Source organism: Miscanthus floridulus, chromosome 8 (assembly GCF_019320115.1).
Source record: "Miscanthus floridulus cultivar M001 chromosome 8, ASM1932011v1, whole genome shotgun sequence".
Lineage (NCBI taxonomy): Eukaryota > Viridiplantae > Streptophyta > Magnoliopsida > Poales > Poaceae > Miscanthus > Miscanthus floridulus.
In genome coordinates, this window is record NC_089587.1 from 218,012,065 (window position 1) to 218,084,153 (window position 72,089).

Below are 72,089 nucleotides of genomic sequence, written 5' to 3' on the forward strand. Positions count from 1 at the left end.
CCAGCTCTAGATCCGACGACCTCCACCACCAGCACTCCAGATCCATCGACCTCCACCACCTCGAGCTCTAGATCCGGCGACCTGCACCACCTCCCGGCGGTGAATCTGCGCCCTCTTCGGTGGCGGGCCATCTCCCAGCGGTGGATCTGGTGGAGGGCAGTCCCGATGAGCGGCTGCACGCACGCGCGGATCCTACGGCCGTGGATAGGCTCGGCAGGCCCGTGGATGGGCTCGACAGGCTTGTCCATGGATTTCTCTATTTTTTATTTGATTTACTGAGGCGGGCATTTGAACTGCCTTGGGAAAGATGGATTTGCCGAGGTCTTTGGTCCGAGGCGGTTGTGATGCCCGCCTCGGTTAATCCATTTCGCCCGCTTCCAAAAAAGATTCTGTAGTAGTGGACATGATTGCATGCATCTTGATTTTCTTGGGATGAAGGGTTTTTTGGGGCAAAACTTGTTTCAAATAGGAGTACTTAATAGACTTTCTCCATCCTAGAAAGGATATAATTCTAGAATAATGCTAATCAAACGATGGTGGAATGCGCCCGGTTGTAGATTGATATTATCCGCCCTCTGGACTAGGTGATTTCATTCAAGTAGCTTGTTTCCCACTGATGCCCTTCTACTCTACGTATGTTAAAGTTCTTCCATAAGAAAAATATCTGTCATCATGGATGCATGACCTACAGGAATATATTTCTCCACTAATTTTGAAATGGCACTATTGCGATTTTAAATTAGGTTGTTTCAAATACTTAATGCATACAAGTCCTAAATAAACGAGCTGAGAAAAAAAAAGTTAAACTAGCCCATTTAACCATTATTATGCCATCACAAAGTGACGCCAGGATCAATTAGCCCGGCCCAACCTAGCGGGGCGCATTCCATTGTGTAGTACCAAATTATTAATATTGTTGAATTTCTCGTGAAATATGTTTTTATAGTACATTTATTTGAGTTTTATAGGTTTAATTTGTATTTTTTGAATAAAAATTTGATCAAAGTTAAAGAAATTTGACTTGCTAGTCGAAAACTACAATGAACTAGTACTATCATTTGGAAGGGATGGAGTAATATGTACTGTTCTGTATATATGTACTCCCTCCTTCTCACAAAAAATGTTATTATCACTTTTCGAGAAGTTAAATATTTTCAGCTTTGATCGAATATATAAGAAAATATTAATATCTATGGTGCATTTGGCATTGAATATATTTTTATAAAAAAACTTATTTAAAGATACAAATGCTGCTAACATTTTTTTACAAAACTAGTCAAACTTAAAGACATGTTTGTGCTCCAATTTTGTAATTGCACTAGTGCAATTTTGAGGTAGGTTGTAGGTGAGCCCAAGCTCACCCAGTCTTTTCCATTTCTTCTCAAGCTAGCCAGATATACACGTCATCATTCTGGAGCTGTACGTTAGCTAGCCGTGTGATGCGCGTGCTATGTTTAGGCATGGCGATTCCCCTCCGCCAATCCATTCTTTGCACCCCAATAACAACCAGGATGCGCGTGCTATAGCTTCTCCCTCCTATGGATAGCACAATGATGTCCGAAACGGGAAAACGAGGAGACGAGCTTCCCCTCCCTCCTCCCCCACCACCTCCATTCCGGCCGCTGCCGCTCTGCAGGGCCGGCCCATGCGCGGGTGAGGTGAGGTGACGACGACGCGGCGGCGCGCGTTCGCCGGACCGGCGGCGGCCCACCGGCGGAGACGATGAAGGGGAGGCCGCTGTTCAAGAGCCCTCTCCCCCGCAGCTACCTCTCCGATACCTCCAGCGTCTCGTCGGCCGCCGTCGCCACCCACCGCGTCTACCAAGTCTGGAGAGGAAAGAATGTACGTCCCTGCGTTCGTTAATTGATGTCTAATTGATTAATTCATTACAAGCCGCCTGCCGCGATCGATCGTTGCTAGTAATTAACAATGGCGATCGTGGATTCTCGCGTGGTCGATCCTGATGTCGTTGGCAGAGATTCCTGTGCGGCGGTCGGCTCATCTTCGGCCCGGACGCGAGCTCCATCGTGCTCACGGTGGCGCTCATCACGCCGCTCGCGCTCTTCGTCGCCTTCGTCTCGTTCCGCCTCGCCGAGCTCATCGGGAAGCCGCTCGGCACCGCCGTCCCGGCGACGGCCATGGCGGTCGGCGTATTCGTGAGTTCGTGGCACACATACATACAATCAATCACGGACCAACTCTATCTAGTTGTAGCACGCGGCCGGCGGCATCGATCATGATATCGTTGCGATGGTGCGTGCGGGAGGTTGTGGTCAGGGGCGGATCCAGCAGTGGGGCGGGAGGAAGGCCCCCTACCTAAACCGAAGCAGTGTAAATTACTGTAGGACTCCTATAAATTTTTAGACAAAGTTCTATAGTGTAGAGGGATTGAGACTTAAGATCGAGTAGCAGTTTTGTTCAGTCTCCTCTAAAATATTTCCTGGATCCGCCGCTGGTTGTGGTGCTGGTGCTCACGTCGGGTCGGGACCCAACATCATCCCTCGAAACGCGCGTCCGCCGGAGCCCGACGACGGACAGCTCCTCCTTGGCGTCCCCCGCGACGGGCGCGTCGTGGTCGCTGCCGCCGACGCGCGACGTGTACGTGAACGGCGTGGTGGTGAAGGTGAAGTTCTGCCACACGTGCATGCTGTGCCGGCCCCCGCGCTTTTCGCACTGCTCCGTCTGCAACAACTGCGTGGAGCGCTTCGACCACCACTGCCCCTGGGTGGGCCAGTGCATCGGCCGCCGGAACTACCGCTTCTTCTTCATGTTCATCTCCTCCACCAACCTTCCTGTGCCTCTACGTGTTCGCCTTCTGCTGGGTGCTGGGTCAACCTGCTGCTCATCTCCCGGCAGTACGGCGTCAGCTTCGGCCACGCCGTCGCCGAGTCCCCGGTGTCCGGCTGCCTCATCGTCTACACCTTCGTCACGGCGTGGTTCGTCGGTGGGCTCACGGCGTTCCACTCCTACCTCGTGTGCACCAACCAGACCACGTAAGAGAACTTCCGGTACCAGTACGAGCGCAAGGCCAACCCCTTCAACCGCGGCACCGGCAGCAACATCGCCGAGATCTTCTTCTCGCCGATCCCGCAGTCCAGGAACGACTTCTGAGCCAAGGTGTCCCCCGCCGACCCGGACGCCGCCGCGCTCTACCTGGGTCCGCTGTCGTCCGAGTCGCGGATCATCTTCTACACCAGGGCCAGCCTCATCAGCTTCGACATGGCCAAGGCCAGCTTCGACCTCAACTACTCCACCAAGCGCACCAGCGTCGCGTCCTCCGACTTCGGCGACGTCTACTATAATAACAAAAAAATCCACACACCAAAAATTCCAACTACAAAATGGACGCCGCCGCCGCTGGTGGCACAGCATCACACAGCGTCAAGCCGAGAGAGAGGGAGGAGGGAGAAGCAAGGAGGAGAAGGAGAGGCGCGGAGAAGGACGCCGCTGCCAGAGCAAGAACGGAGGAGCCGCCGACGCGGAAGACGGCGAGTACCTCTGTCCCGGCTCGGCTCTGCTACACCGTCGACACCGCACCCCCGCGGTGAGCCATCTTGCTGAGACCACCTCCCTAGCCAAATGGAACGTGCACCGCCATGATCGAAACCTTGCTGAAGCTTCGAGCTCCGGCCTAGCCCAACTGGTTAGCTAGGGAGACCGCCATGGCCACGCTTGCCGAGACCCAGGACGCGCCGTGCGTGCTGCCATCAGCCAAAAGGAGGACCCCAGCCATGACGTTGTACATCGGAGCAGGAGCGCACATGCACAGACACGCTCACCATGGCTGATGAGGACATCGCCACGCTGGACACACCGACGCCATGGTCTTCCCCAAGTTGCAATTCGTTTCCAACTCAGCTGCCACGTCGTCCTCGGATTCAGCAGACACGTCGTTACTGTTTCGGTCATAACTTCCTCATACGACATCGAAACGGGCCGTTCTTGGATGCGTTGGAAAGGGGACGACGATGCCGTCGTTTTGGATCTGGTCCCAGCTCCAGAAGGATCCGTGGATCATTCTGTGTGACCACGGCAAGGTGCTGCGTCACCTATTTGGGCCAACTTGGCCATGTATCGTGTCGGGCCTTAAGCCCAAGTTGTGGGCGCCCAACCCCTGGCCGTCCCCAACCCTAGGTCGAGTCTTAGACTATAAACACAGCCGCCGCCGCTGCTACACAATTGGGTTTTGTTTAGAGTTTAGTTTTCCCTCGAGAAACTGAATCGTTCATTGTAACTGTGGTGACAAATCCTTTTACAGTGATCCAGGGCCCCCGTTCTTGATCTCCTCCACTGTGTCGATTAGTCCTTTGGAACCGAGTTCTTGAACCCTCTATTGATATTCGCGTCATTCATATTTGCAATTTCAGATTGCGTGTTTTACCTTCTTGCTTGTGCTCTTCGATTCGCTTGCAGGAAAAGCCTTCTTGGCGAGGTCAATCAAGTTGTGCTTGGTTGATAACCAACGGAGCGGTGGTGTAACGGTTGCAGGGTTCGAATCGTGTCTGATTTGAAGCCGGATCGCCAACGTCGAGATCTCCACAAATCGAACTTACCGGCTACCTCTCGGAAGATCGGGCCTGTACTCATCAATTGGTATCAGATATTTCAGGTTTACCGTGAGGTATAATCTCGTTTGCCTTAGATTCATATTTGTTCATTACCTAGAGTCCACAAAAAGCCCAAAAATATTTCAATTTCCGCTGTCCTATCGCCCTTTGTGCCTTTGCAATTTCGTTTCAGATTCGTGTTGTTGAGTTTGTGTCCGTGGTCGAGTCTTGTTGCTGGTTTAGGATTGTGTTCGTGGTCGTAGTTCAATCGCCCGTTGCTGTGATTTTGTTTTCCGCCGCTATCCCATCCACCGTTCCCAAACAACAAGTCGAAGCCACCACATTACTCGACTTGCCCCGCTAGCCGCCTTGTGTAACTTCTCGCCGCCGCGCAAACCCTAGATAGGTTGCCAGCCGCTCTTATTTTGCCTGCATCGCAGCCCTCCTTACATCATCAGGCGAATACCTACTGCTGTGATCGGTGTTAGAGTTTAGGGACGCTTTGCCCTAACTGCCGCCGCCGTGTTGTGCCTCCCGGAAAACATACCTTGAGATACCTTCGGTAAAACAGGCATAACTTTTCGCTCGTTTATCAGAAAAATCTGAAATTTTTTGTGCAGCTTCTTGACACCATTTGGACCCGACCCAAACTCGGCTTTGCCCTGTTTGGTTTCATCAGAATTGCCAAAAAAATTCGGGAAAATATAGAAAAAAAATTGTCAAAGTTTTTGCACGCTTTTCAGAGAACGTGCTGAATTTCTGTAGACCACATCCCACCTCAGTTGTAGGTGCCAATTTTTGTGGTTGCATCTTTTGTGATCCTTGTTCAGAGAAAAGTATAAAAAAAATAGTAAAAAAAAAGTTTGTTTCCTACTAGTGCCTTTTGGGAAAATCCGGGAAAAATTCAGGAAAAAGGAGAAATCCTGGGCTATTTGCTTGTTCTGTGAGTTCTTTCGATCGTCCTTTGTTTTCACCTTGTTGCGCTACGTCTCGACACGTCTTAGCCAGCAACTGTGATTTGTACTTTGGATCCAGATTGAACAATCGCTACTCTGCACTCGTTAATTGCTAATCCTTGCTGTCATATTGTGTGCCTACCCATAGCTCCACATATTCTTCTGTCAGCACAGGTTCATCTTGCAACTGTTACCCACGCTCAACAACAGATTGCTTCGCCACTTTGGTTTTGCTCCTGTTTGGCGTTGGTAAGAATACAGGCAAGACGGTGGTAAGCCGCTTGTGATTTTGCATTCCACTTTCACCACCACCACTTGTTTCCTTTTAGTTGATAGGGATAATACTTTGGTGTTGTCTTTTTCTATCTTCTAACCATGGCAGGAACTCCGACGGACTTCAATGAGTGCGTGTCCAAGGGCGAGCTTGCAACGTTCATGACTGAACAACGCAATCTTATGACCGAGCTGACGCGCAACGTGAACAATCTGGTCACCCGCATTGAACAGCTTGAGCAACGCCCTCCACCTTATCGTGCTGATGATGAAGATGCTGGTGATGAAGATGCGTATGCTGACGGTGGTGCCCGTCGCCGCCTCAACTTCAATCGTCGCGGTATGGCAGGTAATAATCATGGTAATAATGATCCTTTTGCTAAGATTAAATTTAGTCTACCACCTTTTGCTGGTAATGTTGATCCAGAGGCATATTTAGATTGGGAGCTTGCTGTTCAACAAAAATTTGATTCTCATAATGTTCCTGCTGAGCATAGAGTTAGACTTGCTACTAGTGAGTTTACTAATTTTGCTTTGTTCTGGTGGAGTGATCTTTGCAATGCCAATAATGCTGCTGCTGTGCCTCAAACTTGGAATGTTTTAAAGCAACGTATGAAATCTCGTTTTGTTCCTCCTTATTACCAACGTGATTTACGTTTGAAACTACAAACTTTAAAACAAGGTGATAAAGGAGTAGAAGCATACTATCAAGAATTGCTTATTGGTTTAGCACGTTGTGGTATAAATGAAGATGATGATGATGCTAGTGCTAGATTTTTTGGTGGTTTAAACCATGATATACAGAACATACTTGATTACAAAGAATGGCGCAATTTTTCCCAATTGTATCATCTTGCTATTAAGGCCGAACGAGAAGTACAGGGACGCAAACAACACCAGCCTTTCAGGTCTAACAATGGGAGGAATTTTCAGCAGCGTTCCGAGCCGGAGACGCCCAAGCTTCCTGTTGCACCACAGCCATCTACACCTCCATTTTCTTCCGGGGTAAGTAAATTGTCTAATGTGCAGTTTCCACAGCTGAAGAAAGGTGGCACTCCGGGTGCTTCTACTAGCTCCTCCTCGTCCTAGCTCTAAAATCATTTGCCACCGATGCAAAGGCATGGGACATGTCATGAAGGAATGCCCCAGTCGTCGCGCTTTCATTGCTACCGAGGATGGATATGTAAGTGCTAGTGATGTTGAAGATGATTTAGCCCTTGCTGCTAACATTGATGCAGATCCCATCGAGGGCGATCATGACAAGGAGGCCATCACCATTGACTCTGTGGCTGCTGCCGCGGACTACCCTAGCCTTCTTGTGCAGCGTGTGTTGAGTACACGTGTGGGTCATGAAGAAGAGATGAAGATCCAACGCCACAATTTGTTCCACATGTATCTCATTGTGCAGGGTTGTCGTGTTCTCACTATCATTGATAGCGGGAGTTGCAACAACTTGGTGAGTTCAGATTTGGTTGACAAGCTTGGCTTGACCACACGACAACATTCGTATCCATATAAACTTCAATGGTTCAATAATAGTGGTAAGACTAAGGTAACTAAATCAGCACGCATTAGCTTTTTCACAGGCTCTTATCATGATACTGCTGATTTTGATGTTGTCCCTATGCAAGCTTGTTCCATTTTGTTAGGTCGCCCATGGGAATTTGATAATGATGCCTTACACCATGGTAGAACTAATACATACACTATCATACATAAGGACAAGAAAATTACATTGCTGCCTTTGTCTCCTACGGATATTATTAAACATGCTAATGAGATCAAAAATAAACCTCCAACAGACATTGCTAAAAATAATGGGATTAAGTTAAAAGGAGGTGCTTTTCTTGCTACAACTCCTGCTACTGCTGAGTTATGTGATAATCCTGATGCACCATGTTATACTATGTTTTGTCAACCTTTTATGTCTGGTGCATTGCCTGCTGTCACTAACCTTTTGCAGGAGTTCGCTGATGATGGGATGGAGTCGAGGACGACTCTAATTCTACAAGGAGGGGATAATGAGGACATCGCCAAGATGGAGTCGAGGACGACTCCAATTCGAGAAGGGGAGGATGATGAGGACATCGCCACGCTGGACACACCGACGCCATGGTCTTCCCCAAGTTGCAATTCGTTTCCAACTCAGCTGCCACGTCGTCCTCGGATTCAGCAGGACACGTCGTTACTGTTTCGGTCATAACTTCCTCATACGACATCGAAACGGGCCGTTCTTGGATGCGTTGGAAAGGGGACGACGATGCCGTCGTTTTGGATCTGGTCCCAGCTCCAGAAGGTCCATGGATCATTCTGTGTGACCACGGCAAGGTGCTGCGTCACCTATTTGGGCCAACTTGGCCATGTATCGTGTCGGGCCTTAAGCCCAAGTTGTGGGCGCCCAACCCCTGGCCGTCCCCAACCCTAGGTCGAGTCTTAGACTATAAACACAGCCGCCGCCGCTGCTACACAATTGGGTTTTGTTTAGAGTTTAGTTTTCCCTCGAGAAACTGAATCGTTCATTGTAACTGTGGTGACAAATCCTTTTACAGTGATCCAGGGCCCCCTGTTCTTGATCTCCTCCACTGTGTCGATTAGTCCTTTGGAACCGAGTTCTTGAACCCTCTATTGATATTCGCGTCATTCATATTTGCAATTTCAGATTGCGTGTTTTACCTTCTTGCTTGTGCTCTTCGATTCGCTTGCAGGAAAAGCCTTCTTGGCGAGGTCAATCAAGTTGTGCTTGGTTGATAACCAATGGAGCGGTGGTGTAACAGTTGCAGGCTTCGAATCATGTCTGATTTGAAGCCAGATCGCCAACGTCGAGATCTCCACAAATCGAACTTACCGGCTACCTCTCGGAAGATCGGGCCTGTACTCATCAATGGCCGAGAGCACAACCATGGCGAGACCACCGCATCTTCTACGTTGCGGTAAAGGCGATGTTGACACCCCGACTGGCTCCGCCATGACGAGAGACACACCGCGCTCACCTTAGCCGAAGAAGAAGCCCACCGGAGCCTACATTGCCGCACCGCACCTCATCGGAGCGCCACCGCCTCCGCTTTGTCCCACCACCGTGGCCGGAGCCACTGGGAGCACCAGGAGCTCCTCCAACACACCCACCATGGCCGTAGAAGCACCATGGAGCTCACACGCTCCTCCAACTGGGCTCTTGCTACCACTGCAGCCCTGTCCACGCACGTCGCCGTTCACCGTGGCCAGAGCCCTAGGAAGCCCTAGCCGTCGCCCCGACCCCACCATCGTAGTCGCCATGGCATGGGGAAGCTATTGCCTACCCTAATCGGACACTAGCGCCACCGCGGGAGCTCGCCGGTGACCTTACCGCCGGTGGGAGCCCCGTCGGGGAAGAGAGGGGATTTTCCCCATGTTGACCACGTCGACCACGTCCCGAGCAGCTCCGCCGAGCCCCGACCACGACCACATCGACCACGTCCTGAGCAGCTCCACCGAGCTTCGACCATGACCACGTCGTGCACGTGAACCGAACCCTGGGAAGGAGTAAGTGGACCAAGTCCTTCATAGACCAGCTCTATGGTCTATGGACCAACGCAGGCGGGTTCACCATGAACCACGCCTCACCTGCGCCCATGGATCACGACTCATTAGTGGCCTAGTAAGACGATGTGGCCGCACCAGCGCGCGCCATGTGGCGGGCCAAGCCTGGCCCAAATCTAGGCCCAACCAGCCCAGTCGAGGCCCAGCCTGTATTGACCATTGACCGGTCAACGATGACCGTTGATCGGGGCCACATGTCAGTGACACCGCCATGCGGGACCCACTTGTCAGAGGATGAAACAGCTGAGATGATGTCATGCTGACGTCATGATAACGTCAGTAGCTCTGGCCCCACCTGTCTGTGATGGTGATCCGATGACCGTTGACTCGCTCATTGACTTGACGATTGACTTTGACTGGACCCACATGACAGTGACCCAAGAGCCCTCGGTCCCACCTGTCGAAACTGATGACGTTGATGACGTCATGCTGACGTCAAGCTGACGTCAGCGGGACCCCACCTGTCAGCTCGGAACTGAGATGATGATGTCATACTGTTGTTAGCATACCACGCGGACCAACAGGAGCGTGACACGTGTCAGCACGATATTAATTCAACCTTTTCCCATTTTCAGAAATGATTAAAACTTTGGAAATTCATAACTAATTCATACGAACTCAGAAAAATACAAGACCATAACCAAATTCATCTAAAATTGAGCTCTACGCAATAAACCCATGTTTGAGTGCATTTGGCTCTTTTGAATTTCCATTGCTTTTTGTGCTATTCTATAGACGTCGCCAACGCGACTATAATGCGATCATTTGTAGACTCAGAGAAGAACCAGACGGACGAGGACCGAGAGTACCGCGAGGAGTACGGAGACGACTTCACTGAAGATGCCACATCCCACCCAATCTCGTAGCACCTATTACGCATGGCTAATATAGAGCTGCTATTGCTTTACTTTTACAATCACACTATGATAGGACTTGCATGGTAGAATGCTTTCTTGATGGCCTTTACCTTGACGCAACCTTACCCCTGCTCACCCTATTGTTAGGCTAAGTCACACGCTTGCTGCTATATTTCACTGCTTATTATTTCTACTATGCTTATATATACCATATTAATGCGTGGTGGAAACTAGAGTTATCTAGACTATGGGGAGAATATTGCGTGTGTGACTTGGGTGTGTGGAGGGTGAGGGTTGTGTTGACCAAGTTGGAGCATACTACGAGCCTAGGGCAAGTCTTGTCGAGAGGTGCTACCTAGGTACCCCTGGAATGGATACCTATGGTGGGTAAATGGTGATATGAGGTGGCCCTGGGTGTGAACCTGTGATGAGAGGAGCCCGGGGTGGAGGTGTTGTGGTGGCACGGTAAATGGAAACCCTGATGAAGATATTCTGGCTTGGTCATGCCTAAGGACTTACTAGTACTTAGATTCACCGGGAAGCCATACGTACCACTCGCCCTATATGGTGCGGGACGGCCGGACTACTTGGTAGGATTTTGCCACTACTGCTAGGTTGATAGCGGATAGTGTAAGGAGGTACGGGGCGCGGAGGATTTCCCCCACACCCTTCCGAGACTTCATGGAGACCTTGTGGACCCGGCTCATGACTCACAGTTTCGGCCACCCCAGACTAGACTTGGGGTGTACCAGGGCTGAATGGTAGAGTGGCATTATCCTAGGCTAGCAAACGGCCAAAATTAGCCCAGTTGACAACGGTCAGCGAAGAAGGCAGATCTTATGGTTATGTAAAACCTTTGCAGAGTATATGGTTGATCGATCGATACATGTGTTGACTTGTTGGCTATGGACCTTTCCTGGGTTTCGCTTAAACTAGATAGCGAGATGAGTCATTCTCTTCTTCCCCCGTGAGAGAGTGTCGGACATAGCCAGGGGCTACGGGCCTTAAGATAGTGCCGAGAGGGAGTTGGCCTGTCGACTGAGCGATGGTATATTGATGATATGGAGATAGTGGTATATCGATCCCAGGATCGAAACCTAGCTCTGGACGGAAATGGGGTGGAATGTGTGTGGGAATGGTGTTAAAACTTGACTATACTATTATATACTTGATATGCTAATACATAGGAAACCCCAGCCTTATAGGTTCCTTTTGATTTTATCCAACTTGCATCCAATTTCCACAAAGCAATGCTCATAGGGTGGGAGTGGCCAGTACAAATCGTACTGATAAATTTTGGCATATAGGTTCTGCTGAGGAGTATAGCTCTAAGGAGTTTGACGGTTGAGGGGTTCATTCCTATGCTCGAGTTTGGTGATCTTATCTTCAAGCTGTTCTAGATGAATGCTACTTTTGATTCCATCAATGCGGCAATGTAATAATTGTAATTCCGCACTATTTGTACTCTGATATTTATCATTGTATGGATGTGATATTCGACTGGAATTTGGGTAATATGATCTACAACGGTCATATTACACTTCGACTCTGAGGATTTTCCTTCACGGAAATCAGGTCGTTTCAGTTGATATCAGAGCCATACTTGACCCTAGGACGAAACCCTTAGAAATGGATGATAGAATAGGACGTAAACAACCCTTCTTTCGATTATATACCGCCCTACATTTACTTTTATGCAAGGCTTATCTATTTATTGACCTACTAACACATGTTCCTTAAAACATGCAGATGGCAACGAACGTCGAATGACTGCCTATAGGACCGCTACCTTTGGACCACGCCAAGCTTACCTTTGACCTACGTGAGCTTGAGGGTTTTGCATAGACCCTCTGCCGAGTTCTTGTCACGTTAGGAGTCCCTGACGAGCTTGTCAAGGTCACCTACACCAGAAAGTCAGCTCAGGAAGGAGGAATCGAAGGACCGGTTGTCACCTCAGTCGAGTTCTCAGCTAGCACAACCTTATCTTTTGTCCTAGCTTTTACCAAGTCGACTATAGAGGACGCAGTTGAGGAGGGACTGTGAGCTGTCTCACACAAGGCACTTCGTAGAGTGATGAGGGATCACTACAAGCACCTGAAGATGATAGAGTTCCGTCTACTTCCCTAGGCCCTCGACCTCAGCCTTACCCCTAGTGAGCAAGGTTTCGTAGCTGGCAGAGTTATCTTTGCCAAGGAGGACAGATGCCTTCACGTCTCAGCTATCCACCTACTAGAGCAGGATAGGTATGTGACCCAGCTTGAGCAGAGGAGACATCAGGACTAGGCCCTTCTATGGGAGTACCAGAAGCGAGACTCGCAGGGAGCACAGGAGCGAGCTAGTCTGCTTGAGATAGTTGCCAAGCTATAGGACAAGCTCAACCGTCGTGAAGAAGTCCACAGAGCCAAGGTCATTGACTTACAGGACAAAGCTACCAACCTAAGCAACATGAACTGCTACCTCGACAACAAGGTCTTAGAGTTGTAGAGAGAGAGGTCCAAGGGGATTGATATGTTGAAAATCCAATCTAAGAACAAGGCCATGACTCAGGAGCTAGAGGAGTTTAGGAAGAAGGCTGTTCGCAACTAGGGTCACCTGATCGAGGCACTCAAGCAGAACGAATACCTATAGGACAAGTGTGAAAGGATTTGGTAGGCTTGGCAAAAGTCTGACAAGAAGCGCCTCAGGGAGATGAAGGGTATGTGGGATCAGCTACCCAAGGAGATTTGCAGCAAGACGAAGCCTAGGATAGAGGAGTTTGAGTTAGCCCTGACTCGCCTCAACCTAGATGCCTGTCGTACCCTACCTGGAGCCAAGCCTACTGAGGAGCTCGCCGAGGCCTTGAAGTATGTGTCCCAACTTCACAAGTCTGACGAGGAGATCGAGATCGAGAACAGTCATATCCCAGTTGCGGTGTACAAGTTAGAGTAGATGACCCTACATGGTCATGAGTCATGTCAGTGGCTTCCATAAGTTGTACCCCATGATGTACCCCTTATGAGATGTAATATGAGACACTATGCGTAGAACGATTCTCGCGAGTCTCCAAGTGTAGCTATTGGAGATGATGCTATGTAATAAAACCCATGTAATGAATGTTTTGGATCTTATTGCTTCTTTGTAATGAGTGTAGGATAGTATAAATGTTTTTCTTTAAATTGTCAAAATCATGTAATCATACTGAATTATAAGCACTTATGGCACAAACACAAAAATTCATATGATCCGTGTTGTAGATGCCAAACCGCCGATCTGCTCGCCTAATGAACCGTGGACATGTGCCTACCCCCGAACCAGTCAAACCAAACGGGGGGTGTGGTGGCAACAACCGTGGACGTGGGGGATACCCTTCAACCTGGAGAATACCCCGCCGCTTGTTGAGGAGAACATTCCGCCACCGTCACCACCGACCCTGACAGAGGTGATGGCACAACAAACCTAGCTTCTTACAGCTCTTGTAGACGGAGCAAACCATCGCCAGGGAGGTCAGCAGAACAACTTCCAAAGGAAGCTAGAGGGATTTCTGAAGCTGAGGCCACCTACCTATGATGGCACCAACCCTGACCCGCTTGTAGCCGATGACTGGCTCAAGGAGGTGGAAAAGAAGCTCGACCTCACCTCCTTCACCGACGATGAGTGTGTTTGAGCTGCCACACATTAGCTCACAGGTGCAGCACGCGCCTGGTGGGATAGTTTTAGTGATTCCCATGAGGACCCTGCCAACATCTCGTGGGATGAGTTCACCGAAGCATTCACTGAGTATCACATTCCCAAGGGTATCATGGAGGCCAAAGCTGAGGAGTTTTGCAACATCAAGATGGGAAAGGATAAGGTGACTGAGTACACCACTCACTTCACCAACCTTCTACGCTATGCACCTTCCTATGTTGTGAACTCTGAGAAGGAGAAGTTGTACTATTACCGCAAGGGACTTAACCCACACATCAAGCTGAAGTTTGGCGGTATTGAGAGTAGCACGCTACGTGCTCTGGTGGATCGCTGCATCCAGATCGAGAAGGACCGTGCTAAAGCTAGAGAGAAGTATAGGGAGAGAAAGCGTAAGCCCGAGGAGTCCTTCTGTGGCTGTGATCGCAAGAAGTTCCACAGAGATGCACCATTCAAGGAACGCTCTCGCCACAACAGGGATGACAACCCTAGATCAAGCAGAGGTGGTAGAGGCTACACCACCAAATACTCCTGCCCTACTTAGGATTGTTACACCTAAGACTGTTATGCTCAGGATCGCAACACTCAGGACCATTTCAACCATCCTCGCTCAGCGAATGAATGCTCAGCACAGAACCGCTCTCCACCAAGCACTGGAAACTAGAAGGCACCCGCGCCAACCCCTACAGGCGGTGCGCCTTTCACCTGTTTCGCTTGTGGCCAACCGAGTCACAAAGCCGCTAAGTGCCCTCAGAACTCAGCCGCTCAGAAGTCTCAGTTCAAGGGATCTGCTACCTATGGATGTCTCAACCATCTAGATGCTGAGGAAGCACAGGCTGCCCCTGACGTTGTGTACGGTATGTTTTTAGTTAATGGCAATACTGCATCAGTTCTATTTGACTCTGGAGCAACTTGTTCTTACATATCATCCAAGTATGCACGAGAGCATGACCTGCCTGTAACCCCATGTGGAAAGCCTATCATCACTAGCTCACCTTTAGGAGACCTAAAGTGCACCCACATCTGTAAGGGAGTGAGTCTTACCATTGAGGGTCTTATCTTTAAAGCCGACCTAACCTTGTTACCTTCCACAAGCCTAGATGTCATTTTAGGTATGGATTGACTAACCATTCACCAAGGTATCATATCATGTTCACCTAGATACGTCCAAGTGACCCACCCATTAGGCCAAGTTATTAGATGTGAACCCCAGTCCGGAAAGTCCACCTCTATCCTATGTGCCCTTAAAGCGAGCTCAAAATCACAGGAAGAGGAGAAGACAGTTCATGATGTGCCTATGGTCAGAGACTATCTCGATGTATTCCCTAAAGAATTACTAGGTATGCCACCAAACCGTGATGTAGAGTTCATCATTGATCTTTTGCCGAGAACAGGACCCATTGCCAAGAGACCCTATCGCATGTCAGTTGACGAACTAGCCGAGATCAAGAAATAGCTTGATGAGCTCATCTCGAAGGGGTATATTAGACCCAGTGCTTCACCCTGGGGATCCCCCGTTCTGTTTGTTAAGAAGAAGGATGGCTCAATGAGAATGTGCATTGATTACCGGAACTTGAACGTAGTCACCATCAAGAATAAGTACCCCCTACCAAGGATCGATGATTTGCTTGATCGGCTTCGAGGTGCCAAGTATTTCTCCAAGATTGATCTCGGATCTAGCTATCATCAGATGAAGATTCGAGAGAGTGACATTCCGAAGACAGCTTTCATGACTAGATATGGGCAGTTTGAGTTCACTGTGGTGTCCTTTAGACTCATGAATGCTCCCGCATACTTCATGAACATGATGAATAAGGTTTTCATGGATGAACTAGATAAGTTCGTGGTAGTATTCATTGATGACATCCTTGTCTATTCACCCACCACTGAAGAACATAAACATCATCTGAGAACTATGCTTGAGAAATTAGACCAACATCAGTTCTACGCAAAGTTCAGTAAATGCGAGTTTTGGCTATAGAAAGTTGCCTTCCTAGGCCATGTACTATCAGTTGAAGGTGTTGCAGTTGACCTAGCTAAGATTGAAGCTATGAAAGAATGGGATCAACCTCGTAACGTGACTGAAGTCAGAAGTTTCTTAGGATTGGCTGGATATTACTGCCGATTCATCGAGAACTTCTCCAAGATTGCTCGTCCATTGACAAACCTTCTGAAAAAGACTAAGGAGTTTGAATGGACGCTCGAGTGCGAGCAAAGCTTTCAAAAGTTGAAATTGAAGCTTACCACAACTCCTGTGCTAGCATTGCCTGATATCAGCAAAGATTTCGTGGTCTACTGTGATGCATCCCGTCAAGGACTTGCCTATGTATTGATGCAAGGTGGAAGAGTGATAGCCTATGCTTCTCGATAGTTGAAAGAACACGAGAACCGTTACCCTACTCATGATCTTGAGTTAGCAGTAGTTGTGCATGCTTTGAAGATCTGGAGGCACTACTTGATAGCAACAAGTGTGACATCTACACCGATCACAAGAGCTTGAAGTACTTTTTCACTCAAGAAGATTTGAATATGAGGCAACGCTGTTGGCTAGAGTTGATTAAAGACTATGACCTAGAAATTCACTATCATCCGGGAAAAGCTAATGTAGTCGCAGATGCTCTCAGTCGCAAGAGTTACTGTCACACTTTAATCATAGAATCCATACCACCTGAACTCAAGGAAGAGATTGATGATTTCCAACTTGAGATGCTATCGCATGGCTTGTTGAATGAGCTCCGTATACAGTATGATCTCACAGATCGCATTCGTCAAGCTTAGAAAAATTGTGAAGAGATCGAATATCTCCGTGGTCTGATGAAACTAGGCTACAAGACCAACCACCATGAAGATGAACAAGGAACCATCTGGTTCAAGGATAGAATCTATGTACCTTTTGATCTAGCACTACGAGAGGAAGTTCTATCAGAAGCCCATGATTCTAAGTACTGTATTCACCCTAGAGGTTCAAAGATGTATCAAGACTTGAAGAAACACTTTTGGTGGAAAGGTATGAAGACAGACATCGTGGGACATGTGGCATGATGTGACACCTATAATAGAGTCAAGGCTGAACATCAAAGGCCTGCAGGATTGTTAAAGCCACTTGACATTCCCGAGTGGAAATGGGAGAGTATATCCATGGATTTCATAGTTGGATTGCCCCGTTCACAGAAAGGCAATGATTCCATTTGGGTGATTGTTGATCGTTTGACCAAGGTTGCTCACTTTGTACCAGTTAAGACCAAGACCGATGCCGAAAAGTTAGCAGATCTATATGTTGAACATATTCTCAGACTGCATGGAGCTCCCTCTAGTATTGTATCTGATCGTGGTCCTCAGTTTATGTCCTGATTTTGGAAAGCCCTACACAAGTCCATTGGAACCAAACTTGATTTTAGTACCGCTTATCACCCATAGATAGATGAATAGACTGAACGAGTGAATTAGATCTTAGAAGACATAATTCGCGCTAGTGTACTGAATTATGACTCTGATTAGGAGAAATGGCTACCCTATGCAGAGTTCTCTTACAACAACAGCTACCAAGCCAGTATCAAGATGTCGCCGTTTGAAGCACTGTATGGCAGACCTTGTAAGACACCATTGATGTGGTCTCAACCGGGGGAAAGATCGTTCTTTGACTCTGCTAAGATTCAAGATGCCGAAGAAGGAGTTGCTCAAGTAAAGGAGAATTTGAGAATTGCCCAAAGTTGATACAAGAGCTATACTGATAAAAGAAGAAGAGAACTTGAGTTTAATGTGGGAGACTTCGTCTATCTCAAGGTATCCCCGCTACGTGTAACTATCAGATTCCATATGAAAGGAAAGCTTGCCCCTAGATTTGTTGGCCCGTACAAGATTTGCAAGAGGATTGGAAAGCTCGCCTACAAACTTGAGCTACCTAAGGAATTGACGGGTGTACATCCCATATTTCATGTATCCTAGCTACGCAAGTGTTTGAGAGTGCCCGATGAAGTAATCCCGATTGATACACTTGACATTCAGAACACTCTCGAGTATAAAGAGCATTCTATCAGAATTTTGGGTAGAGACACAAAGAAACCCGAAGCAAAACTATTCCTATGTGCAAAGTCCAATGGAGCAATCACACTGAGAGGGAAGCAACATGGGAGAGAGAGTCTGACCTCTGGCTACAATATCCTTATCTCTTCAAAGGGTACGCTCCGCTTTAATCTCGGGGACGAGATTCTGTTAAGGGGGTAAGACTGTAACAATCCAAAAATCCACACACCAAAAATCCCAACTACAAAATTTTTCTTTCAAAAACCCCATGTGATGATGAGTGACATTTGTAGAAGCTAACCCTAAGTGTTGCATTAGTCATAATCCAACTAAACCTACATGACTTGCACAAGTATCTCACCTCATCACCTTGAATTTATTTTACCACCTAGCAAACATCAAGTTGCATTACATTCAACATGGTGATTTGGATTTTATGTGGGTTTATGTGTTGATTAATAAAAGCTAACAAATATTTGTTTATAAATAAAAGTACTAACATGGGATTAATATCCCAACATATACTATGACCAAGGTTTATCACCATGAGACATTATACCAAAGGAGAAATATGCCACTTTGATTTATATACATGAAAGAAGTGTAACATAAATACATAATACAAAAAGAAATAGAAAAAGAGAAGGAAATAGGAAAGAAGAGGGAACAGCAGCAGCCCAGCCTGCCTCGACTGGCCTAGCTAGCCAGCCTGCCTGCCCTCCCACTCGTGCACATGGCCCATGAAGTCGGCCTAGCATCACCCTGCCGCCCGCACGCGCACAAGCCGCTGATGAGCCGGACCCGCCCGTCAGCCGTCACGCACCGCACGCCGCCGCATTAGGACAAGCTAACAAACGGCCCCCTCTGTCAGCCACCCTAGCAACAGGGTCTTCTTCCACCCCATGCTAGCCTCTCCTCCCGACCGAGCCCCGACCGTAGAGCAGGCATGGGCCCGGGGTCACGCACATCGCATGACCCTGTTCCCCCTTGTGCCGCGCTTACGCTACCACACGCGGGCCGTCGGATGCGCCGCACGCATCACCACCGCCCGATCGTCGTCCACCATTGGAGCCCTTGGAGCTCGGCTATAAAAGCCAACATCCGTGAGCCCTAACCCTCAGCCCGTTTGCCGCCGCCGCTAGTGGCACAGCATCACACAGCGTCAAGCCGAGAGAGAGGGAGGAGGGAGAAGCAAGGAGGAGAAGGAGAGGCACGGAGAAGGACGCTGCTGCCGGAGCAAGAAGGGAGGAGCCGCCGGCGTGGAAGACGGCGAGTACCTCTGTCCCGGCTTGGCTCTGCTACACCGTTGACACCGCACCACCACCATCGCCTTCGAGCTCCCCGCGGTGAGCCATCTTGCTGAGACCACCTCCCTAGCCAAATGGAACGTGCACTCCATGATCAAAACCTTGTTGAAGCTTCGAGCTCTGGCCTAGCCCAACTGGTTAGCTAGGGAGACCGCCATGGCCATGCTTGCCGAGACCCAAGACGCGCCGTGCACGCTGCCATCAGCCAAAAGGAGGACCCCCGCCATGACGTTGTACATCGGAGCAGGAGCGCACATGCACAGACACGCTCACCATGGCCGAGAGCACAACCATGGCGAGACCACCACGTCTTCTACGTTGCGGTAAAGGCGACGTTGACACCCCGACTGGCTCTACCATGACGAGAGACACACCGCGCTCACCTTAGCCGAAGAAGAAGCCCACCGGAGCCCTACGTTGCCGCACCGCACCTCGTCGGAGCGCCACCGCCTCCGCTTTGCCCCACCACCATGGTCGGAGCCACTGGGAGCACCAGGAGCTCCTCCAACACACCCACCATGGTCGTAGAAGCACCATGGAGCTCACACGCTCCTCCAACTAGGCTCTTGCTACCACTGCAGCCCTGTCCATGCACGCCGACGAACCCACGCCACCGTTCACCGCGGCTAGAGCCCTACGAAGCCCTAGTCATCGCCCCGACCCCACCATCGTAGTCGCCATGGCATGGGGAAGCTATTGCCTACCCTAATCGGATGCTAGCGCCGCCGCGGGAGCTCGCTAGTGACCTCACCGCCGGCGGGAGCCCCGTCGGGGAAGAGAGGGGATTTTCCCCACGTCGACCACGTCCCGAGCAGCTCCACCGAGCTCTGGCCACGACTACGTCGACCACGTCCCGAGCAGCTCCACCGAGCTCCGACCACGACCACGTTGTGCACGTGAACCGAACCCTGGGAAGGAGTAAGTGGACCAAGTCCTTCATAGACCGGCTCTACGGTCTATGGACCAACGCAGGCGGGTTCACCATGAACCGCACCTCACCTGCGCCCATGGATCACGGCCCGTTAGTGGCCCAGTAAGACGATGTGGCCGCACCAGCGTGCGCCACATGGCGGGCCAAGCCTAGCCCAAATCCAGGCCCAACCAGCCTAGTCGAGGCCTGGCCTGTATTGACCATTGACCGGTCAATGATGACCGTTGACCGGGACCACATGTCAGTGACACCGCCATGCAGGACCCACTTGTTAGAGGATGAAACTGCCGAGATGATGTTATGTTGACGTCATGATAACATCAGCTGCTGACGTCAGCAGCTCTGGCCCCACCTGTCTGTGACGGTGATCCGATGACCGTTGACTCGCCCATTGACTTGACGATTGACTTTGACTGGACCCACATGATAGTGACCCAAGAGCCCCCGGTCCCACCTGTCGGAACTGATGACGTTGATGACATCATGCTGACGTCAAGCTGACGTCAGCGGGACCCCACCTGTCAGCTCGGAACTGAGATGATGATGTCATGATGACATCATACTGATGTCAGCATGCCACGTGGACCAACAGGAGCGTGACACGTGTCAGCACGATATTAATTCAGCCTTTTCCCATTTTTAGAAATGATTGAAACTTCAGAAATTCATAACTAATTCATACGAACTCAGAAAAATACAAGACCAGGACCAAAATTCATCTAAAATCGAGCTCTACACAATAAACCCATGTTTGAGTGCATTTGACTCTTTTGAATTTTCATTGTTTTTTGTGCTATTCTATAGACGTCGCCAACGCGACTATAATGCGATCATTTGCAGACTTGGAGGAAAACTAGACGGACGAGGATCGAGTGTACCGTGAGGAGTACGGAGACGACTTCACTGAAGGTGCCACATCCCACCCAATCTCGTAGCACCTATTACGCATGCCTAATATAGAGCTGCTATTGTTTTACTTTTACAATCACACTATGATAGAACTTGCATGGTAGTATACTTTCTTGATGTCCTTTACCTTGACGCAACCTTACCTCTGCTCACCCTGCTGTTAGGCTAAGTCACACGCTTGCTACTATATATCACTGCTTATTATTTCTACTATGCTTGTATATACTATATTGATGCGTGGTGGAAACTAGAGTTATCTAGACTATGGGGAGAGTGCTGCGTGTGTGACTTAGGTGTGTGGAGGGTGAGGGTTGTGTCGACCAAGTTGGAGTATACGACGAGCCTGGGGCAAGTCTTGCCGAGAGGTGCTACCTGGGCACCCCTGGAATAGATACCTGTAGTGGGTAAATGGTGATATGAGGTGGCCCTGGGTGTGAACCTGTGATGGGAGGAGCCCGGGGTGGAGGTGCTGTGGTGGCACGGTAAATGAAAACCCTGATGAAGACATTCTGGCTTGGTCATGCCTAAGGACTTACTAGTACTCAAATTCATCGGGAAGCCTTACGTACCACTCGCCCTATATGGTGCAGGACGGCCGGACTACTTGGTAGGATTTTACCACTACTGCTAGGTTGATAGCGGACAGTGTAAGGAGATACGGGGCGTGGAGGATTTCCCCCACACGCTTCCGAGACTTCATGGAGACCTTGTGGACCCGGCTCATGACTCACAGTTTCAGCCACCCCAGACTAGACTTGGGGTGTACCAGGGCTGAATGGTAGAGTGGCATTATCCTAGGCTAGCAAGCGGCCGGAATCAGCCCGGTTGACGATGGTCAGCGAAGAAGGCAGATCTTGTGGTTATGTAAAACCTCTGCAGAGTATATGGTTGATCGATCGATACATGTGCCGACTTATCGGCTATGGACCTTTTCTGGGTTTCGCTTAAACTAGATAGCGAGATGAGTCATTCTCTTTTTCCCCCGTGAGAGAGTGTCGGACGTAGCCAGGGGCTACGGGCCTTGAGACAGTGCCGAGAGGGAGTTGACCTGTCGACTCAGCGATGGTATGGTGATGATATGGAGATGGTGGTATATCGATCCCAGGATCGAAACATGGCTCTTGACGGAAATGGGGTGGAATGTGTATGGGAATGGTGTTAAAACTTGACTATACTATTATATACTTGATATGCTAATACATAGGAAACTCCAGCCTTATAGGTTCCTTTTGATTATATTCAACTTGTATCTAATTTTCCACAAAGCAATGCTCATAGGGTGGGAGTAGCTAGTACAAATCGTACTGATAAATTTTGGCACACAGGTTCTGCTGAGGAGTATAGCTCTGAGGAGTTTGACGGTTGAGGGGTTCGTTCCTACGCTCGAGTTTGGCGATCTTATCTTCAAGCTGTTCTGGATGAATGCTACTTTTGATTCCACCAATGCGGCAATGTAATAATTTATGTAATTCCGCACTATTTGTACTCTGATATTTATCGTTGTATGGATGTGGTATTCGACTGGAATTTAGATAATATGATCTACAACGATCATATTACACTTCGACTCTGAGGATTTTCCTTCGCGGAAATCAGGTCGTTTCATCTACGGCGGCAGCCACGGCGGACACGGCCACTGCGGGGCCCTCGACCGGGTCTCGACTACGCACCTGCAGCAGCCGCGGCACTCCATCTTCGGCGGGCCCGGCAGGAGGACGAAGCTGACGCCGTCACGGCGGAGCTCGGGGCCACCATGCACACGCACTACGGCGCCGCCGCCGGCCGCCCGCGCGGGAGGGAGTTCGAGGTGGTGTGATCGAGCGCAGCGGAACGACGGGGGGTCGATCGAGAAGAAGCAAATGTTGTCATTCTCAGCTCGATCGTGAAAATGCGATTTGCGCGTGTGCTTTTTTGTTGCGTGATGTCGTACATGTGTAAGTAGCCTCAGCTTCGTCCTCCATATGTATGTTTGGAAATGGGATGGCTCACATCATAGCATTCTACTTCCCGCATGGTACACTGTAGTTCAAGGCTTCATGTATATATAGTTGTGTTATACATACATGTATATAGGCTGCCTATGCACATGTGAGTTGATTAAGTTGGAGTCCGATCGATGCTAGTAATTACGGAGCAGGAGATACACCATCTCTCTCTCTCTCGCATAATTGGATTTCCGACCGTCCCACTGTGACATTCCAAAATATTCCATCAAACACCACGCGGTGAAGACATAAAAGGCCATATTTTTGTGGCTTCGGCTTCACTACTTTTGATTAGTTTTGGCTTTAAAAGCCGTTTTCGCATGTGAGTGTTTGGCAACGGCACCACTACCACCCCGACATCTGGACAAATCGGATCCGTTGGATGCTCCATCTATCCGCAGAAGTTAGTTTCGCACGTGTCCTGCTAATTATTCGTATCCACCAAAAATGTCTTTCTATGTGCCCCATTAATTATTATTTTTTTATTTCGCGTTCTGAACACTTGTACGATCGCATGTTCCACTTTCTCTACCTCCACAAGAGGATGGCGCCATCGACCTCTCTTGTTAGACGTTATGTAGATTACATTTTATTTTGTTGCCCAACTAACATTGCAACACAACTATGGGACTTGTATGAAAATGAAACGCATGTACACACAGGACCGTCTGCGCCTACACCTGCTCACGAAACACTTGCAACATGAAAGCACTTTTTGTAACATACGTTTAAGCAAATGAAACATTTGGAACATATGCTTGCAACATGTGTATAGCCACTAGAACATATGCAACATCTAGATAAAAGCACTTGCAACATATGTCTGAAGTAGATGAAACATTCTGAATAGATACTTGCAACATGCATGTGTACCCATTGCAACATATGCGACATCTAAATCTGCTTTTGCAACATCCGTATCGCGCACACAGGGACCGCCTTCGCCTATGGGGACTGTAACACCTCTGGTGTTATGATCTGGTTTAGCACCACGATTTAGGCTTAAGAAAAATTTCCAAAACGAGTTTCTCGGATTTTTTTATTTAAAACGTACTTGTCGTGATAAGAAAATCGTGAGTGACTCAGTTTTGTGGACTCAAATAAACGCCCAAGCTAAATTACTCAGTGCACAAAGATATTTAGAAATGTCGGACAACAATTCGAGTAAATAGATAGCGAACGGTTTGTTCTATTAGATTAAGCATGAAAAGCAACTTTTATAAATAAAATAAAATCAATTAATAAATAGAACAATATATATATATATATATATATATATATATATATATATATATATATATATATATATATATATATATATACACACACACTCACGTGTTTATTTTGATAAGCACGCTCGGTTGAAAAGTTTTGGTCTAGTAATGTGTTTATGTTGTTACGTATAGCCTCATTTTAGTCCCATAATAATTGGTAACGTACCCACGACATAGCTGCCCGTCTGGCCGCTTCATAAGTTTACGTGGTTGGTGAAGCACGTAGCAGACGAGAGGTAGCGCAGCAGCTTCATTTACTTTTCCTAGCACGGTGTACTACGTACTCGTCTTGCTTGCAATTATGCACCGTCGTGGCTCTGCACCCCGGCACATCGTTTTGCCTGCGTCACTGTCATTTACTCCCTCGCTTGCGTCGTGTCTGAATTTTTAATGGGAGCACTGGCCTTGTCGTGCCCACGCCCCGCTAAGCGTCACCGTTCGACTGCCCGTTTCATCGCGTCATCTCTGCTGCAATGAATGCCATTGTCTGCCTTGCTTGTCTCTTCGGCCGAGGTCTTGTCCGTGCCAACCGGCACGCCCTGCCGGCCACGTTGGGCCAGGCCGTCCTGCCGTCGTGTTTAAGAAGTAACCGAGCCCGCACGCGTCTCCTTGCTTTTTCTCTTGAGCCTGTCTGCCTCTGCTGTCCTTTCGCATTGACGCCATGCTGCCGTTTCCTCTACCGCTGCCGTGTTGCACCATGCACGTGTCGTCCCATCTTGGTACCCCACGGCACGTTCCCATCGAATCGAGGCCACCCATCCGAGCTGGGCGACGAGTTCGCGGTGCTTATCCCTACAGCAGCCGCAGCGCCTCCGTCGTCGGCCTTGCCCCTGCCCTCGCGTACGCGCGCTCTGCGAACCGGTGCAGCCACGCTCCCTCTGCTGGCCATGCCGAGCCCCTCGCGCGCCTTACCTCCTTGCATCCTTTTCAACGCCTCTCTGATCTCAGATTCTTGGATTCTCCGCACAAAGCGCCTATTGGTGTCATCAAAAGAGTCATCCAACTGAAAGGTTATGTCTGTATTCATACAACAACGAGAAATCACATAGGAGATATTCATACACAGTTGAAGATGTTCTGAACCAGGCAATTCGGTTGTCACATCTGCATAAGTTCAACCATAGTCTAGCAGTATTCACCCACAGACAGACTAAATGAAAAATGACAAGAATCACCTATTGGACAGAGATATAGAATATAGATGTCCTAAGTGACCTTTGGTTTAAGGAGTAGCCAAATCGCTTTTCCTAAAGAAGCACTAAGCGAAAGATTTACAAAGGTGTAAATATGGATCATAGTTGGTACAACAAGTCAATGTCAGAATCTCTAGAGGACATCTTTTGCTGCCCAGCATATCACTGATAAGTCAATAGAAGATTCTTACAGCTACCAAATAATATTTGGCAGCACAGTGACCTGAGGAAGCATAAGAAAAATTGAAAACACACCATTACTTGGATTTGCTTAGCAGAAGAAGAATAGCTTGGCCAAAATCATAAAATGGTTCAGAAGGAAACAGCATAGGTTTGCGACTCTTGGCTATCTAATTCAGTTATATAATGATTTTTAACAAAACAAAGGCATAAAGATACAAATAGTAAAATTCATTTGCAAAATTCAAGGGTAAATCTAAAAGCAAAAAATCATTTGGCTAACTCCACGAAGGAAGAAGAATATGGTCGTCATTTAGTAGCATTCAAGTTTGACACTGCCACATCATTACAAACCTACTACTAGCAGACTGCAGATATACTCCTTTGAACTAGTTGGGTGTAGTCTCAATAAGATTCAGTGAATCACAATAAAACTGAGTATGGTTCTTGTCAACCTTTCCAAATTAGCTTCAGTATGTTGGATAACCCCTTCAGTCCTTCACGTTCTAATCAAATAATTGAGAAGTAATGATATCAAATTTAACAAATCATGAGATGAGAACCTAGAAGAGGTGTCCCTACAACCTAAGGTTCTGATTCTAAATAATCTCTTGGTGCAAACTGCAAAGGGATTCTGCATTCTCTGACTTCTGGTTCCATAGTTCATTTGTTACACCACATAGACTTACATAACATCTGATTCATGGAACTATCATCATCATGAGGTCATCCATGCAATTCCTTCAGCTTCTCTCAATATCTCTCTTAGAAAACTAAGTACCACATGTTTAAGTTTTTTCACGAAAGAATATGCAAGACTGAATTGTCCAAGGACAACTGCAGCACAGGCTAACAAATATAGCTAACAAATATAGCTAATAAATCCCTAAATAGTACTATGTGAATGTAAAAGTCAGTATAAAAAGCTCAAGAGCTCACTAGCTAGTTATATGGGTGGGCATAGAGATTTGGCATATGTAAGCTACTAAGAAAGTACTTTCTCCATTCCAAATTATAAGACGTTTTGGCTTTTCTAGATACATAATTTTGCTATGTCCTTAGATACACACTATGCCTAGATGCATAGTAGAAACGATGTATCTAGAAAAGACAAGATGTCTTATAATTTGGAATGGAGAGAGTAATAAATAAAAAATATTGCAAATTAAATTCTCCTGAAGTAGACAGAACTACCAAATATCAAATTGTGGACATAAACAAATCATTGAGATCAGTGCAGCGACCTACATCAATGGTCCAGCCATAGATTGGGCTCCAAGGGCCAATCGACAATGCAATTCGTCTGCAGCAGCAGTGACTAGTGCCCTCTCATTGCAACTAAAGATCAGCGTTCTACAGAACAAATTCTGCCACCATTTGGAACCCCACCCATTTCAAGGGTTCACCTCTGGACATATACTTGAGTCATTCGAAATGTACCTAGTTAATCCAATACATTGCACGATTTTCATTCCTGCGCCACGCTCTTGCCGACACCCTTCCCCTGCAAATGCTCCATCTCCGCCATTGCCCCAGCAGACGCCACTGTGGGCAATGCATCATAGGAGGATCCATTATGCCTCCTCCCCACACCAGTGCTGCTGTCAACCCCGAACCACCTCGCCACCCCGAGGAGCACCCCGGCCACGACGGCAGCCACGACGACGCAGTGCACGGACAGGGCGAGATCCATGACGGCGACGGCCCTGAGCCTAGCCTCCTCGACGTCGCACCGCGTGGCGGGCGGCGCGGCGCCGCCGGCGTCCAGGAGGCGGTGGCACCCCGCGGGCACGCACGCGTCGACGTAGAGGCTGAGCCCGCTCTGCGCCGCCCAGAGCCCGCCCACGGCGCCCGCGCAGGCGAGCCCCGCCTCGGCGACGAAGTGGGCGCCGGCCGCCGTCGAGCCCCTGGGCGCGGCGGCGGAGAGCGACGAGGCGAGGGAGGCCGCCGCCGCGGCGAGGAGGAGGAGGCGCGCGACAGCGAGCGCGTGCTCCTGGAGGTCCGAGGCCGGGAACGAGGCGGCGAGGAGGTCGGCCGCGCGCGCGAGCAGGAGGAGCGGCAGGGAGAGGAGGAGCGGGCGGAGGAGGAGGAGCGGGAGGTGGGGAGGGAGGAAGGGGAGCGGGAGGAGCGGGAGCAGCGGAGGGAGGAGGAGGAGCGGCAGCAGGGGCGTGGAGGCGAGCGGGAGGAAGGCGAAGGGGAGCGCGAGGAGCGGCGGGAGGAGGCGGACGAGCGGGTGGCGGAGCAGGCGGATGAGGCGGTGGTGGAGGGAGGAGGGCGAGAGGTGGGAGACGGCGGCAACGACGAGGTGGGAGAGGGAGGCGGCGAGGAGGGCGAAAGAGAGGGCGAGGTGGCACGCGAGCAGCAGCGTCTCCGCCATTGGGGTCAGTTGGAGCACGGCCGGGCTTCCGAGGAGGAGGAGGAGCGGTCGATGCCGGAGTTTTTGGGCACGGTAGCGGAGGAGGGAGCAGGGAACAGGGAGGCGAGAAATGCGGCGGGGGCGCGGTCAGCCCCGTGCCCGCGAGGACGGTGGAGAGGGGCACCGGTTGCCGCCGGTATTCGGTCGTCCCGGCATGGACCCGGTTTTCTCCGGAAGCACACACTAACATGAACTTGCGAGTTTGCGTGAACGTGCGCATGAATGAACGGGTCTCAAATTCTCACCTACAGGCTGCCAGAGTGGATCTACAATTGTAAAGCATTAACAGTATTGCTGCCAAAGCATTGGAGTACAAAGCCATTCAACAAATTCAAAAACGTTTATGGCCTATTTGGATCAAATAATTTGGCTTAGAATTCCATATTCCACCGCATTTCAAATCTTAATTACACACCTACGTCAAATTGAAAGGGTAAGAAATAGAAAGAGCGATTTGTCGCCACACCTGAGTGTGGACCCAAAAAAAAACTCCATACTGATAGAAACACTTTAATTAAGATCTAAAACGTAATGTGATTCTTGACTCTTAAAAAAAATATTCAATTCCAAGAAAACATATAGGCCTTTAGAGTTTTCTTGAATCACCTAGATTAGTCATTAGTCCCAACTCAGTCAAGTAAAGTTTAGTCCTATATTTTGAATACGTAAACTATTGAAATCGACTGAAGGTAAATTAGACTGGACCAAATAGTAGTCACCTTTTAATTTACCCGTTTAGATGGCCTAGGACTAAACTTTAGGTGATTATAGAGTTTAGTACAGTGATCCAAGCAGATCCTTAGACATGCTTTGCAATGAATTTCATTTGCACCATTTTGTACATTTGGACAGAAGTGTTGCTTAAATGAAGGGTGTGTTTGGTTGAGCTGTGGCTGTGGAAAAAAGCTGTTGTGGGCTATGAGCTGTGGGAAAGCTGCTATAGGCTGTGAGCTGTAGAAAAACTGAAAGCTGTTTGGTTAAACAAGTATAAAATATACCTTCTATCTTTATCTCTCTTGAAACAACTATGGAAGAGCTTTTTATTCCACTAATTTCGAAAAGTAGAAAGCCAAAAGCAGGGTCAAACCAGCTTTCAAAACTGTACTACGGAAAAACAGCTGCTTCTGAAAAAACCACCTGAAAAAGCAGCCTCTTTGGTTGGGCTTTTGACTTTTGAGGCCAAAAGCCAAAGCCAAAAGCCCAACCAAACGGACCCGAAGACCAAGACCCCACGATTTAATTTCACATCAGATGTTATTTTCAATTCACGTTTTCGTGAACTTATCAAGCATGATGTTTCTTCTAAGATATCAGAGCTTTCCTGAGATATTATTACTTTTTTCTGTCTTCGGCTAAACTATGCTAAGCTTCAAATGTTAAAGCACAAATCTTAAACTGTTACACAACTTAGTTGTATAAAACCAATACATCAAGTTTCACATAACCACTTTGACCAAATGAGTTGATCAATAGTTGGCATGTACCATAGAACTACTTTGGCACTTGTTACCACAAAGCTACAATTTTCTTGCAAAAAAATACCAACTATTTAGGGACCAGGTTCTGTGGTCCGAGTGCCAAAAGGCCCAAAATAGTTGAAGTTTTGTGATACGTGTCAAATATTATGGATCTGCATGTATTATGTAAAAATACTTGTAGTTCCGTGAAATTTTGTCAACCAATATTGTCGCTGTCAGTCTGTCACAATCTGTTTGAATAGGCATTTACAACAACTATTAACTCACAGACTAACTGGCCCCAAATTTCCTAATGATTTTTGTCAGACAAATGGTGTATGGTTAACGCCATCCCTAGTTCCCTACCTACCATTTTATCGAGCAATATTTCAATAGTTCATGTCAAAAATCCTAGAAGAATTTTGAACGTATCTATTGTCAGGTATTCTGAACTAGTTCTCTGAGCTTCCTGATTTCATGTTTCATACTTGCATTGCACCTGAATTTAGCGATTATGCATCAGGCAATCATCCCATTGCTGTCAGCGAATGTAGAAAACTGCAATATGTGGCTTTGTGTTGAGCATTCTCCTGAAAGAATTGGCAGGACGACAACCAATAAAGAAGATAGTGTGAGAAGGATTTATTGAAGAACTGCAAAAAAGGGAACTTTGGGGCTCAAGATAATACCAGTTTGTGTATAGGACTAAAGTATGCTCGTTATGTTGACAATTTTGACAGACCTTTTCCTAAATCAATAGTGCATATGGGCTTGCTTTGGCCTGCCAGAGCCTGACTGCCAATACCAACATAATGAAGAGCCATCCTTCGCAGATGAATCAAATAGCCAAGACTGCTTTCTCGGACAGACCATTCTCTTCAAACATGGATAATTGTCCCCTTTCATGGTGGTGGCAAAAGCCTTCAGTTCTTATGAAATAATAATAATCTAGTACTTCACAAGGGCTGGTATTACAGTATAGCAGTCTGATAAGCATGGAAAAGCCAGTTCAGAAGTAGGGTATCTGGCAAGCTCACGAGGAGTTCAGCCTGTCGAAAAGAGTACAATTGTAAGAAAGGGCGACACATGGATTTTTTTTTTTTCTTGAACGACTCGAGAGACGTGCGTCCAGGCACATGGTTTATGGTTAATAGAAGAATTTGCACTAAGCCACTAAACCACTAACCACTTGGCTGTGCACGAACACTAAAGATCACATTAATTTATGCCTATATAGATAATAGACAAGGTCATGTAAAGGGCGTACCCAGTGCAGAGAGCTCCTCCCGCTCTGTGCGGGGTCTGGGGAAGGGTGTCAGTGGCAAGCCTTACCCTCGCCTGTGCAATGCGAGGAGACCGCGACTCGAACCCGGGACCTTCCGGTTCACAGGCGGTAATAGACAAGGTCATGTACTTAAGAATATTGTTTGATTGGATTTTGGGCATAAAACCTACAAGATCCCAATTTAATCCTATCCATCACACTAAAATACTGCTTTGCTTATAGTATTTCAAAATCATTACTAGGACTGATTTTCCTCAGTTTCATCTGCTCCAGGAAATTGCATACTGGGGCACATGGACCCTTACCTTAATTTCCTTTCAGCAATGATAGGGAATTCCGGTGTGTTTCAGAAGTCATTGCTTCTGTCATGAGCCTAAATACCTTCTTGTTCATGTTTGTTTTCATGAATATCATCTTGCCACATGGATATATCCGACTGATACCAAGATCTGCAGCCATCCGTCTTACATAGAGCTTTTTCAGTAGTAACTGCAAGAGAAAGCACATAACACAACAAAGTAAGCCACTAAACTGAAATCATGAGCCCTGATCATAGCATAAAAAGAAACCTCCATATCACGGGGCTCCTTTCCGTATCGTCGACGGAGGTCTTCTGTAAACTGTATCAAGGTCCATAGGTCTTTCTCTGCAGCTTTTGCCGCTTCATTGAGCAACTCAACAGGATTTTCCAGATAACTTATGTATTCAGAGGGGAGACGTGGAGAAATGTTTATATCCAGCTGCCCCAAGAAAAGATTCACTCAAACAATGCTCGTACAAAATTGCAAAATATCATTATGTAATGCTTGCATTAGAAAGCTATGCAACTCAAATTGAGAAGTATTTTCAGGTTCACCTGAACATCTTTGTACGGAACGGGAACGAGGCAAAACTGATCAACCTGAAAGAGTTAGAGTAATCCTATCAGAATTATCATGGGCAATAGCATGTCATGCAGAGCTAATAGCTAGAACTTAGCTAAGAAATTACTCGATTGCTTTTATAAAGGAAAGCAATCATCCCCAACAGTTGTACTGTTGGAAACTGAAATAGCAAAATACAAATATTCTTAGCTATCCTTTCAGTAATCTGAAGGACTAGCCAAACTGCTTTAACTATCCTTCAAGTAATCTGAAGATTCTAAATACAATAATGTGCACCCGTGATGAATCAAGCAAAGAATAGACTGCCTTGCAAAGGGGAGGACATGATAAGGAGACTTGTACACAAGCTAGTAGTTCAGAACACGAATTATCTTCTCGGCCATGTAAGATGCATCTCACAATTCTGAGAAACAGTTAGCTCTACTGATGCAAATTTGCAAATGTGTAGCAGATGATTAGATGAATTATTAGTGAAGTTTGTCATATCTGACTTCAGTGTTACCAATGTGGTAAGAGAAACCTTTCAGAAGTTGGTAGCCAGGTAGATGTTTCTACCTTCTCTCTCTCCAAAAAAGCTCAATTACAAGTGCATTGGGCATCTCCTACAGACTCCACATCCTTGATCATTCCATGAAAAAGATAGAATTTGTCTAGAAATTAGCAGATAGGGATATGTTTTAGCAGTTTCATTTAGGATTAAGCAAAGTGTCAATGGTTTTTTGTGGTTTGGATGATACCTGGTGGCACTCTAAGGCCATCAGCTCTTTCAAGAGCATCAGACATGATAAGAGCATCATGTGCAGATCCCTCCCAACCAGCAAGCACATAGGTGAATCTGAGGTTAAAGTCCACGGCTGCCAACACATTTTGTGTGATGGTGTGCTTCCTGACTCTAAACGTAGCTTGCATCTTCACAGGCACTCTAGCTAAGACATGAGTACCATCAATTGCTCCTATGCAGTCCTAAATCAACAAAACATAAGTGCAAGTGAACATTGACACTAAACTAATAATGAATGAGACCTATATATGACAAGTTATGGATATCAACCTTGAAATAGGGGTACCACCTTCTGCTCTCAAGGATCCTAGGATGGACATTGGTAGTAGGAGGGACAATCAATTCATTCCTCAGCTCTCCTACCGCATATAACACCTTCTAGAAGAACCTACTAATTGTCTCTGCGGACCTCCTGAAGATGAGGTCAACCACCCTAAACCTCTCATTATGACCAACAACATGCAAACACATGGCTACTTGTTCTTCAATAGATGCATGTATGTTGTTAGTGACAAGCTCTCTACTACGGAAAAGGTCACAAAGTTGGAAAAAGGGGCCCTCTTCATTCTAAGAAGGTCGACACAGTATACATCATCAGATTAATAGATGTATCTAAGGTTGTTCATCCTCTGTTTGTCCCTCTTAGCCATGGGACCATAGGTGTCTGAGCGCGAATCTTCAACTCTCCTCCTAACCACATGAAAAACCAAGCAGCCACTGCAACAACCACAGCAGTGGCAGCCCCGCGCCTAGCTTCAAAGGCCATGTCTACCAACAGGATGGAGGGCAACATTAGAAAGGGAGCATGCAACATGGGTGTGTACTGCTTAGCAAGCAAAAAAAAATCAGATAAAATGAACTATGAAAGACGCGGCTGCCACACCAAATGGTGCTCCTCCAGCGTATACTATTACACAATCAACATCACTGATCTCTAGGCACTTTACTCATTGTGTACAATAAAATAGGCATTAACATGTACAAGATCTACACAAAACATGAGGTATACACCAAATACGAATCATTATGTACAGATCTAAGCTAGGAACAGGTAAATCAGGTATAGCATCGCACAGATCTGAGGTTGTTAAACCAAGAGCCCTAATTTCTTCGCATTACAAGCAAAATCCATAAACAAATCAATAAAATCGACACTGAAGAAGGAGGAGGGGAAGAGCGCAGGTGGCATATACCGTCGAAGCGTCGGAGGAACGAGAGAAATCCACCGACGGTGGTCGCCTCGGTAGGGCTACCGAGGTCGAGGGGGAGATAGAGGGGAGTTCGCACCAGAGCTATGACGGAAGGAGAGGCGAAGAGTGAGGGCGGTAACCCTAGCCGTGACCCCCGCACGCGCTTTATCGCCAGGACGGCCTCATCTCCCGCACTCTCTGAAAAGGTTCCCGCCAAGCACCGAGCGAGCATGCACCGAGAAGAAAGTGGGGATCGAGAAGACGGCACCGTCCAGAATGGAGGAGGGTATCTGTACGAGAGGAAGTAAGGAGAAACGTGTGAGTAGGACAACAAAACACAGACTGAAATACACCAAAGAGTACGGGATGGGTCGTATGACGGTCCGATTCAGACAACCAATCACGCCCTATATGCGCATGCCTTGTTGTGATTATGCCCGGATCCTATGCTACTACACTATACTGTAAGTGGATCCTACTGCTACTACACTATACTGCATGTACACGGTACACTGTTGATGAACCAGCAGAAAACATTGTCACGAAGAAAAACTTCTAGTTACGAAGAAAAACTTATCACAGGGGAGCTGGTGAAACGTGCTTTGTTTCTCTGACAGCCCCGCACAGAGTACTCCCTCAGTCTAAAAAAAAATACAATTTTAGCATAGTATTACGATTTAGTAACTTGAGTTTGACCAATTATAGATTAAAAAATATTAATATTTATAATACTAAATAAATATTATTAGATTAAACTATAAAATATATTTTCATAATAAATTAATTTAGAGCTATAAATATGAATATCTTTCACTAAAAATTAATCAAACATGAACCATTTTACATGGTACGCAATCCATAGTTATATATATTTTTTTACGGAGATACAACATTGCCTCAACATTGACAGCTTTCTGTTTGTTTAGGGTTGTTTGGCTAATAAGCCATGACTGAAAATACTGTAAGTTGATTTGATGTGAGAGAGAAAATACTATTAGTTGACTGGAAAAGCGGGGCATATAAGCATCAGGCCTTGTCCGGATCGCTGTTCCAGCTTTTCAGGTGATTTGAGTAATTTGACAGCAGGAAATGTTCCCTTGCTCAGTGAACTGTCCCTTCAGTTCATGCACCGTGGCATGAGCAGCACTAGCATTTCAAAATTTCGTCGAATAGAATAATCGAAAGAAAAGAAAAACAAAAGAAACGAGCTACCGCAAATGCACTGGGACGTCGATGCACCAAAGAACCACAAGCCAAAGCTGCGCCAACAGCCACGGCATGTAGCAATGGAGTCACTCACAGGAGTGCACCTGGACTACGGCTAGCACTAGGGGGAGGGTGCAATGCAACGACAAACACGAAAGAAAGATTTGTATAACGACGAATCCGCGAAAAATCTCATCACAGGGTACGGCACGTCGGCAGGACAGCATTTACATGTTTAGAAACTGCAACAAAAGAATTCCAGTCGCCACCACCAGGTTATATGCAACCCCACCACGATGTCCAAGAATCTTGCGCCCCCATGATCGACGGAACACAACCAGCCATCCATGGCATGCCATGCCACACGCGCCAGCGAGCGCCTAGCAGTGCTGCACGCTCGGTGGCAGCGGCACGCCCGCCTTGGGCGCCGCGGTGGCAGGGGCCACGCTCGGCGGCGGCGGCACGTCCGCCTTGGGCGCCGCGGTGGCAGGGGCCACGCTCGGTGGCGGCGGCACGTCCACCTTGGGCGCCGCGGTGGCCGGGGCCACGGCAGCAGCGGAGGTTTTCTTGGCGTGCTCGGTGCGACCGAGCTGGCCAGGGCTGAGCCCGCCGGTCGCGGCCGCGGTGGCCGGGGCCACGTCAGCAGCGGAGGTTTTCTTGGCGTGCTCGGTGCGGCCGAGCTGGCCGGGGCCGCGCCCGCCGGTCGCGGCGCTCCCGCTCTTCATACGGCCCTTGCCGAGGTGGTACTGGCAGAGGGCGTAGCCCATCAGCGTCGTCTGGCTGCACCGCCACCCGCGCCCGTTCTTCCGGCTGCACCGCGACCCCGCCATCAGCTTGCTTGGGCTCGGCGGCGCCCTCTTCACGCCGCCGCTGGTATTCTTTGTCACTTGCTGCTTCTGCTTCGTCGCCTTCGCGGCCGTTGTTGCTGTCGTTGTCACTACCGCTGCTGCGCCGACGCCGTTGTTGCTGAGAAGCTCTCCGGCCTGGATCGTCACCGGCTCCGGCACGTGGCGATGGAGACCATTATTCTCTAGGCTGCAAAGTGTGTGTAATGTAGCGTGTTACCGTTATGTATGTGGATGCTGGGTTTGACGGGACAGAATAAATGCGACCAGCAAAGAAAGAAGCAGTACATGTACATTATACAGTAAGCACAACACAAGGATAACTACTAGTATAGATCACAGCATTGCAACTGCTGAGAGCCTGAGACTAAACTGACGAACAGCGCTAGGAAATTTTAACCGTCCGGTTTTCTTGACCACAGCACTGATGCCGGAGACAATAGAGACCAGAACCTATTCGTGGCCTTTGAGTGAATGATACGATGGAGGCCAGCACAGGCCCCTCTTCGTGCACTTCATCTGACTATCTGAGTCCATCGATGCATATATACAACTCCAGGCAGGCACGCATTGCAAAGCACTAATGCCTGACGACAGAAAACAAAGTGCAATGTGCAAGTGAACTGGACTGTTTCATGATGCGGCGCGCACAACCGCACATGGACCATGTTTCCCGAAGCACCAGAGTTGCACTTGCACCCATACAGATCGAAAGACCGAGTTGCACTCATTCAGATCGAAAGAACATGGACAACGCAAGGCGCAGATCGAAAGAACATGGGCAACGCAAGGCGATCAAACAAGAAAGGTCCCGATCAAAAGAACATGGACGACACAAGGCGATCAAGCAAGCAAGGAAGGTCCTGATCAAAGTAGCGAATGAAAGAGGTTGCACTGGATAGATAGATGCATGCACATAGGGGTGGCAGGAGTAGTGGCCGGCCGGCTCCACACACACACCCTACATACATGGTACATGAGGGCTTTGTCTGGCAAGCAAGTGAGGGCATTAATCGATTGGACTGATGTGTCAAGCTGGCATTGCCCACTATAGTAGTGTGAAACAGTGAACCGAAGCCCTGAAAATAATAATAATAAGGGGCCTTGGATCCTTTCCTTTTTTTTTTATTTTTCTATTCGTAAAATTCCCACAGCTATACGCAAGCCCACCCGTACCATACCATACCCACGAAACGAAACGGACGGCACACAGCACGCACAGGCACAGGCAGCAGCACTTTCTCGTTCTGCTCCTGGCTGTCACGGTTTCATTTCAGGCAGCAGTTCGTTCGTGCTCATCACATACCTGCTGCGGCCGTCTGCAGGCCCCTGTTGTTGTTGTTGCGCACCTAGTACACCGCTGCTGCGCTCCACCGCACCGTCCTGCAAAAGCAGTAATCCAGGAACATGCGGGTTAGCTAGATCTGCCGCCGAGCCCACAGCCCGTGGGTGCAACGGAAGGAAGACAACCTTTTTATTTCCCCGATACGAGACGAGACGACGATGTCCTAAGAAATTCTAGGAATGCGTACGCGGATTGGAATCGATCGAGAACAAGAGGAAGAAGCTGGTAGCAGCGAGCGAGCGCGCGTACCTGCGGCGGCAATGCCGGGCGCCTGAGCGGCGAGGAGGAGGGGCGGGCGTCCCCGAGATCCGCGGCGGAATCATTTGTTGCGGGGTGCAAGTGCAACTCCCCCTCCCCTTGCTTGTCCCCCGGAGGCGGAGGAGGGCGCTCCTGATGATCTCGCGACGCAGGCTGGGGTGCGGGGTATGGATCTGAGGGCAGCAGGTAGGCGAGAGGCTGGCCCGGAGGCCGCCTCCTGATCCTCATGCGCGGGGCGGGCGCCGGGCGGAGCGGAGGACGAGGGAGACTGACTGGGGCAGTGGGAGATTTGGGGAGGGTGCAAATCGCAGGGGGGGGGGGGGGGGGGGGGGGGCATTCCGTCGGGGAGGGTGTGTGTGGTTCCTTCCCTTGGTGTTTTGGTTGGCCTTTTTATGGCTGCATCTCGCTCATGGTCATGGATGCATTTATTTATGGGAAACAGTAAATGCAATGAGGGTGGTGTGGTGTGGTGTGAGATCTTGGTGCAGTTTCGTCTCGCCTCGCCTGCCCATTTTTGTTCGATCCGTTGGGAGGAGAGACGGTGGCGGACGCGCACATCGATCGATCTACTGCTAGACTAGAGGAGAGGCCAGGAGGGGAAGATGGCGTGACGGCTTCAGTGGTAGGCTGCTGCTTTGTTTTCGCATGCAATACACCATCTCACCATGTGCACTGAACTGCTCTAGCTATTCTACAGGGGCGGGGAGAGGGCCTGGGGTGCCACCGTGCCAAGGCAAATGAGATTTGCCCCATTGCTAGGTGTACAACGGTACAAGCAATGCGTATTTTCCACAACCAGGCACCGAGTATGTACAATGTTGTGTTGGAAGTAGCCTGTGTGTGTGTGTGTGTGTGGGTGGGGGGGGGGGGGGGGGGGGGGGGATGAAAGAATTATATTCATCTCGACATAAAGGAGGATTTGGAGAGAGAGGGGCGGCTGGTAGTAGCGTGAGTAGTAAGAAGAAATGTTTCCATCCGGAATTTAGGTTTAAAGGTTCAAACCTTGTGTGAGATTCTTCGAAGCAATACTAAAGCGATATTACGTGTTGACCACAAAACCACCAGAAAATCCATGTAACCACTGTTACCTACTTTGGAATGCCATGCTGACCATAAAACCACTTGAAATCCATGAATCGCAAAAAAAAAAAAACTTGAAATCCACGTAAACACTGGTTACATGTGGATTGACGTGCTGACCACGAAACCACTTGAAATCCACGTAACCACGGTTACATGTGGAATGCCGTGCTGACCACGAAACCACTTGAAATCCACGTAACAACTGCCACCTATGGAATGGCGTGCTGAACACGAACCATTTGAAGAAGAAAAAATGTTAACTTTAAAATTGGCATGAAAGCCAAACTTGTAGTAGTCATAGTTTCTATTGAGAGCCAATAAACGCAATATATTTCTAGTAGTACGGATATGTATTAGTGGTTCGACAACAATTGAAGAGAGCTACATAGCCATAGACAATTGCACCACAGAGTTATGGCTTTCGGCTTACTTTGGCAACAACGCGCATTCATCCAAACACAAAAGATGCATGGTCATGTTTGTAGAGCCAAAGCAAACACTTGAGGTGTTGTATAGTTGTCATACCAAGTTGACCAAAACGAAGCCCCTAAGGACCGTATGATACCCTTTCTTTAGTTTTCACCTATTTTCTCCAAAGTTCAATAGGTAAAAAAAATATACAATAATATATTTTTTTTTCAAAAAGAAATACAATCGGTGTGGTAGTCCAAGGATGGCAGTAGGACTAGCATGCAAAAATATCCTGACTCCATGAGTAGCATTTATGGTACTAATTAAATTTGACATGCAAAAAAGGTTGAGTGCACCCAACTTTTGGCCGGCGGCCAGCACGGCGTGCCTAATAAAATCGGCGACCTACTACGAGTACGAGTTACCCACGAGAGCAGTGAGTTTTGCTCTACTCGGCCAGATCTGCCGTGTCCTGCGTGTACCAGAGTCCTCAGCGTTGACCATAGGGTTCGACTGACAAGTGGGCCCCATTCTCTCACACTGAGACGTTACTGGTGACTACTGAGCAAAGCCGGTCGGGTTGTTTTAATTTTCCTATACCCCTTGATGAATGGATGGTAGACGAGCCAGTTGGGCCCAGCTGGTTTTGCATAGGCCGACCTTGCGTCTGTCAAAGCCCATCAGGCCCAAGAATTTCGCTGTCGATCGATCTGCGTCGTCTTTTTCTTAAGAACTTTCAGCTCTAGTGAATTCGTTGAGCGGCTAGGAACTTGTTGATCGAGGTTCAAAAAAAAAGGAACCTGTTGATCGTCCTCAAGGCTGGGCGCAGTTCAGGATGCCAAAATGCTTCTTGTGTTTCAGGAATTTTAATGGCGAAGAGACCATAGATAGATAGATCCATTCATTCGTCCGTGGGTCTTTACCGTCTTGGGGCAATTAGCCGGGCGGCATGGGAATGTGGGGGCGCCTTTGTATGTCCGGTGGCCTGATGGGCAATAAATCATGCATTTTGTGTCATGATTTGTGGGCTGTCCCTACATGCAGTCCACATGATGTGTCCTGAGAAGAGAAGTAGAGAACGAAGAAAATTCTGGAGGCCACACAGACTGGTTAATGGCTAAACATCACACGGCCTTCTTTGAATATATGCATGGATGGACCATCAGATGGTTGATGGTTCGGTTGGTGAATGCTGATGGGCAATGGAGCAGAACGTACGTTCTCTAGATCCTTGGACGTACTCATCTCCGGTCCTGTCCTCGTGTGTTAAACCCATGCTGCTGCTGCAGCAGCAGATGGTCGTGCCAGATCAGAAACCTCCTATGCCAGTTAGGCAGTTACCAGGGAAGGTGCGTCTCCGTGTGACCCATGTACAGATCCGAAATTTCAAGCGTCCATGGGGCATGGATACGTACTCCGTACAATCCAATCCTCCTGTGTTTAGAGAGGGGAAGGGGGGCAATTCAGGTCATGCCACATGACAAGGGAAAAGGACCAGCGACATGCATGGTCCATGGAGTGTAATCGGTCGAGTTCAAGGTAAATAGCAAAACGTACACGGCCAAGAGTGGAATGTTGGCAAGGAACGGGTAGAACATGGCCGAGCTAGGACCCCTTTTGTCGTCGGGCTCAGCTAACACGACGAAATTCTAGAATTTTTTAGTAGTTTATTTCTTGCTTGGCATCATCATGCATGTTTTAATGGAGCTAGGAGCATATCGACGAGTTTAATATAATTTACTTGCTAAACTAATAAATTTCACAAGTACCTTAGATTTTATCCTTCTCCAACAGCCTCCTTTAATAGTTTCGTAAATGAATTTGCATTGGGAATCTTAAATGATTTCTAACCAAACAAATCTTTTTTATCAATTTTTTCTTACCGCTTTCTCATATGGAATCCTTTATTTTTCTTAATTTACTCATTGGTCCAATTTATTCCGATCTCCCGAGAAAAATGTCAGAAGGGGAATAGATATGAAGTTCCTCTCGACCGCAAAAACTTACAAGTTGAAGAGGAATATTTGACAACTTTTTATTTTTAAGAAGCTCTTTTACCAAACTGTTGGAGTGTATTTTTTCCATTTTGCTAAAACATTAAATAGAGAGTTGTTTTATAAAACCTCTGGAGATGCTCTAATATCCGTGGTACGGCTCTTAGAGCGAGAACAACAATTATCCTATAGTCAAGTTAGTCAATATTTTTGCTGACGTGGAGGAGAGAAGGGAGAGAGAGAGCCCAGCTCTTAGAGCATCTCCACAAGTTTCTCAGTATCCTATCCCTAATATTTATTTCTGTGAATATTTGGTGATTGTTGTACTAATATATCTTCTCCGGTACCCATATAGAAGGTGGGTCCCATGAGAGTGTAGTAGAAAAGTTGGATGAAAAGTGGTAGTTGGGGTAATCCCCATGCTATTTAGGGGAGATACAACCCCCCTATTTAAAGTAACAAGTTGGACACGAGAACCTATACAATAGTGAGTCATGGTAACAAGTGCGGAAACGCTCAGCCACGGGCGTCCATCCCGTCGAACGTGACTCTGAAAGGTCATAATGGCTAGATGGGGGTGTTTACACCAAAATTTGGGAAGAAGAACGCGGGAACTCAAAGCTTTCAGGATTGTGTCATCAAGGAATCAATTGGATGAAAATTGGTATCAGCTGATTTAGATGTAATGTCAGAATCGACTATTTTATGGATGACGTCAATAGACGGCGTCAATAGGCTATACTTGAGTGACGCCAGAGAGATGTGTCGGACTCTATGAATAAGGAAAATTGGGGTCCAAGTTATTATTAAGTTAGGAAGTTTTCTTTTATTTTAAGAATTGTAATGAGTCGTATTTGAGTAGGATTCATGTTTAGGTTCTGGGTATAAATATTAGACCCTGATTATTGTAAAAAGGACACGAACATTCAATCAATACAATCTTTTCAGCTTTCGTCATCGCATTTGGAGTAGGAGTACTGTAGATCTCGATGAGTTCTTCAGCAAACAGAGCTGCATCCACTGATTGACCTCCAGCTTGCTTGTGAGTACCGTCATGACTTGTATTATGCTTGTAAAGCTGCATCGGTTGATTGATCTTTTATGAGCCATAATATAAGTTAGTTATCGATCTGTATCGTAGTTTGTAAGGCTGCATCAGCTGATTGATCTCTTACGAATCAAAATATAGATCAAAGTTATCGATCTTGTGTTAAATAACTTGTTGTTTAATACAATATCATCAGTTATCAAAACTGCTAAGATTAGTAAGATTTTCCTTGCTGTTTTTGGTTGATTCACCAGTTATCGATCTTGCTATAATTAATGTTTTAATTAATTATAACAAAATCACCCGATTGAGATAGAGATAGATCGGCATCATATCATCTTAATTGGTCGTCTTTTGATCTGGTCATGCTTCAAATCTTATAATTAATGGCTTAATTCTGCTAGATTAGTTGTTTTATCTCTATTCCAGTCAAACATAGTATGCATCCAAAGACATATTTTAATCTTGAATAAACTCATTAGTTAATGAGATCTAATCTAATAACACTACCATAGCTGCATCGATCCGGTCAAACCTCACTGGTAAGACTTTATATTAGAAATTATCGATTAGTGGTCTTGTTCATGATCAAAATATATACTCTGTTTGTTTGCTATGACTGTATCTGCTATTTTAGCCGATTTGCCTATACTCTCACGCATATAGCATATTTTTATAAATCTATCCACATACAGATGGTGTTATAGATTATTTAGCTTTAGTTTATTATTATTATCATAGCTGCATCGATCTGATCAAACCTCACTGTTGATGATAATAAATTAGACTCAAAACTGTTTGTAAAATCATTTATATTAAACAGTTGATTTGTTCGTATGTTATACTCTTTTCATCAAACTTATCAGCTCGACGCTTTATATCGATCATGTTCTATTTAGCTGATGATGCTTTCTGATGTTCTAAGAACATTGATTATTTTGATTCGTATCATTATCATTTAATATTAGCCGATAATCCTTAATTTAAAGATGTTCGTTTCATAGATACGCTGGATATCAACTATTTAGTCGATAGCCTCATTAAATCGGATATCTAGTTGTACATTTAGAACTGTTTGGTGCAACACCGACATGTTCCACCTTAAATTACTGATAAGATTTTCTCTCCTTATCAATTGTAGGTCAAATTGACTAGCACGTCGTTGGGTTTTTAGAATCGGCTAGTTCTATGTTGAAGCCAAGCAGATCTCTAGTCTCATTCCATTCAGATCTTTCAGTTGGCTGTGTGTTGATCACATCGCCACATTTTTGTGTCAACACATTTTTTGGCACGCCCTGTGGGACCACAATCGTCATGGCGATTCACAACAACAAGGACATTCTTATGGTACCTTATGCAAACTTGCCTGCTGAGGATAAACATGTCATTGGTAAAGATATAGAGGAGTTTCAGAACAAGTGTTTGTTGTCATACACCAAAACACGTGACAATAAAGTTATTCAAAAATATCCACTGCCGAAAGTTTTGATGCATGGACAGTCAGATACAGACGAAGCTAATGATAGACGCTTCTTTATAGAAGCTATCAACAAATCTGTTCATGATGCAATGCTGAATCATAATATAGCTTTCTTGAATACATTCCACAATACGATGAAGGAGGTATTTCATGGATTTCCACTTGATCAGGTTAGGACCGACTTATTATAATATTCCACATCCGTCGACTCAGGGGACTAATCAAGCAGGTACTTGCCATTAAGAAGCAGCACTAGCTAAGAGTGATGATGCCCAGGTAATTCAGAATTCATCTGAGCAAATTCAGGGTGCTACTACTAATCAAATGCAATATAATCCTAGATCATTAGTGTAGCATGTGCAATAGCCGACAGGGCAAGTTCAGAATCAGATAATTAATTTTGATACATCAGGACAAATACCACTATCGGCTCAAAAAATAGCACAATCGATTCAAAGGATTCATAGAGATATAGATCCTAATGTTTTCAATCAGAGATTTCAAGCAGTAAATCAGCAAGGGGCTCGACTGATAGAGATCCCACAAGGATATCATTATGGTTCAGATTATAATACTCTCAATATGATTCCAAATCCAGGATATCAAGGCACTCGGAATTTCAATCTACAGATGTGTCAGCAGTTGCCAAGAAATTCAAACTCAAATGCTGATGAATTGTTGCTCAGAGTAACCAAAATAATAAAAAATCAGTTTGGTTTAAATCCAAAAAGACAGACCTTTTCGTACAAACATCCAGTGGTATGATTTAGTGGCCCTTCCTACGAATTACATGCTTCTAAAATTTGCTAAGTTCACTGGTCAAGATAACACAAGTATAATAGAACATGTCAGTCGATATCTTACTTAGTTGGGTGAAGCCTCTATTGAGGAAGCGCATCGAGTTTGTTTCTTCTCTTTGTTCCTGTCGGGACCAGCTTTCACTTAGTTTTCATTATTAGCGGTTAATTCTATTGTCAATTGGAGTGATCTTGAAAAAAATCATACATATTTCTACACTGGGATAGGGGAAAAAAATCATAGATCTGACAACTATAAAGCAGAGAGCTAATGAATCAGGTGTTGAGTTCCTTCAGAGGTTCCGAGAAACAAGAAACTTATGCTTTTCGTTGAATTTGACTGATGATCAGGTAGCTGCGTTAGTTGTTCAAGGAATATTGCCAATATGGAGAGAAAAATTGCTTGGACAAGAATTTAACAATTTAGGTCAATTGGCTCAACGAGTGGTAGCACTTAATAGCCAATTCCAGAATATACGCAGAGATACCCAATTTCAAAAGAATGCTGCAATCGCTGAAGCTTATAATCCATATTCAATCGATGAGGATGATAAAGAATAGGAAATTGCCGTAGCTGAATGGAATTGGAGTAAAAAGATAGTAATGGTTCTAAATCCTTGGAGAAAAGAAGTTGAAGAAAGTTATGATTTTGATGTTACAAAAGCAGACAAACTTTTTGATTTCTTGCTTGAGAAGGGACAGATTAAACTGCTTGCCAATCATGTTATATTACCTTCCGATCAGTTGAAGAATAAAAAGTTCTGCAAGTACCATAATACTACTTCTCATACTACTAATGATTGCAGGAATTTTTGCAGCATATTCAGAGGGCTATTCAACAGGGGAAACTTAAATTTGATATAGCTCAAAAAATGAAAGTTGATGACAATTCTTTCCCAAAGGATCAGAATATGGTTGATGCTAAGTTGTTCAAAGGAAAAGCTAAAGTTTTAACATGAGCCAAGGCAATAGAAACTGGAACATTTGATCTAGAGATGTAAATATTGGCTGATGAATATAGAGAAATTAAAAAAGGCATCGTGACCAACAAAAGAGCCGATATGAGTAGGGAGAAACGTCGAGAGATGGTACGATGAAACCACATGTCACATCTCAAATTCTGTTGAAAAAATGGCAATGATAGAAGGAGAAAGATTACCAGTGCTGGTTAGAAGAGAAGAAATATCAACGTTAATAAGAAGAGAGATATGAAAGAGAACAAGCTGAGTCACATTGGAATTGTCTTTTCTTCAGACATTGTTGGAACAAAGATTTGAGATTGTCTACTAAAAATAATTACCTAGAATATAGCAAACAATATTGAGAGTTTAGGCAATCTCATGTCAACCGCCATTATATCCATGATCGAATTGAATATCAATGTAATGATATGGATCGGCTCTTAAAAATAGAAGCATTCATGATCGGCTTGGAAAGCGGATTGTTGATCAGAACTGGGCCAATTATGAAGAAAAGATGATGAAGAGTATGTTTGGCAGGAAGGACAGTGGTGTCCAAGAGGTTTAGCAAGAAGTCAGAAGAGAAAAGTACAACGCCTAAGGAGCAGAGAATTAGAACAGGCTCAGAAATTTAGTAAACCACAAGTATGGCATGCTAAACAAATAGCCAATAAGGGTCAACCATCGACTAATATTCAAATGCCTTGTCTTTTACCATCTAAATTTAAAGCTCCAAATTTTGATGAATCAGAGTATGAAGAGATGGTAGCCCAGTTGACATTGATACAGCAAGCTATATTTGGTAAACCAATTAAGCATCGGTATTTGAAGGCTTTATTTGTGAAAGGTTTTGTCGATGAGAAGCCAATGAGTAAAATATTGGTTGATGGAGGTGCTTCTATTAATCTGATGCCTTATACTACTTTTCGCAAGCTTGGTAAAGGACCAGAAGATCTGATTGAGACTAAAATGATGCTTAAGGATTTTGGGGGTAACGCGTCCAAGACCGGGGGGCAATAAATGTTGAATTGACAATTGGAAGTAAGACTTTGCTCACTACATTCTTTGTCATTGATGGAAAGGGTTCATACAGTTTACTCCTTGGTCATGATTGGATTCATGCCAATTGTTGTGTACCATCGACTATGCATCAATGCTTGATTCAGTGGCATGGAGACAATGTTGAGCTAGTTCATGCTGATGATTCTATGAGTATAGCAACAGTTGATCCAATATATTGGGAACTAGAAGATTTTGAGTGTTTTTCTAGCAAGCAATGGGAAGAAGGCTTCATTAGGATCAATGATGAAGGCCAACAGTCGATCCGAGCAGTTGGCTCTAAAAGTTTGTTTTAATGAATAATCTAATAGATGGTACAAATGGTAAACTAGGATATGGATTTATGTCGGCTGATGAGTTAAAAGAAATAGATATTAGTTCTGGAGATAGGCCTAGGCCGACGAATATAAGTGCTAAGTTAGATACTGAGTATAAGCAAGGATTGATAGATTTGTGAAAGGAATATAAAGATTATTTTGCTTGGGAATATTATGAAATGCCTGGCTTAGATCGATCAATTGTTGAACATCGGTTGTTAATCAAACCTGGATATTGACCATTTAAACAAGCTTCAAGGAGATTTAATCCAAATGTTCTTGATGATATTAAGAAGACGACTGTAAGACTACTAGAAGCAAAATTTATCCGACCTTATCGATATGCAAAGTGGATATCAAGTGTAGTTGTTGTGTATAAGAAAAATGGGAAGTTGAGAGTCTGCATTAATTTTAGATATTTGAATAAGGCTACACCGATGGATGGTTATCTGATGCCAATAGCTGATGTATTGGTAGATGCAGCGGCCAGGCACATGGTAATTAGTTTTATGGATGGTAATGCAGGTTTTAATTAAATTTCTATGGCTGAAGAAGACATAGCCAAAACAACATTTAGGTGCCCCATTGCAATCGACTTATTTGAATGGGTTGTAATGACTTTTGGATTGAAGAATGCTGGAGCAACTTATCAGAGGGCGATGAATTATATTTTTCATAAGTTGATCGGCAAGATTGTTGAGATCTATATTGATGATGTGGTGGTGAAATCCGAAGGGTACAAAAATATCTAGTTAATCTATAGGAGACTTTGGAGTACACAAGAAAACATAGTTTAAAGATGAATCCTAATAAATGTACCTTTGGAGTGTCAGCTGGACAATTTTTGGGTTCTATGGTACACTAGAGAGGAATTAAGATTGGTCAGAAAAGTATGAAAGCAATTGATGAGGCAGTACCTCCAACTAATAAAATAGAATTACAATCTCTACTCAGTAAGATTAATTTCATCAGAAGGTTTATTTTAAATATGTTAGAAATGATTCTGCCATTTTCTCCTTTGTTGAAGTTGAAAAATAATCAAGAATTTAAATGGGGTGACGTGCAACAAAAAGCGTTTGAGGAGATAAAAGAGTATATGAAATCTTCACCTGTGTTGGTTCCTCCTAAGCAAGGTAAGCCTTTTAAGTTATACGTGTTGGTCGAGAGCCAAACAATTGGATCTGCCTTGATGCAAGAGTTTGAAGGAATGGAATGGGTTGTTTTCTATTTAAGTAGAAGACTTTTGGATCCAGAAACAAGGTATTGTCTTATTAAAAAGTTATGCTTATGTTTATATTTCTCCTGCACTAAGTTATGATATTATTTATTATCGACTGAGTGTATAGTTGTGTTTAAAGCTGATGTGATCAAACATATGTTGGCAATGCTGATATTAAGTGGGAGAATGGGAAAGTAGATTCTTGCATTATCAAAATTTGATTTGAGGTATGAATCAGCTAAAGCGGTCAAAGGGCAAGTGATGGCCGATTTTATTACTCAACATCATAAACCAAGCATCGGCTATGTCGAACCTATGCCTTGGACATTGTTCTTTGATGGATCATCGTGCAAGTAAGGTGGTGGTATTGATATTGTTATTATTTCACCTCGGGGGGTAAGTTTTGAGTTTGCCTTTCAAACCAAACCAATGACCACCAATAATCAAGCATAATATGAAGCTATTCTTAAGGGACTTCAACTTCTTCAGGAAGTAAAGGCTAAGTTAATTGAAATATTTGAAGATTCATAGCTGGTTATTAATCAGTTGATTGACCTATATGAATGTGAAGATGCTATTCTGAGGGGTTACCATGATGAATGTCGAAAGTTACTTGAGGGGTTTCCTCTTACTTCTCTTCAGCATATTCCAAGAGCATAGAATCAAGAGGCCAATCGGTTAGCTCAGAATACGTCAGGCTATCGAGTGTTCCAAGAAATCTTAAGTAGTGAGACCTTGGCTAATGCTTAGAGAGTTGAAATAATCGATTACCTCAAGAATCCATCACAGAAGGTTATCAGAAAATTGAGATAAAAATCGACTAAGTATGTTTTGTTGGATGATCAGTTGTATTATAAAATAGTCGATGGAGTTTTGCTTAAATATTTAAGTCAAGAAGAAGCAAGAGTATTGATAGGAGAAGTACATGAAGGAATATGCGAAGCTCATCAATCGGCTTATAAAATGAAATGGTTATTCGTAGGTCTAGATATTTCTAGACAACAATATTAGAAGATTGTTTTAAATATTACAAGGGGTGTCAGGATTATTAGCGTTTTGGTAATGTTCAGAAATCGCCTGCATCAGCTATGAACCCAATAATTAAGCCATGGCCATTCCGAGGCTGGGGAATAATTTGATTGGCTAGATTTTTCTACCTTCAAGTAGAGGGTACAAGTTTGTATTGGTAGCAACAGATCATTTTACTAAGTGGGTTGAGGTGATTCCTTTGAAAACAATAGCTTCAAAGAATATGGTTGATTTTGTCAGGGTGCATACTGTTTATCGTTTTTGGATTCCTCAAACCATTACTACTAATCAAGGGACAATGTTCACATCAGAAGAATTCAGAGATTTTGCTGCCAGTATGGGAATTAAATTACTAAATTCTTCTCTTTATTATGCTCAAGCAATGGCCAGGCAGAGACATCCAATCAAATTTTGATTAAGTTGATTAAGAAAAAAATTGAAGAGCAACCAAGGAAGTGGTACTTGACACTTAATGAAGCATTGCGGGCATATAGGATGGCTTACCATGTATCGATTAAATCATCTTATGAGTTAGTATATGGGCATAATGTAGTTCTTCCTTGGGAGATTCAGACTGGATCAAGACGTGTTACATTGCAAGATAATTTGACAGCCAAAGTCTGTAAAAACCTTATGATGGATGATTTGGAGGACTTAAGTTGTCATCGGCTGCACGCTCTTGAAAATATTGAGGCTAATAAATTAAGGGTTTCAAGGCATTATAATAAAAAGGTCAAGAGCAAATAGTTTTGCAAAGGAGACTTAGTTTGGAAAGTAAGATTGCCGATTGGGTCTAAAGACAGTAGGTTTGACAAATGGTTGCCTAATTAGGAAGGTCCTTATCGAATTAAATGTTGTGCGCCTAGCAATGCTTATATTTTGGAAACGCTAGAAGGGAAAGAGGAGTTTGATAGAGCAATAAATGGAAAATTCCAAAAGAAGTATTATCCTAGCATTTGGATTAATACTTGATAGCTGATTTGTTTGGTCATCGGCTCTAATAGCCAGTACCAGGAGGGTATCGCCTTTGGTTCAAAAATCAGCCCTAAGGGGAATAACCGATATGATATGTATCGCCTATAGAGCAAAAACACACACAAAGACAATCGTATTTATATTTCAGCAGATTCAAAAACACATTCATAAAGAGAAGCAGAAATTTTATTTATTGATAGTTTGTTCCTAGTACAAACTAATCAAAACCTTTATAAATCACATCCTAGGCAGATGTAATATCCACGATGGCCGTAGCCGCATCATCGAAGTCCTCGATCAACTCCTCGTGCATGTTGGGGTCATCGGCCATCGGGAAGCCTAGCTCCATGGTGCAGAGCTCATGCCCGATCTGGACCTACGCCGCGACAGACGCCGTGGAGGGCGATCTCCTGGGCTCATGCTGGGACGTCGTGTAGGCGGTTGATGAGTAAGGGGTTGCGGGCGCTGACGGCCGCCATAGCCACGTTCGTTGCCAGTTGGAGGTTCTCCAACTGCACCATCAGAGCTGGCAATCCTAGAAATAAAGAAACTATCAAGACAAAGGTAGAGAAAAAAGAACAGAGGTTTTCTTGAAATCCATCTTACCCGCCACCATGGCGTCAGACTCAGCCAATCGCGCTGGGGCGGTGTTGGTTTCTTTCTCGGCGGTGAGGAGGGTGGCTTGAGAGGCCTCGAGGAGGATCTCTAGCTGACCATTCTCCCAAGTTGCCTCGAGGTAACAGTCCTTGGCCACCCTCCATTCTTAGAGGAAGCGCCAGGCGTCATCGCCGTTGTAGGAGTCAGAGGAGTTCGATGATGAATCTGGCGCGGGGATGGTGGTGGATATAGGATTAGAGGGCTCGGTGGCCTTGGGAGGAGGAGGAAGCCTGTTGTTCAAGACAAACCTGTAGACATGTCAGAAGGTGATCTGTTGATAGGAGTAGGAGTCGTTTGGTCCTACCTCATGCGGTGGAGTCACTAGCTCACTGGCATCTCCTCCTCTAGGAGATCTTCTACCGCACGCTTACCACAGTTGTCCTCGCCTTCCATGGGTGCTATTAGATCTTGGGAGGAGAAGAGGAAACTGCTACAGGGTCTATGAAGATTGAAGGACATGAGAGAATGAGAGCACTTGCAAATGTAGATGTGTTTGAGGCTGAAGCCTTTGGCTGGTATTTATAGCCACGAAGGTGAGACGGTAGATATCTTGGGACATGTGAAAGCAACCCCAATTGCTGGAAGGGGAGGCGTCGCTTCACTAAAACTGAGGGGAACACGACATTGATGACTGGGAAGGAATTCAAAGGGTTTTGTGATAAAAGCCGTTTTTAGATGCAGTTAAGTCAGAGTAAAGTTAGAAATCGGAAATTGGCTAATTCAAATCGGCTCTTCTAGTCGAACCAAAAAGTACAGTTATCATCAGGTTTATGTGCTATAGATATTAGAATATAAATTACAAGTTAAGAGCATCATGAATTGCTCATAGTGCTTTCAGCCAAATAGCATCAATTTCTGCAATTTGTTGTTTATCTTCTTCGGTTGATCCGGAAATACTCTCAAGACTGCTGCGAATAGCTTTGCCTTCTTTGACCTTGGTCAGCATTTCTTGCTTCTTCTGTTTGATAGCATTGGGGATCTGAGTAAAGTTGGACTCATGACGTTCGATGGTGGCTTTCACACTTTCTAGTTCTTTTTCAAGCTTAGCACGTCTAACTCTCAGCTGATTTAGTTTTGGTTCAATTTTGGAAGAAGAATTCTTCAAATTGTCGATCAGTTCTGCTAATTCTTTAGCTTCTTGTTTGTTAGAATTCTTTTTGGCCATCAAAGCTTCATGGTCAATCATATATTTCTTTGAGCCTTTTTCATCTTGGGAGCTTGGTCTTCGATATTGGATATAGGTATCAAGGCCTCAGCAAGATTTGGAGTCAAATTATCCTTAATGGCCAAAAAGATTCTTTTCATTGGGTTTGCATCCTGGACCAAATCGGCTATATTCCTCTCGAGCATTGGCAGCATGTCTTTTAGCCAATTTTTAGTCTCATCTAATAAAGTCTCTTGGGAAGAAATGACTAATGAGCTAATCTCACTTTTGTCTATGTATTCTTCAAAGTTGAAGGAGTAGCTCAGAGCTAGAGAATTAAGTGCCTACATGTGAACAAAAGGAATCTTATTAGAAATGGCAAATGGGTTGACAATGAGATGAATGGTGAGGGGAATACAATACCTTTTCTAGAAGAGACTCTAGCTAAGTGTAGGAACAACCGATGATGTGCCAACATCTTTTTCAACATTTGATTGAATCGGTTCTAGACTTTCAATGCTAGTGTCTGCAGGCATCAAGGAGTTTTTTTATTTATATTTGTTATAGAAGGACAAGAATGAGCATATGAATTTCTTACCATTGACTATTTGCTGAATTGGAGAATCAATGGTTTGGGTATCAACGTCAACAGGATCATCTTCAACTGTTAGATTGTTAGACCTTAGCTCTTATGCAGATGTCTTCTCAGGTGGTGTTCAGGTAAAGGAGAATGATCAGAGAAGAGTGGGGATTGCATAAGATTAAAAGACTTGAGGAGATACCTTGGTAGCATCAGGAGGTGAAGTAGAGAGGTTCTCCTCTTCTGCTATTTTGGGTCTATCAGAAGCATCGGTTATTTCAATTGTAATCGGCTCCTTAGGGAGATTAGCCGATGAGAGGTTGGTAGACGCCAATTCAAATGCCTGGGTTAACAATTCGGCACCCAAGGCAGATTAAGATGCAATAGTTGATGGCTGCAAGAAAGGGATTGGATTAGAAGTTGGATATCATCTTAAGAGGGAAGATAAGTTAAGTTACCTGAGCAATTGATGATTTTGTTCTGCGAAGTCTCTTCCTAATGGTGATTTTCTGAGTTACACCTTGGGTTGCCTTGCGTTTTGAAGACTGATATGTGAGTATTGTCGAGGCAGCTGGGGTTTTCATCTACTTTTTTAGAGTGGGTGCAGTTGATCGCATTCATGAGGCTATACATGGTGGATAATATTCTATGGGATGCCCTTTCCTATCCATGCTTGGCGGATCAAATTCGGTATCCTACAAAGGAATTTGTTGGATGAATTGATAGGAAAACTTGTTAGATAATCCTTCTAAAAGAAAAGTAGTAAATTACCTCACTATCAGAAGCAAATTCTTCATCTAGGGCTAAATAGTTGGGATGAATTAGACTGCAGAAGAGGTGAGAGTGCCATTCTTGTCACCAGGAATCAAACAAATTTGAGGAGAAGGTAGCTCTTATTCATTCATGCAGGCAAAGAGAAGAAATGTCTGATCCTAGTTGAAAAACTCTAGAAGCTTCCACCATCTCACTGATACCTTCTCTTAGCTTCAGAGTGTTCCTAAAGAATAGCCGAGTAGGTAGTGGACCAAAGCCGAATAGATGACCCACAAAAAGCTACACGCTCTCTTTCATCAACAATCGATCCATCCCCAATATGGTTCAAAATATAGCTTGCCCATCCTGTGCAGTCTGATATTTTAGCTAATTTCTTAGACCCAACACTTAAGAAATCATAGGGTTGCATTGATCCTGTTATTCTAAGGCCGGTCAACTTGTAAATATCGACCAAAGTTATGGTCATTGGACCATGACCAAAAACAAAAGCATTCAAAGTGTTGGACCAAAAGTAAGACGTAGAAATTAGAAGTGAGTCATTCCTCTCCATTCCAGATAGTGAGAGTGTCAAGCATTGATTCAAGTCATAAATTTCCCAATCTCCAGCCTTTTTCTTTGATACCCTATGAAACCAATCCCTCCATCCCTTAGGTATTTTGGGCCAATTTCTAAAGGGAGTTTTGGTGTTCTAAGAAAAAAAATCTACTATAGATTGTTTAAAGGGGATTCAGTTGGTTTTTTATTGATGAAATCGGATGGATCATGGTTACCTATGGGTCCAAGGTAATAGACATTAGGAATAACAGCTGATGGAATCAGAATTTTGTTCCTCATTTCTTAAAAACTAGTTGGGATGAATTTAGGAAAAAAGAAAATACAGAGTAGCGGCTAACACTTGAAAGGTAGAAGTTTGAAGGCATACCTTAGGAACGTGGTTGCTGGTTGCCATTGTAGCCAAAATGGATCTGAATTTGAGGAAGGATACTTCAATGGCAGTTTGGTAGAGCAGAGGATATGCTAGGGTTAAGGCTTTGGCGGTGGCGGCTTTGACTGTTGAAGTTTGCTCGAAAAAGAAGAGGAAAGTAAGCAGGCCGAGCGAGCTAGAAATGATACTGTTGGGGTATTATATAGAATTTCGCCCGAGAGATCAGGAGCCATGTGTTTATTTTGGAATGAGCGGTTACAACACGGTGAACAGATGAATAGGAATTATAGAATAAAATCATTTTTATCCTAAAATTAGGGGACATATGTTTACACCAAAATTTGGGAAGAAGAACGCGGAAACTCGAAGCTTCTAGGATTGTGTCAAGAAGGAATTGATTAGATGTGAATTGGTATCAGCTGATTTAGATGTGATGTCAGAATCAGCTTTTTTATGGATGGCGTCAACAGACGGCGTTAATGGGCTATACTTGAGTGGCGCCAGAAAGATGTGTCGGACTCTACAAATAAGTAAAAGTGGGGTCCAGGTTATTATTAAGTTAGGAAGTTTTCTTTTATTTCAAGAATTGTAATGATTCGTATTTGAGTACGATTCATGTTTAGGTTCCGGGTATAAATATTAGACCCTAGTTATTGTAAAAAGGGACGACCACTCAATCAATACAATCTGTTTGTTTGCTATGACGGCATCTGCTATTTTAACTGATTTGCCTATACTCTCACGCATATAGCATGTTTTCATGAATCTATCCACATATAGATGGTTTTATAGATTCTTTGGCTTTAGTTTATTATTATTATTATAGCTGCATTGATCTGATCGGACCTCACTATTGATGATAATAGATTAAACTCAAAACTATTTGTAAAATCATTTATATCAGACAGTTGATTTGTTCGCATGTTATACTCTTTTCATCAAATTTATTGGCTCGACGCTTTATATCAATCATGTTCCATTTAGCCGATGATGCTTTCTGATGTTCCAAGAGCATTGGTTATTTTGATTCGTATCATTATCATTTAATATTAGCCGATAATTCTTAATTTAAAGATCTTCGTTTTATGGATACGCTGGATATCGACTATTTAGTCGATAGCCTCATTGAATCGGCTATCTAGCCATACATTTGGAACTATTTGGTGCAACACCGACATGTTCCACCTTAAATTACTGATAAGATTTTCTCTCCTTGTCAATTGTAGGTCAAATTGACTGGCACGTCGTTGGGTTTTTAGAATCAACTGGTTCTATGTTGAAACCAAGCAGATCTCTAGTCTCGTTCTACTCAGATCTTCTGACTTGCTGTGTGTTGATCACATCGCCATATTTTTGTGTCAACACACTTTTTGGCACGCCCAATGGGACCACAATCATCGTGGAGGTTCACAACAACAAGGACATTCTTATGGTACCTTATGAAGACTTGCCTGCTGAGGATAAAGATGTCATTAGTAAAGCTATAGAGGAGTTTCAAAATAAGTGTTTGTTATCATACACCAAAACACATGACAATAAAGTTGTACAGAAATATCTACTGCCAAGAGTTTTGATGCATAGACAGTCAGATATAGACGAAGCTGGTGATAGGTGTTTCTTTATAAAAGCTATCAACAAATCTGTTCATGATGTAATGCTGAATCATAATATAGCTTTCTTGAATACATTTCACAATACCATGAAGGAGGTGTTTCATGGATTTCCACTTGATCAGGTTGGACCTGCTTATTACAATATTCCACATCCGTCGACTCAGGGGACTAATCAAGCCGATACTAGCCATCAACAAGCAGCACTAGCTAAGAGTGATGATGCCTAGGCAATTCAGAATTCGTCTGAGCAAATTTAGGGTGCTACTACTAATCAAATGTAATATAATCCTGGATCATCAGTGCGGCATGTGCAAGAGCCGATAGGGCAAGTTCAAAATCAGATGGTTAATTTTGGTACATTAGGCCAAATACCACCGTCGGCTCAAAAAATAGCACCATCGGTTCAAATAATTCGTAGAGATATAGATCCTAATGTTTTCAATCAGAGATTTTAAGCAGTAAATCAGCAAGGGGCTCAACAGATAGATATTTCACAAGGATATCATTATGGTTCAGATTATAATACTCTCAATATGATTCCAAATCTAGGATATCAAGGCACTCAGAATTTCAATCTACAGATAGGTCAGCAATTGCTAAGAAATTCAAATTCAAATGCTGATGAATTATTGCTCAGAGTAATCAAAATGATAAAAAAATAGTTTAGTTTAAAACCAAAAGGGCAGACTTTTTCGTACAAATGTCCGTATCCAGAGTAGTATGATTTAGTGGCCCTTCCTACGAATTATATGCTTCTAGAATTTACTAAGTTCACTGGTCAAGATAGCACAAGTACAATAGAACATGTCAGTCGATATCTTACTCAGTTGGGTGAAACCTCTACTGAGGAAGCACATCGAGTTCATTTCTTCTCTATTGAGGAAGCACATCGAATCTATGATGGAGATGAGTTAGACGGCTTTGGCTAAGCTGACAAGGTTGCTATGTCAATGTAAATGGCCAAGAGGGTAAGCTTGAGCCGGCCAAGGGCTATTTGTAAGCCCCTTCATGAAATAGATCCGTTGGGTCTTATAAGTGACCGTCGGACCCGCAAACACAGAGCGTCGAACCGTCCGATGCCTTCCAAGGCCAACCATGCGCTATCACGCGTCCTAGTCAAACAAGCCGACCATTGCTGCCAATGGTCAAGCAGTCACGCACTGAGTCACCATGGTCGGACCCAGACCGTCGGACCCGCCATTGGACTCCACACAAGAAGGGTCCGATGCGGTCCAGTAAGGTCTAGAGAGGGCAAAACCGGTCGGACCCCAGTCTGATGACCACCGTCGAACCCGCCACGAGTTCGACGCTGCTACGTGTCAGCTCCATGTCAAACCTCTCTTTTTCCACGTGAGGCGTGACCCGTCCGACACACCTATGCGCTAGGGTCCGATGCCCCCGCATTAGTGCGCCTGCGTTAGGGTTAGCCATCAGACCTAGCCAGAGGCCGGTCCGACGCTCTGAGGATCAGGGTTCGACGCCATTGTTTCACTTCTCCTCAAGCACAACTTCTCCACCCTTGCTCAAATGTGCCAACCATCAAGTGTACCACCTTGTGCACGTGTGTTAGCATATTTTCATAAACATTTTCAAGGGTGTTAGCACTCCACTAGAATTTAAATACATATGCAATGAGTTAGAACATCTAGTGGCACTTTGACAACCGTATTTCAATACGAGTTTCACCCCTCTTAATAGTATGGCTATCGATCCTAAATGTGATCACACCCACTAGGTGTCTTGATGTGGCAGAACCGCCTAGAATAATATACTTTCAGAGACGCTCATCTTCCACTAGACACTAAGCACCTCAAAAGTGGACTAAAATGGGCAGTTCCGTCGAGCACACCCCACAGGAGAACTCGAAACAATCTAGGTTTCACATCTAGAATCCAATAATAAGTATGAGCTTACAATACTTAGTCCATTTCATACAACATAGAGTCTTGGAAATTATTTATTACAATACCCGAGTTCAGAGTATGATAATTAAACAACGAAAAATGTAATAATCATCTAGCGGAAACGATACGCGGTCCATCTATGCCCACCAGAAGAATCCTCCACACAAGAGCTAACTCCTCAAGATGCACCCGCAATAGGGTAAAACAAACCCTGAGTACACAATGTACTCGCAAGACTTACCCGACTAGTGGGAATAATTTCCCGACTCTCAAGGAGATGATAGGCAATATGGTCTGCTGGTTTCTTTTGTTTGCGGAATGCATCACTGATAGTGCGAGATGAGGGGCAAGCAGATCGAGCGGGATGAGGAGCGAGCAGATCGACAAGGTACGCCCTTTCCTCCTCCCTAGCTCGACAAGGTGCGGCTAGGCCATCGAGCTTCGTGGCCCCCGGCGATAGCCTGGCCAAATCCGCATGCTCGGCAGCCCCTGGCGGCGGTACGACCCCTGATCTAGCGACTTCAACCTTCCCCTCTCCATCGGCATCATGGGGGTGGCTCCCCCTTTCGTGGCTCCAGTCGGGCAAGCAGCAACTACAGCTCTAGCATGCTCAGCCCACAGAACAGCCCATCACGTCCAGTGCTTCTCTTCTCGTCTGACCCGTGCAAGCTTCTCCCTGCTCTATCAGATTCCTTGTGATTTAATTATTTTTTGCAGCATGCTGATACCCCGCTTGAATGTTGCAGTAGTGGGTGGAGGCGGTCCCTCCTCTCCTACCCCTAGGCAACAAGCTTTGACGGCATATCCTAGGGCAGCACACTACGTCCAATGAACTGCTTGAGGTGATGGAATTTTCTTTTTTATGCATGGACGAAGGGGATTTTTTAATTCTTTTATTCATCTCTTGTTCCTCTTGCAGACACGCATCGTGGCCATGGCAAGAGCATCGCTGGGTAGCTGCAGAGGGTGCTCAACATTTTCGCTTCTATGATTGTTTCCACATTTTTTCTATCCATGTTTGTATGCTCTCACTCACAACATTCTATGCGTAGATGGAAGCATAAATCTTTATATCCTAATGTGTAAAATTATAAATTTTAAATTTTCCAAAAATATATTCACAATGGATCTTGAATCGTGCACAAAAATGTCAGGATTTCAACGATGAAAACTGTTTTTAAATCGGATGCTTCGTTGAAGAATTATAATGAAAAAATAGAAGAGATTGGATTGGGTTGCATGTGTGAGTGCATCAGAGTTGTCAGTTTTTTCTATCAATTGAAGATCCAAATAGAAAGGTATCTGGGGGCATGGTTACACTGATTCGTTTTGAGATAGACAATGTGATAGAGAAAAAAAGAGTATATTTTCCTCTTCTACTAGACATCTTGTGGTGGTTTAAAATTCTGCTTCTTATCCAATTTTAGTATCCATTGTGGAAAGTGTTATACACTACAGATTGAAACAAATTCCTAGCTGTTCGTCCAGCAACGAGTCCTTACGAATTTGTTAATATCGTGGAGCCATTTCAATATAATAATATCTTAACAGAGCAATGTGTCTGCTACCGATTACAATTTCAATGGTGATGTGAAGTTGTAGCCTCCAAGAGCGACCAAGGATAAGGAGAAGTACCATCGGTGACTACTGTGCACCGGCCACATTTTCTTGGACAAAGATTAAGGTCTGGCATCGGCAACTTCTCTAATGTGATCGAAGTCTATTAGTGTCCAGATTGCTATCCGGTGGATGCACAAATCATTTGACATTGTATAGCAAACTGAGAACTAGCTGCTTAGGAAAAACCTTAAAGAGTTCGTAACAATTCTGATAGTTCTGTTGATCTATTTATCCTTTATATCTTTACCACATCGATTCTTCTTTCTCTAAAACATACTTGATTACTCGTAAATTCATGGTTAATGCATTGAGTTTTGGATTGTTATAGGTATGTGTAAGGTTGTCGCTCGGCCCTTACCGAGTCGGTGAGCCTACGACGTCGTGCTCTTCGTGACGGTGTTAATTTCATGAATTTTACTTTTTGAATTAAATGTCACTTTAACATTTTCACATTATTGTTATTTTATCGTGCGATCCTTTTGTTTTTAGTACAATAGGTTTACTGTCCTGTAGCAACACACAGGTACGCTACCTAGTCTTTATAAAAGATATAATTCAACACTCCCTCCTTTATCTTTCATTGGGCACGAGAGGTGAAATCCCGGATACCAAGACAAGTGGCTGGCTTATTTAACTCCGCTTGCATGCATCAGTATCCCCTTAGTTTCTCTCCGCAGGCATGCATCACGATTGGCTACATTAATAAGTATGCGCCGGCTGTTTGGTTTCCCTTGGCATGCATGAACACGATTGGATGCGTAAGAGTAAATGCCGCGGCTCCTCTTGGAGCTGTCCCGCCTCAGAAGGTACCCCGCGCCCAACATATCATCAAAAATGAAAAATCATGGTACACCCAATAAAAGATAACGGAGGGAGTAGAAATAAAGGATAAAATGTTCAATAACTGCAGATCATATCATTAGACTTCCACCATAGTTGGTGAAAATATCACTCGCTGTATGTTTCGACATAAACAAGCCTAATGAAGAAGCCTACAACAAGCACAGAACCTGATTGATCCCATATGATGCCTGCATAAAAATAGACATCCATCATTTTTTATGTTAAACTAAAGACTAGTACTGTCAGGGGAACATCAAGCGGGGCGGGAGGGGGGGCTCAAGCCCCCTCTACCGTCTCTTATCTCATGGAGCGTTGCACATCCCCCAGCCCAAATGGGCTCATTAGTGCTTCACAGCCTATGCTATTAACCATCTTCGCAATTCCTTGTGGCTGCTCAACAATTTTTTGACGATCCCTTTAGACCTCAGCAGCTCCACATCTCTTTCAGTGTTAATCAGAGTATCCATGAAGAACATGTAGGAGAGCACCTCGTACCTGGCGCCTGGATGCAACATCTTCTCGGTCACTTCTTCAGCCTCAAACACTCACTACTACAAAAATGATTTTACGAGGCAGTGTCCAAACATTAACCGAGGCGGCCGTAAAATCCAACCGTAAAATGCCTGAGGATTTTCGGAGGCAGTCATTTTCACTAACCGAGGCAGTCACATTTAACTGCCTCGCAAAATCTATTGACGGAGGTGGTGTCCTAAAATCGATTTACGGAGGCCCGCCTCCAAAAATGGCTTCATTTTCGGAGGCAGACCTCTTATTTTTTTATGACACCCGCCTCTGTAAATGATGGTCGAGCCCACCAGCCCAGCTAGGCCCGGTAACGTATTCCTACTATATACACTGAGAAACCCTAGCTCCCTTTCTATCCCTCTCCCTCAGCTGCATGCTCGATCCATCTCTCTTCCTCTCCCTCTCTCTTTTCCTCTCCGTGAGCGGACACGTAGGGTGGACAGCCCCCTCCCGGCGGCGACGTGCACGGGCTGGCCACGGCGGCGGTGCACCAGCTTCCCTCCGGCTGGTGGCGCCCCTCCCCTCACCGGTGCCTCCTCTCCCCTTCACCAACGGCGGCAATGCCCCAACCAGCCTCCACCTCCAAATCCGGCGTCCTCCACCACTTTCACCTCCAAATCCGGTGACCTCCACCATCTCCACCACCTCCAGCTCCAGATCCGGCGACCTCCACCACCTGCACTCCAGATCCATCGACCTCCACCACCCTCCACCACCTCGAGCTCCAGATCCGGCGACCTCCACCACCTGCACTCCAGATCCATCGACCTCCACCACCCTCCACCACCTCGAGCTCCAGATCCGGCGACCTCCACCACCTCCCAGCGGTGAATCTGCGCCCTCTTCGGCGGCGAGCCATCTCCCAGCGGTCGATCTGGTGGAGGGCAGTCCCGATGAGCGGCAGCACGCACGCGCGGATCCTACGGCCGTGGATAGGCCCGGTAGGCCCGTGGATGGGCTCGACAGGCTTGTCCATGGATTTCTCTATTTTTTATTTGATTTACTGATGCGGGCATTTGAACTGCCTTGGGAAAGATGGATTTGCCGAGATCTTTGGTCCGAGGTGGTTGTGATGCCCGCCTCGGTTAATCCATTTCGACCGCTTCCAAAAAAGATTCTGTAGTAGTGGACATGATTGCATGCATCTTGATTTTCTTGGGATGAAGGGTTTTTTTGGGGCAAAACTTGTTTCAAATAGGAGTACTTAATAGACTTCCTCCATCCTAGAAAGGATATAATTCTAGAATAATGCTAATCAAACGATGGTGGAATCCGCCGACTAGGTGATTTCATTCAAGTAGCTTGTTTCCCACTGATGCCCTTCTACTCTACGTATGTTAAAGTTCTTCCATAAGAAAAATATCTGTCATCATGGATGCATGACCTACAGGAATATATTTCTCCACTAATTTTGAAATGGCACTATTGCGATTTTAAATTAGGTTGTTTCAAATACTTAATGCATACAAGTTCTAAATAAACGAGCTGAGAAAAAAAAAGTTAAACTAGCCCATTTAACCATTATTACGCCATCACAAAGTGACGCTAGGATCAATTAGCCCGGCCCAACCTAGCGGGGCGCATTCCATTGTGTAGTATCAAATTATTAATATCGTTGAATTTCTCGTGAAATATGTTTTGATAGTACATTTATTTGAGTTTTATAGGTTTAATTTGTATTTTTTGAATAAAAAATTTGATCAAAGTTAAAGAAATTTGACTTGCTAGTCGAAAACTACAATGAACTAGTACTATCATTTGGAAGGGATGGAGTAATATGTACTGTTCTGTATATACGTACTCCCTCCTTCTCACAAAAAATGTTATTATCACTTTTCGAGAAGTTAAATATTTTCAGCTTTGATCGAATATATAAGAAAATATTAATATCTATGGTGCATTTGGCATTGAATATATTTTTATAAAAAAACTTATTTGGAAGATGCAAATGCTGCTAACATTTTTTTACAAAACTAGTCAAACTTAAAGACATGTTTGTGCTCCAATTTTGTAATTGCACTAGTGCAATTTTGAAGTAGGTTGTAGGTGAGCCCAAGCTCACCCAGTCTTTTCCAATTCTTCTCAAGCTAGCCAGATATACACGTCATCATTCTGGAGCTGTACGTTAGCTAGCTGTGTACGTGATGCGCGTGCTATGTTTAGGCATGGCGATTCCCCTCCGCCAATCCATTCTTTGCACCCCAATAACAACCAGGATGCGCGTGCTATAGCTTCTCCCTCCTATGGATAGCACAATGATGTCCGAAACGGGAAAACGAGGAGACGAGCTTCCCCTCCCTCCTCCCCCACCACCTCCATTCCGGCCGCTGCCGCTCTGCAGGGCCGGCCCATGCGCGGGTGAGGTGAGGTGACGACGACGCGGCGGCGCGCGTTCACCGGACCGGCGGCGGCCCACAGGCGGAGACGATGAAGGGGAGGCCGCTGTTCAAGAGCCCTCTCCCCCGCAGCTTACCTCTCCGATACCTCCAGCGTCTCGTCGGCCGCCGTCGCCACCCACCGCGTCTACCAAGTCTGGAGAGGAAAGAATGTACGTTCCTGCGTTCGTTAATTGATGTCTAATTGATTAATTCATTACAAGCCGCCTGCCGCGATCGATCGTTGCTAGTAATTAACAATGGCGATCGTGGATTCTCGCGTGGCCGATCCTGATGTCGTTGGCAGAGATTCCTGTGCGGCGGTCGGCTCATCTTCGGCCCGGACGCGAGCTCCATCGTGCTCACGGTGGCGCTCATCATGAGTTCATGACGCCGCTCGCGCTCTTCGTCGCCTTCGTCTCGTTCCGCCTCGCCGAGCTCATCGGGAAGCCGCTCGGCACCGCCGTCCCGGCGACGGCCATGGCGGTCGGCGTATTCGTGAGTTCGTGGCACACATACATACAATCAATCACGGACCAACTCTATCTAGTTGTAGCACGCGGCCGGCGGCATCGATCATGATATCATTGCGATGGTGCGTGCGTGCGTGCGGGACGTTGTCGTGCTGGTGCTCACGTCGGGTCGGAACCCCAGCATCATCCCTCGGAACGCGCGTCCGCGGGGACCCGACGACGCGGCGACGGACAGCTCCTCCTTCGCGTCCCCGCGACGGGCGCGTCGTGGTCGCTGCCGCCGACGCGCGACGTGTACGTGAACGGCGTGGTGGTGAAGGTGAAGTACTGCCACACGTGCATGCTGTACCGGCCCCCGCGCTGCTCGCACTGCTCCGTCTGCAACAACTGCGTGGAGCGCTTCGACCACCACTGCCCCTGGGTGGGCCAGTGCATCGGCCGCCGGAACTACCGCTTCTTCTTCATGTTCATCTCCTCCACCACCTTCCTGTTACTCTACGTGTTCGCCTTCTGCTGGGTCAACCTGCTGCTCATCTCCCGGCAGTACGGCGTCAGCTTCGGCCACGCCGTCGCCGAGTCCCCGGTGTCCGGCTGCCTCATCGTCTACACCTTCGTCACGGCGTGGTTCGTCGGTGGGCTCACGGCGTTCCACTCCTACCTCGTGTGCACCAACCAGACCACGTAAGAGAACTTCCGGTACCAGTACGAGCGCAAGGCCAACCCCTTCAACCGCGGCACCGGCAGCAACATCGCCGAGATCTTCTTCTCGCTGATCCCGCAGTCCAGGAACGACTTCCGAGCCAAGGTGTCCCCCGCCGACCCGGACGCCGCCGCGCTCTACCTGGGTCCGCTGTCGTCCGAGTCGCGGATCAGCTTCTACACCAGGGCCAGCCTCAGCTTCGACATGGCCAAGGCCAGCTTCGACCTCAACTACTCCGCCAAGCGCACCAGCGTCGCGTCCTCCGACTTCGGCGACATCTACGGCGGCAGCCACGGCGGACACGGCCACTGCGGGGCCCTCGACCGGGTCTCGACTACGCACCTGCAGCAGCCGCGCACTCCATCTTCGGCGGGCCCGGCAGGGAGAGCAAGAAGGCGGAGGACGAAGCGGACGCCGTCACGGCGGAGCTCGGGGCCACCATGCACACGCACTACGGCGCCGCCGCCGGCCGCCCGCGTGGGAGGGAGTTCGAGGTGGTGTGATCGAGCGCAGCGGAACGACGGGGGTCGATCGAGAAGAAGCAAATGTTGTCATTCTCAGCTCGATCGTGAAAATGCGATTTGCGCGTGTGCTTTTTTGTTGCGTGATGTCGTACATACGTGTAAGTAGCCTCAGCTTCGTCCTCCATATGTATGTTTGGAAATGGGATGGCTCACATCATAGCATTCTACTTCCCGCATGGTACACTGTAGTTCAAGGCTTCATGTATATATAGTTGTGTTATACATACATGTATATAGGCTGCCTATGCACATGTGAGTTGATGACTGGAAGTTGGAGTCCGATCGATGCTAGTAATTACGGAGCAGGAGATACACCATCTCTCTCTCTCGCATAGGAGTATGGCCCTATTCGGAACCGATTATAATTGGATTTCCGACCGTCCCACTGTGACATTCCAAAAAAATTCCATCAAACACCACGCGGTGAAGACAGAAAAGGCCTTTTTTTTTTTTTTTTGGCTTCGGCATCACTACTTTTGACTGGTTTTGGCTTTAAAAGCTGTTTTCGCATGCGAGTGTTTGGCAACGGCACCACTACCACCCGACGTCCAGACAAATCGAATCCGTTGCACGCCCCATCTATCCGCAAAAGTTAGTTTCGTACGTGTCCCGTTAATTATTCGTATCCACAAAAAGACAAATCGAATCCGTTGCACGCTCCATCTATCCGCAAAAGTTAGTTTCGTACGTGTCCCGTTAATTATTCGTATCCACAAAAATTATCTTTCTATGTGCCCCATTAATTATTCTTTTTTTATTTCGCGTTCTGAACACTCGTACGATCACATGTTCCACTTTCTCTACCTTCACAAGAGGATGGCGTCATCGACCTCTCTAGTTAGACATTATGTAGATTACATTTTATTTTGTTGCCCAACTAACGTTGTAACATCCAACTATGGGACTTTATGAAATTGAAACACATGTACACAGAGGACCGCCTGCGTCTACACCTGCTCTCGAAACACTTGCAACATGAAAGCACTTTTTATAACATACGTTTAAGCAAATGAAACATTTGGAACATATGCTTGCAACATGTGTATAGCCACTAGAACATATGCAACATCTAGATAAAGCACTTGCAACATATGTCTGAAGTAGATGAAATATTCTGAATAGATACTTGCAACATACATGTGTACCCATTGCAATATATGCGACATCCAGATCTACTTTTGCTACATTCGTATCGCGCACAGAGGGACCGCCTTCGCCTATGGGGACTGTAACACCTTTGGTGTTACGATCTAATTTAGCACCATGATTTAGGCCTAAGAAAAATTTCCGAAACGAGTTTCTCGGATTTTTAATTTAAAACGTACTTGTCGTGATAAAGAAATCGTGTGTGACTCAGTTTTGTGGACTCAAATAAATGCACAAGCTAAATTACTCAGTGCATAAAGATATTTAGGAATGTCGGACAACAATTCGTGTAAATAGATAACGAACGGTTTGTTCTATTAGATTAAGCATGAAAAGCAACTTTTATAAATAAAATAAAATCTATTAATAAATAGAACGATATATATATATTTACTCACGTGTTTATTTTGATAAGCACGCTCAGTTGAAAAGTTTTGGTCTAGTGACGTGTTTATGTTGTTACGTATAGCCTCATTTTAGTCCATATGATAATTGGTAATGTACCCACGACACAACTGCCTGTCTGGCCGCTTCATAAGTTTACGTGGTTGGTGAAGCACTTAGCAGACGAGAGGTAGCGCAGCAGCTTCATTTACTTTTCCTGGCGCGGTGTACTGTGTACTCGTCTTGCTTGCAATTATTCACCGTCAAGTCTCCCGTCGTGGCTCTGCACCCCGGCGCGTCGTTTTGCCTGCGTCACTGTCCTTTACTCCCTCTCTTGCGCCGTGTCCGAATTTTTAATGGGAGCACTGGCCTTGTCGTGGCCACGCCCCGCTAAGCGCCACCGTTCGACTGCTCGTTTCATCGCGTCATCTCTGCTGCAATGAATGCCGTTGTCTGCCTTGCTTGTCTCTACGGCCGCTGTCTTGTCTGAGCCAACTGGCACGCCCTGCCGGCCATGTTGGGCCAGGCCGTCCTACCGTCGTGTTTAAGAAGTAACCGAGTCCACACGCGTCTCCTTGCTTTTTCTCTTAAGCTTGTCTGCATCAGCTGTCCTTTCGCATTGACGCTATGCCGCTGTTTCCTCTACCGCTGCTGTGTTGCACCATGGACGTGCCGTCCCATCTTGGTACCCCACGACACGTTCCCATCGAATCAAGGCCGCCCATCCGAGCTAGGCGACGAGTTCGCGGTGCTTATCCCTACAGCAGCCGCAGCGCCTCCGTCGTCGACCTTGCCCCCTGCCCTCGCGTACGCGCACTCCACGCACTGGCGCAACCATGCTCCCTCTGCTGGCCATGTCGAGCCCCTCGCGCGCCTCACTCCCACGCTGGTCCTACAGTTTCCTCCCTTTCCCGCTCCTCGCGTTGCAGCGCCGCCGTGGCCGCGCTCCCGTCGTCAGCCACCGCTTACGCAACCACGCGAACCTCCACGGCTTCGCCTCGCCTTGTCGTGTCCCGCAGCGCCACCCTCCTTTTTCTCCAAATTCGTCGTGCACGAAGAGTCTCCCTCCAATTCCTTGCACTCACTGGTGTCCAAGGTCCATAGCTTGCTAGTGCAGTCGATCGCGGGGTAAGTCGTCCACCAGCGAGCTCGCCCAAAGCCTCGCCATCACCGCTGGCCACCATGGGCGTTGCGCCAAGCTCGGCCTTGAACCCTCCTATCCCTTCTCTTTTTCTTTGATCTACTCGGTGTTATTGCCCCACGTTAATGCCTCGGACTCGTCTGCGACACAGGTTTGCCGGAGCTCTAGTGGTTCGTCGAAATGACGATGACGCTGCCGTCGCGCCAGCTCGGATCCGCCCCGCACGTGGCCAACCATCTCACCAAGCTCCGCGGCCTCGTCCAGCCCTTCCTTCTAGCTTATGGTGAGCCCCTTGTACTCTTAAGGCATCCAGTTTAACTAGTTGAGCCCTAGCAACGCCCGAACGCTTTTGCTGCCGATGATGAACTGGGCCGTCATGGTCGCTAACCATGGCTGACACTATCCCAACTTCCTCTGACCCAACCGATCATCACGACCGACCCTAGCTAGCTTTTGCTTTGGAGTCCCTCGGCCGGAACTGGTGTCGGCCGGCCATGACTTGCTGCGCTGCTCTGCTTTGGAGTCACTCGGGGACCGCAATTTGTAAATATAAACAATTATAGGGTGCTAGGTGAAGAACAGATGACTCATTTGAATAGTGATCTAGATCATAGATTATTAGTTAAAAACCTAGGGTTCTTTATGCAAATGGGACAGCGTGCTCTGGGCTTTCTCAGCTGGGCCGGCCGGTCATTGCCATGCCTAGGCCACTGCCACGCGCCCGTTGGGCCGACCTGGTGCCGCTGGTCTCCGCTGGGCCGCGCGCGCATCCTCGCCTGGGCCGTCGTGCGCCCGTCCGGCTAGGCTGCCTTGGCCGATGGTCCAGGCCGTGTTAGGCCGTTGGGCCGAAGTTGTTGCCTCCAGCCTTTTTGATTTATAGAGCGAATTCTAATTTAGCTTGTAAAGTAAATTTGTAAATTCAAAATAAAATTATGTAGATGTCCAAAAATGGTAAAACTAATTTTGATAGTCTACTAAAATCATGATCTACCTGTTAGTATATTTTGTTCACATAATTTGATAATATTCTTGGAAGCTATATAATTAATTTAAGGTACTTAATATTATAAAAATATAAAATTGTAGGAATTGTTGTGATAAATTGGTAACAGTGTTGGATCTAAAATTTTTGTAGTAGGCTCCTAGCAATATTAGGTACTCACTGTATTTTTTTAGCTCCGAAATAATTAGTTTGCTAAATAGATAATGATGTCCTATTGCGAATAAAGATTAAATTGATAGAATAGAATAAAGAAACAATTTGGGTATATAACTAAAATAATTGTTGGGAAATAACGTCTTATTCGACAACATGGATATGTAGCCTAAGTACGGTCGTCGTTAAAACTAGCTCGTTAACGTGAGAGGCGTAAATCGTATTTTATGAGTCACGGTTGCAGTCGATTAATTATGTCTTTGCATTGCATCGCATTGCATATCATAATAGGAACGTCGATGGATCGTGGAGTCATCGGGAGTTGCTGGAGAAATGGTGCTTTTGGAGATCGTGTCGCCATGATGGAAAGCTAACTTTTGATTAAATCTTACCCAGTCAAGCCTCGGTGCATAACCCCTACTTTTCTGCACTTTAAATTATATTTGCGCATTAAGTTTTAAGGAGTTAAATGAAACCCACTTGCATATATATCTTTATCCTATGAGTCTTACTAGGATGATAGGATCATGTAGAATGCTATGTGTAACAGAACCGACCAATTATATGAAATTAAGTAAGAAAATCATCCGCTAGAGCAGACGATTTAGCAAACTTAAGCCCGTATAACCCGGTAGTCCGTGAAATCACGAAGAATTTCAAACCAACTCACATCACAGCCAAGATCGTAATAAGTTTAGCGGTCATCATCACATATTACATAAAAGTTTGCATCACAGATACATCAGAGTTTAAACATAGTTATTACAAACGAGTTCGAATAAAAGTAGCGGAAGCCATTTGTTCAAAACCACACACACTCACACGGAGTTCAAATACAGTGCTAGCTGATGATCATCTCCTACAAAAGCATTAGACGAGACGTACGGAATGACCATGCCCATGGTCCTAAGCATCACCCATCGCAGGATAAAGGCAGTTGATACAGTAGCCGTAATACATCTGCCCATCTGCAACAAGTGGGAATAAAACCCTGAGTACGAGAAGGTACTCAGCTAGACTTACCCGACATAACCGAAAATAAGTGACACCAGGGAGTATGAAGGGCTTTATAGTAGGGTAGCTGACTCATTTGCAAAAAGAAGCATTTTTAGCATTTCAAGAACCTTTCCAAAAGCATTATTTATCAAGTTAATTATTATTAACCTATCGACTAGATTTGCACTTATACTAGAGCAAACATATGATTAAGCAGATAATGATAACCAATGATTATTAACAACTTCCATATTGTCAAATTCATTATAAATGTCCAAGTGTTCCATCAACATTACTACGATGAAGTAATTCAAGTCAAGTGCTCACTATCCAGGAGCGATGGCGATTCGAATCGATTCCTAACCAGCTGGTGATTTATTCCTTACACAAACCTCACTCATCCGCTAAAGTGAGGTATCGGTCACCGAGTCAACTATCCAGGAATCTCGAGTTTGCCAGGAACCACATGTACCCGGGGGCCGACCGACTGCACTTTGGTCTTATCATCTCGCCCCCGTGTCCTACCACACCTGCTCCGGTACAACGCGCTGCGGGCAATCTACTCGGCCCGAATAGTCTCCCAGCTTCGCGGTCGAAAGGTACTTTATTCGGCCAGCTAAATGTAAGGCATGCGTTCAACATGACTCGAGGCCCAACAACGGCCGGTCCTTAATCGACACAGATAGAAATCACTACAGTCCAAAACTCTATAAGTCTCCGTCCGGTCTCAACTTCATTTAACACTTAGTTATACCATAACTACATAGTTCTCCAAGCAGATCCAGGTAACCACCTATAGCCCGTAGGTGACAGGAGATCACCTGACTTCTACCGGTCTAAGCCAGCTAAGCATTGACTCGACTGCGGATATCAGGGTAACAAGGATATAGTATAGCAAAGGTAGACAAGGTATAATGCAGTAACGGTTGCAAACAACTCCTGAACGTAATGCATTAATTAAAGTAAAGCATTTAATTAATAATTGCAAACTAGGGAGAAAATGCTCCAGGGCTTGCCTCTCTCGAAGGAGCTCGGGCGGTGATCGGGGCACTCCGGAAGTTCCTCAACGTCTCCTCGTCGGCTTCGGGCACTTTCTACGGCTGCACCTCAAGATGCTCCTCGGGCTCCTCGGGTATGACGACTGGGTTCTCGGTTTGCGATCCTGTATGATGCAATGTGCGTACGTGCTTATGCAATCGGTGCATCAGATGAGATGAATATAATGGATATGCTTGAATGCAAGGTAGTCAACATCATCCAAGAACATATACTACAAGCACATGTCATCTACTGCATTCTCTTCTACTACTAATATGCTAAGTCAACACATCTTATTAAATGCTTCAAAGATACACCAAAGCTTCACTAATTTCTTAATCACACATAAAGCAACACTTGATTAAACCCTAATTAATAATAGGTTTGAATAGCAACATCTATTTTTATTGCTTAGAAAAATCTTAGAAAATTACCATAGCACAGTACTACCCTAAGTAGTCTACCATCAGATTTTTATGGCATTTGAATAAGTGGATTAGCCTACACAAAAATAATAAGATATGGCATGATCATGAACATGAAAATACTTTGTACTGTGAAAAGTGTCAAACACCAGATGAAATATTTTTCCTATGTTCTACACAACAAATAATCACTGTACAAAAATTTTCACATGCATGTTTTATACAAATTTTGCTCTCTAGCAAAAATAACAAAAATTAGCCATTAAAGGCACTTGAACTACACCTCATAATTTTTATACAGTACATGCATGACACATATTTTTCCTAGGAAGTACATTACACAAGAAGAGTAACAAACTTGGAATCATATTTTTCTGATACATATAGGATTTACTAACCATTTTACAAGATATCAGCAATATCAAGAATTAATTAAAGCTCTACAGAAAAGTATCTCAAAAATGACATACAATATTTTTATCATGTAGAACTAGTGACAAGGAACTTAGCAAAATTTGGAGCCAAAATGAGTACACAAACATTTTCCAAAGCATTTAAGTAGAAATCTAAAAATCATTTTTGAAATCCTTTTAAACTTCAGCTGACGAAATTGTTGGGTGCACCCGATGCTGTGCACCCAGAGGTGCTGCCAAGCGGGACCCAGCGGGTCAACCGGCCCCACTGGCCAGTCACCCGGAGCCCTCACCAGCCACTGCGGCTGGGCCCTGCGGGTCAGCGACCCGAGAGCAGGGGAGGAGCTCCGCCGGCCGGTGCTCACCGGCGGCTAGCCCTTCCGGTGGCACGGGTGGTGCCAGTGTGCACGCCACGCCAAGCCGCACCGGCTGGGATGGTGGAGGTGGCCTAGCGACGTGACGAACCACATGGCCACGGCAGCGCGCTCGCCGGAGAGGAAGGAGGCGGCCGAGCTCGGTCCTTACCTTGACGACGGTGGCCGCAAGCGAGGCAGGGAGGCTAGGCAGAGCTGCTGGCGGCGGGAATCGAGGAATGGAGGTGTGGGAGGGGGTATGTCGCCGGAGAGGCGTGGCGCGCGGTGGCGGAGCTCGTGGCGTGCGCGGGAGCTGCTGCCGCTGCGGTCGCTGCTGCTGAGTGAGTGAGGGAGTGGAGTGGAGAGCGCAGCGCTATGGGCAGAAGAAGGCGCCCGCGTGGAGGGCGAGGCAGGCCGTGGCTGCCGTACGGTGGGCGTCGCCGGCGCATGGTCGCCACGCGGCGGTCGCGCTCTGGCGTGGTCGGGACGCGACACGCGGGAACGGCGCGGCGTAGCGTAGCGTAGGCCAGACACGGCGCGGGGCAGGCCAGACGCGGGAGCTGGGCTGGGCCGAACGCGGGGCGCTCAAGCAGCGGGCGTGGCGGCAGGCTGGGCCAGCTTCGGCCGTGGGCCGAGAAAGGAGGCGATGGCCCGCGAAAGGAGAAAAC

At 45.9% G+C, this 72,089-nt stretch overlaps 2 protein-coding genes and 2 pseudogenes across 2 annotated transcripts; 2 read left to right on the forward strand and 2 right to left on the reverse strand.

The window, feature by feature from the left end:
* Nucleotides 1-1,600: 1,600 nt before the first annotated feature.
* Nucleotides 1,601-22,858, forward strand: LOC136470651 (probable protein S-acyltransferase 1; annotated as a pseudogene).
* A 3,999-nt stretch (nt 22,859-26,857) lies between these two features.
* On the reverse strand, nt 26,858-28,171 carry LOC136474986 (uncharacterized). The gene has a single exon (XM_066472546.1). It carries the CDS (start codon nt 28,049-28,051, stop codon nt 27,143-27,145), a length of 909 nt encoding a protein of 302 aa, XP_066328643.1. The 5' UTR covers nt 28,052-28,171; the 3' UTR covers nt 26,858-27,142.
* Nucleotides 28,172-35,154: 6,983 nt separating this feature from the next.
* Nucleotides 35,155-37,652, reverse strand: LOC136474987 (uncharacterized). The gene is made up of 3 exons (XM_066472547.1): nt 37,333-37,652; nt 37,045-37,121; nt 35,155-35,928 (listed from the first exon to the last, which is right to left on the reverse strand). Exons 1-3 carry the CDS (start codon nt 37,567-37,569, stop codon nt 35,274-35,276), a joined length of 969 nt encoding a protein of 322 aa, XP_066328644.1. The 5' UTR covers nt 37,570-37,652; the 3' UTR covers nt 35,155-35,273.
* A 24,920-nt stretch (nt 37,653-62,572) lies between these two features.
* Nucleotides 62,573-64,397, forward strand: LOC136478178 (probable protein S-acyltransferase 1; annotated as a pseudogene).
* Nucleotides 64,398-72,089: the final 7,692 nt, after the last annotated feature.

Coding starts and splice junctions, on each gene's coding strand:
- LOC136474986 (XM_066472546.1), bottom strand. CDS start 28,051: ATGGCGGAGACGCTGCTGCTCGCGTGCCACCTCGCCCTCTCTTTCGCC.
- LOC136474987 (XM_066472547.1), bottom strand. CDS start 37,569: ATGAGGATCAGGAGGCGGCCTCCGGGCCAGCCTCTCGCCTACCTGCTG. Junction 37,122..37,332: donor GCCCGGCATTGCCGCCGCAG/GTACGCGCGCTC, acceptor CTGCTTTTGCAG/GACGGTGCGGTGGAGCGCAG. Junction 35,929..37,044: donor CCTGCAGACGGCCGCAGCAG/GTATGTGATGAG, acceptor CACACTTTGCAG/CCTAGAGAATAATGGTCTCC.